We start from the raw sequence: 68,232 nt of genomic DNA on the forward strand, positions 1-68,232 counted from the left end.
AACATGTCTTTTCATTGTTACTAATATGAATAATACTGGAATAATCACACAGATTGTATTTTATTGATATTTATCTCATTGCTTCTTGTATTTTTATTCTTTCCATTAGGTTCTCTTTTCTTCTTGTTGAAGTTCTACAGTTATCTAAATTAAGAGATGTGGGTTGGGAGTAAGTTTTTAAAAATTTTTTGTATGTCTACATTTTTTTCTGCGATGTGAATAATTCATCTGGGTGTACCAATTTTGCATTGGCAATCTCTTTTTTTCAGCACTTTGAAGATTTTACTCCATTGCTTTATGACTTCTATTGTTTCAGATGGGAAGTCTGTTGCCAACTAACTGATATTATTTTGAAAGTAATCTCTTATCTTTCTATTGTAGCTTTTAAGATGTTACCTTCATCCTTGACATTCTACAGTTTCAGCAAGATGTCCTTAAAATCGCTTTTGTAGTCAGTCTGAAAGATTGAGTGTGCTCATTTTTGGTGCTTTCCAGAACAAGCCTTCAGTAAATCCTTAAGTAAAACAGAAGGTAAGTGTTTGTTGACTTTTCTTCCTTGAGTTGTACTCATGATACTCCCTAATTGACACTGATACTCCATTGCATATCTTTCCCATAATACATAGCTTATGTTTTCTTGAATTTCTATGCCCCATTAATGCTCACCTGATCTACATGCCCTCTCATGGAGGCTCTATGGGTGCCTCAGGAAGTCTGACATTCAGCTTCACCTTGCCACAAAAAAGCGATTTAACATCCTAGCATTCAAAAGCCTGGGGCACCTGCTTTATTTCCACTAGCTGAAAGTGGAGTTGCTATCAGTGCCAGATATCAGGACTCTCTTCACATTCAGGTACCATGTCGGGATGAAAGGCCACTTGCACACAGCCTTCACCTAGTAGTAGATGGATATGATGCTTTATCCAGTTGAGTGGGAAACTAATTTTGAATGCTATACAGTCATAAGATGTGAGTGCTCTGAGTATCAGTGGATATTTGTGATTTTTGGCTGGATTTAGGTGGCTAATATCAGGGAAACAGATGTCCAGAAATATTAATTCCTTGCGCTGTTCAACACCTTTCATGCCTCATGCCAGAAGCTTTGACATTACTAAGTTATGTTTCAGCAAGCAACACTGCATCTGTGTCAAAAAGTTTAATCAGGACTTGTCCAGCCTCTACTACTTTGCCTTGCTGAAATATATCATACAGAGAACAGCAGCACCAAAAAGCTCACCACTGGAGAGAGATGGACTGCAGAAGAACAACCAATTTGTTGGGAGCCTAGACTTCAAAATTAGCGTTTGGTTGCTTTTCAGTTTTGGTTTTATTTGTCTCCTTGGCCCAAAAACTGCTCTCACTACAAATACTTTGGGCAAGGATCCAGGCAGCTGCTTTTCGCCTCTTAACCCAGCAGTTCTTCAGTGGAAAAACAGCCAAACAACTACACAGTCTCTTCAGAATGGGCCATAGATGGTTGAGAGGGATTGGTGGTAGTCATTTTGCCACAAGACCAAGAAATATGTTTAGGTTGTTTTTGCTGCTTTGCAATAATTATGCTTCCCATCATAGTTGGGGAGAAATGGAATTCAGGGTAGAGGGAGTTAGTCATCCCAGAAAAAAATTGCCCCTTCAAAAAATGAAACAAAATAAAATCCTGTTTGAGTGTTCACATTCATGGATGTGAATTCTGAGCCTCTCATATTTCATATATGGCAGTTGTGGAGTGACTCTCTAATTACTCTGGGCCTAACACATGATTTCTGTAGTGATTGCACCTGTACGTGAAGAATTCTTGATTTAATATCCTGTGTCTGAGAAAAGGGCCAAATATTTTCCTCAGTAGTTTGACATTTCCATTAATGTTTTTGGCATAGCAAATTCAGGAAAATAATACCTGGTAGCACTACGGTGGTTTTATAATAATCTTCTCATATTATTCTATTACATATAAAGTAGTGAGTGAATAATTCATCATTAATCTCTTATAAGAAATAGGTTTAATGTAAGCTGATTAAAGAGATTGAGTTCCCAGGTTGTTCCAAAAGGAAAAAGGAATATATCCCTATTGAGGTATAAAGACTGAGTCTTTTAAGCCAGAGGGAGTAAATATATTTTTTAAAATTTTCTTGAGGCAAGGTTCATTGCCTTTCTGTTCTTCTTAATTACCTGTTACATCTATCTAATTACACATTTTCCATTCTTAGGTCAGTGCTTCTCAGTGCATTCTCCTTTGTAAAACCAAATATCCTATCTATTTTGAAAGTGCTGCTTTGCATCAATTCTAAAACTTCTAGAGTATTGGGTTTTAAGTATGAAATTCTAAAAATTATTTAGACTTTCTCTTTTGATAGCTTAGAATATTATATAGTTGCCTGCCTGCCTTAAAAATACAATTACTTCCAACAAATTTTTTCATTATTTTAGATTTGTTTAACTGTGTTCCTCTAATCAAATGAAACATGCAAACAGGAAATTCATTCTTTCTAGGTTAAAATAAAATGTATATTTTGAAATGGGAAAGCTATCTGCAATGTGGTGAGTAAGGGGCATGTTTCAGCCCTGTTTGTATTATAGCACCTCTTTTAGCTTTGCCATTCAGTGGGTCCTGAGTTCCTGTCCTGTGACCAGGAAGAATGAGGTACATAGACAAATGGAGGATGAGCAAGATGAAGAGAAGTTTTACTGAACAATAGAACAGATCAGAGAAGACACACAGTGGGCAGCTCCTCTTTGTAGTCAGGTTGTCCCGACAAGTGTTCAGCTCCTAGCAGAGAGGGTAGCTCCTCTCTGCAGGCAGGTGTCCCAGCAAGTTTCAGCTATCAGCAGAGAGCTTAGCTCCTCTCTGCAGCTGGTCATTCCATCCTCTCTCCATCCCTTTCTCTGGCTGACCCTGGGGCTTTGATGGGCCTCAGCAGGGGAGGTGTGTGTTCATTGGTCCATGGGCAGCCATAGGCAGGCCTGGAAAAGACACCACAAGTCCCCACTTCAGTCCAAAGGACTAGCAGCCCAGCCCTGCTTGCTTGAAGTTGATCCTCACTGGGGACCAGCCCCTTCTGCCCAGGATCCCGTCTGCCTCTTGCTGCTGTCCATGGCGTCCAGGCTGCTTGTGCCAAGGGGCACCTGCAGGCCAGTGCCAAGCCACCCTATGCTCCACCCCTCAGGTTCCTCCTTACGCCCCCAGGACACACACCTGCCGAGGGCAGCTGGGCCTCAGTGTGCATATACCCAGCCAGACTGTGACAGTGCCTGGGCTAGGCCTCAACCTTATTTCAAAATTGGAACAGGTACTGGGAGTGGGGAGAGGCCAGACAGTAGAAGCAGGGGCTTCTGAGTCTGCAAGGGAAGGATGGTGCCTTCCTGGGCCCTCAAGAGCACACAGAGGCCTGGGTCTACAACCCAGACTGGAAGAGCAGTGCTGTTGCCCGCTCCCAGCTCCTGCTGGCTCCATGGAGCATGCAGCCCTGGCTGCCCCCTGCCCTCGCTTGCAGCCTGGGGTGGGAGCTCCATATCCTCACTAGGCCAGGGCCTGTATCCAGGGCTGGGCGACATCACCAGGAGCTTCCCCCAGTGCATGAGTGTTCCCAGGTAGCCCAGAATGGAGCAGATCACAGCCTACAGGCCCTAGACCCAGCCATTCAGAGTGTCAGACTCAGAGATCAGTCATGACAGGGTAGAACCCAGGGACATGGCCCCACACAGAGCCTCCTCTGGAGCCACAGGAATCTGGCACCCTTGGAGGGTGGCTGCACCGCTGGCCAAGACCCTAAAGTAGGCATCACTCTCACTTTCCATCCCTGGTCCCAGAAGCAAGGCCCAGCTCCACGTCCCAGGCTCGGCTCTAGAGTTCCACGTGCAAGTGCCGTACAGACCAGCTCTGCCTTGGGGCCCCTCTCTGCCTGACCACGCTGCTACCCCATCAGAGGGCAACCCAGCCCAGCACCACCGAAGCCACCTCCAGGGCTGTGGGCCAGGGGGGAGGGGATGGCTACCTCCTCCTGGTGACTTCCCTGCAGCGGCCAGTGTGATGACAGCAGCTGTTCCAGATGGCCTCAGCTGCCATCATTTTGAATATACCAATGTGTTATTTTTTTGGCTTAAAACATGCTAGATTCCAGGTGTTTTTTTTTTTTTATTTTTACAATAACAGTGGGACATCAAAGACTTAAAATTGATAGGATATATAATCATCTTTCAACTGTGGACAAAACATGAATCCCATTCCACATTATTGCTGCAGCTATAAACACAGCATCCCCAATAAAGAAAACAATGCTATGAGCTATAATAACCACACAGTCGAAATTTTTCATAGTAGCTTTCATTTCAGATATTTTGTTTTCTTTCCTTCACATATACGTGAGTAGTTTTTAGGCTGTGTCACCAGTATTTAGATTCAAAAAACAATGACACTGCACTTACAATTCTTAGACTTCGAAGAAAAATAACACTGTGGGCATTAAAAATATTAAGTATTGTCCACTTACAGGACTCAGTTGGAATGAAAGTGTTCAAATGGGTTTATCTGAAATGTACATTTAATGTAAAACATTTGATACACAAATGATGTGAAGGGAATTTTATTGATAAATACAGTAATCTCATAAGATTTTAATAGCCAGGTCCTTTTTAAATCTCAACAATTCTAATTTTAAAAGAATCATCAAGAGTTCTAATTTAAGATGAAGGAATTTTAATTGACTAGAATTAGCAGAATTAGCAGTTAAGTCATTGAGCTTGGCGTGATCCTGACCTCTATTAGAAAATGAGATAGTTTTACCCTGAATATCGTACAATCAACCAAGACAAATGATAAGACAGTTACTCAGATATCATTCTAAGTATAGCCACATGACTCTTCTAAAGATAAAATGAGAATATAAAGAATAGATATTTAAGGTTAACATTGTAGGTAATTGCTCAAAGTAACTGTCCCACTATGTTACAATGAATGATGTATAATCATTTTAATTGTGATATTAATTCAGCAAACTAATAACCTAATGACACATAATTTTAAATAGCCTGATAACCATAAAGTGTGCAACATGTTCCATAAATTCAATGACCAGAAAAGTGAAGTAACTTTAGGCAATGCCTTGAGATATTTATCGTCTGTGCAGAATCAAAAGAAAGTAAATTAAAAACTAATGTTACTGCTAAGAAATAAAAACAGGAATAAAAATATGTATGATATAAGTTCATACATATTTTATCCAAAATGACAACATTTACCAAAATTAAAGCTATGTAAAAAAAGAAAATTCTGAAGGAATCATTGTTAGACATTTTTTTCCCTAATGTATACTTTAATATTTTTGATTTTCACTTGTTTCCATCAATCAGTCAATGAACATGTAGGTCATTTATTAGTCATTGTTAAAAGAACAAATAAAATTGCAGAGTACATGACTTGCTTGTCTCTGGGGAGCTTACAAATGAATGCATCAAAATTAACTGTGAGACTACATGTTAAATGTTCACTTGTGTTGTTCAAACATTACATATCTCAGAAATTCCGATATGTTATTTATTTCAGCTGTAAGAGACAGAGTGCACATTGTATGCTGACACCTATTTTGTCTCTAGAAAGAGAGAAGCATTTTAATTTAGAATTTAAAAAATTAATGCTTTCTAAACAAACTCTGCTTTATATATGAAAAGACAGGGATGGAGAAGATGTGAGGAGAAGTGCTGGAATTAGAACAATAACTAGGTTAAAATAATATGTATTACACGTAAAATTCTAAGAAAGAAATATGTTTTTTAAATAATTTAAAAGAATTTGTGTGTGTATGTGAGAAAGAGGGAGGGAGAGAGAGAGAGAGAGAGAGAGAGAGAGAGAGAGAGAGAGAGAGAGAGAGAGCATGCCATTTTTTACACCGGGTCTCACACAAGATTACTGCATGAAACTTATCTTTCATTTCTTCCATTTCTTTATCTTCTAGAGGGAGATAAAACTTATTAGCCAACATTTATCTGCTAGATGATTTTTTAAAAGTTTAGAATTATGCATAATTTATTGAACAACTTAAATGTATTACTACCTTTATAAATTCTACACATTAGTATGGTCCAGGGTTCTAATTTTTTTTTTATTTTGCATTGCATTTTAGGTTTTGGGGTACATGTGCAGAGCATGCAATACAGTTGCATAGGTACACACATGGCAGTGTGTTTTGTTTGCTTTCTCCCCTTCACCCACATTTGGCATCTCCCCAGGCTATCCCTCCCCACCTCCCCCTCCCACTGGCCCTCCCCTTTTCCCCCCAATAGACCCTAGTGTTTAGTACTCCCCTCTCTGTGTCCATGTGTTCTCATTTTTCATCACCCGCCTATGAGTGAGAATATGCGGTGTTTCATTTTCTGTTCTTGTGTCAGTTTGCTGAGAATGATGTTCTCCAGATTCATCCATGTCCCTACAAACGACACAAACTCATCATTTCTGATTGCTGCATAATATTCCATGGTGTATATGTGCCACATTTTCCCAATCCAGTCTATCATCAATGGGCATTTGGGTTGATTCCAGGTCTTTGCTATTGTAAACAGTGCTGCAATGAACATTCGTGTGCATGTGTCCTTATAGTAGAACGATTTATAGTCCTTTGGATATATACCCAGTAATGGGATTGCTGGGTCAAATGGAATTTCTATTTCTAAGGCCTTGAGGAATCGCCACACTGTCTCCCACAATGGTTGGACTAATTTTTAAAAGAGAAAAAAAACATGTGAAATACTCTGCCAAAGAAAGTAGAAAATATCTTACATTTAAAAAATTTTAGCTATCACCTTTAATAAATATCCTGTTTATGTAAATATAAACCAAAAGTTATGGAGGATCTTTGAATAATTTCAAGAAATTTAATCATAGTCAGATTCATATTTTTAAAGATAAGTTTGGTAACTGTGTTTGTAAGTTAACGTACCTAGTTATATTGGGAAAATTAGATTACTGTAATGCTATTAATCAAAGTTATAATGACTTATCTTAAAAAAGCTGACGAAAGACACATATAAAGGAAAAGATGGAAATAAAAATGAATAATTGGAAATTCATTTTATTATCAATATTTGTTACCTTGATAATAGAAATTTGCTCGTTAATTTAGATATGCTGAGTATTTTTACAGTTGTATATTTTCTCCATATTTCTCATTTTGTTATATTTATTTCTATTTTAATAATATTTTCAATATTTTAAACATAATTTGCTTTTTGTTGATAGTGTGAAAATACAATTTGTTTTTGGTATGTTGTTCTTTATACAACAAACTTGCTGAAGCAACTTAGTAATCAAATAATTGGTCAGAATAATCTTTTTTTTTTGGTTTCCAATGATATCATCTTCAAATAATTAAATTTTATTTTCTTCCATTCCAATTTATATGCATTATAATTCTTTTCTTCTCTTATTTTAGCAGCAGAGACCTTTCACAATTCTAAATATAAGCAGCAGTTAGTATATATCTTCATCCTGACTTTATAGAGGTTTCATCTAAAGGATCATCATTAGGTTTATTGCAGATTCTGATACTGAATCTTAATAAATTTAAATTAAATTAAAATATTTCATTGTATTTCTAATTTGTTAGTTTTTTAAACAAAATACTGCCAGATTTTATTGACTATTTTCAGCTGTCAAGGTAGTTATATGGTATTATTTCATAAACATAATAATGGAAAAATTACATTAATAAGGTTTTTTGCTTCTAAACAAAAGTTGCATTCCAGAAATAAAGTAACTTGGTTTTAATATGTTTCATCATTTATGTTTACTAAATTCTGTTTGCCAGTATTTTATTATTTTTTTGCATTTGTATTTATTGAGATTGGCCTGTATTTATCTTTGTCTCAGACTGTTAATATTTGGTTTTGATATTACACCTGTATCAGCCTCACAAAATAAACTTGGAAGTACTCTTTGTTTCCTTCTTCTTTAAAGGGTTTATAAAAAACAAAAATATTTTAAAAAGTTGTCAAACTTCTGACCAGCGACAAAAACATTTAAAAAAGATTTTTTAAATTACAATTGTTGCATTAAACCACATAGGCTTGGTGATTTCTTTTTGGGATCAATTTTCATCTCAAATATAATTTCTTAATTACTATAATGCATTTTTCTATTTCTTCTTGAATCCATTTTTAGATATCATTTTCTTTTGTTTTATTCATTTCTACTATTTTTTAAGTTTATTGGTATAAAATTGTGTATAAATTTCTCTCATCTATGTTTATACTTCTGTAATTTGTGGTAGTCTCTTCTAGTCCTAATATTATTTTTCTCTTCTCTTTTACAGCCAACCTTTCCAGAGGTATTTATAATCTATTAAACTACTCCAAGTAAAACTTTTGTTTCCCTGATTGTATCTAGTGAATATTTCTTGTTTGTTTTATTTGCTCCTCATCTATTTACTAACTCCTTTCTGCTACTAGTTTTTGGTTATTTATTTTGAATATTATTTATTTCTAATGTAAATCTACAAGGCTATAAATTTTGCTTCATGTGTTACTTAGTACCAATTTAGCTGATTTCTACAAATTTGATATATAATTACCTTTGTTATTTTTTGTTTCCGATTGCATTTTACCACCATTTTTTTCTTTTTTGAATCATACATGACATAAAAATGAGATTCTTATTTTTCAAATGCTGATATTTTATGTTAACTTTTTGTTTGAATATTATTGTATTGTAGTCAGAAAATGAGACCTATGTGATTTCAACTTTTCAAAACATGTAAAGGCTTTATACAAACCTGAGAGGATGTATAATCTTGATTGGTTATTTATACGGTTCTGTATAATTCTATCTAAGTCTTTTATAGCCTTATGCATTTTGTTCTTAGTCTGTTAACAACTCAGAAATGTTTGTTATGTCTTCCACAGATGTGATGGTTTATGAAATTTCTCTGGGATGGTTAGTTGCTTTTTTATAAAAATTTTAAGAATAATTTTAATAGCTTACAATTTTTAAGACTACTTTTTAGAGTTGTTTTAGGTTTACAGCAAAATGGAAAGGAAGGTAGAGAGGTTTCACATATATGCTGTTCCCCTACGCATGCATACCATTGCCCATTATCAACATACCCCACCAGACTGGTACATTGGTTACAACTGATAAACTTACATTGACACATCATTATCACCAAAAGACCATAGTTTACATTAGAGTTCACTCTTGGTATTACGCATTGTATTGGTTTGAGCAAATTTATAATGAGATATTTACAACTATAGTATCATATAATGTGGTTTTACTGTCCTGAAAATCCTGTGTTTTGCCTCTTCATCCCTCCCTTCCCTTTAACACTTAGCAATCACTGACATTTTTACCATCTCCATAGTTTTGCCTTTTCCAGAATACGATATAGTTGGAATCTTATAGCATATAGCCTTTTCACATTGGCTTATTTTATTAGTAATATACATTTAATTTTCTGAATGTTTGTTAGGGCTTGTTAGCTGATTTCTTTCAAGCACTGAATAATATTCCATTGTCTGGATGTACCACAGTTTATTCATTCACCTACTAGAGGACATGTTGTTTGCCTGCAAGTTTTGGCCATTATTAATAAAGCTGCAATAAACACCTGTGTGTAGGTTTTTGAGTGGATATGTTTTCAACTACTTTGGGTAATTAAAGAGCTAGATTGATGAATCATACAGTAGGAGTATGTATAGTTTTATATGAAACTGTCTTCCAAAATGTCTGTACAATTTTTCATTTCCACCAGCAATGAACTCAAGTTTCTATTGCTTTTCATCCTCTTAAGCATTAGGTATTGCCAATGTTCTAGACTTGCGCCATTCTAATAGTTGTGTAGGGGTCTTTTCATTCTTTGACAGTGTTTTTAGGAGAACAGAAACTTTCAATTCTAAAGAAGCCTAGCTTACTAATTATTTCTTTCATGAATCATGCCTTTGATGTCATATCCAAAAAATGTTGCCATACTCAAAGTCATTTCTATTTTCTTCTATGTTATCTTTCAGGAGTTTTATAACTTTACCTTCTACATTTAGGTCTGTGATTCATTTCTGTTAAGTTTGGTGCAAGACGTAGTAATGTCTGTGTCTATTAGTCTATGATTTTAGAATGATTGTAGCTTTCTAGTGAGTTGGAATATATCTCTCTATTCAATGACCTGCTTTTCCATAGAAATCATGAGTGTTCTTAAGTCTATTTTAAATGGTTGCACATTTTCTATTTTTATAGTTAATTCTTGATGATACATTAAACAAGGGGTGGACTTCTTATGCCTCCTCTTTTTAGATCATATATGGTAACTTCCTGATGTTGCCATGACATTTGTAAACTGTCATGGCACTGGTAGAATCATATCAGTGAGGATAATCAGAGGTCATTCTTGTTACCATCTTGGTTTTAGTGACTTTTAGCTGGCTTCTTTGCTGCAACCTGTTTTATTAGCAAGGTCTTTATAAACCGTCTATTTCATCCTATAAGTTAGAGTGCCTTAAGTTTCTGAGAATGCAGCCCAGTAGGTCTCAGTCTTATTTTACCTAGTTCTTATTTAAGATGGAGTTGCTCCAGTTCACATACCTCTGACATTTACTCTCTCCCTTTTATAAGAGAACACTTTATTGTAAGGGAGCAGAGGGATGAAGATCCATCTTCTGTAACTTTTTTCTGCTAAATAAGCATGATGATATTCCTGCCTAACTATGAGCGTCTCTTGTATTTAGGATGGAGAGGAGCTCAGTCAGAAAGTGTTGGTATGGCTAGTGCCATGTATAACTCCAAATTCTGATGAAAAGTGATATCTGGAAGATTAATAAGTGTTCAGTGTAATGAAACATTCAGTAAGCTTGTCCTGAATTTCTGTGCAAAGGCCACAACAGCAATATATTCTACAACAGTAGAGCAAAATAAGTAAAACAATCTCAAGTAAACTAAATTAGAAGGGTTTCTATGAACTGGGCAACTGATGGAACCAAGTTGATATAGGATTACTAGGTGATTTCAATATATGCCCAGGATAAGAATAGTGATCCAGATTTTTACATTACCCATTCCTCTTGTTATTCTGAGCAGCAGTTAGAGATCATTGGTTTGTTCACAGGAATATGCACAGTTACCCTAAACTGCAGAAAAAAAAATTTAAAAACAACTGATGAGACTAGAATCTAATAGCAAATATACTGTAGTATTTGAAATATAATATTTCTCTCTCGTTTCCCATTTTTACTAAAGACAAATCATGGTGAGACTGATTTGCCTTATTATACACTGCCTGGTTATTTGTATAAAGTACATTAAGAATCATTATTTTTCACATAGGCTTTTTAAAATTGGTTTTGATGGAACTTTGTTCCATGGGAGGAATCTTAGATAAGACTTCTTTAAAGCTGAGCCCTGCCATGGGTTTTTACCCTCAAATATGTATGACTTGGGCAAATTCCTCTCCCCTATGGGACCCAAGATAACCTGGGGCTCCTGGGCTTGTTAAAAAGTGACATTCTTTACTTACCACAGATCAGAAATTCTGCAAAAGGACAGCGTAGGCAAGGTATGAGACCAGTTCCCCAAAGGGCTTTTATTGACTTTATAAGTCGAGTTTGCTTCCTTCGAGAAAAGCACACCATTACAGTCAAAGAATTGGTCAAATAACCTATTTCTCCAATTGTGTCCTGTTGCAAAAGAAAACAGATTCTTATAGCACTTATGTAAATAAATATAGTGTCATAAATAAAGATACTCACAAATAGTTTCCAAATTCTAGAGAAATCAGGTAGAGAAAAACAAATATGCTCCACATTTTGTTTACAGAACTATACTTTACTCAATTGCTACAAGCTACAAGTAGCTCAAAAGTTTTCTTGACTCTGAGGAAACAAACAAACAAAAAAAGGATCAGCAACATTTTAAGCAAAAAAAGTTAAAAAGGTAACTTTGTTTTCTCTTGATTCAGTTAATTCAGTTTACTCATTTTCTGCTTGATATTCATGAACATTTCGGCTTTCCATGAGTATTGAAAGTTTTCCCTTCTATTCTAATGTCATAATCACCAAAGTTATCAGAAACCTGCGTTCAAGAACACTTGTTAGATTTCTATAGCTAATTATAAACCCATCTTCTAAAGAGGGTTAAAATAACAATTGTTTGTAGATGACAAAAGTCTTAGGACAGCCACTATTAAAGTCACAATCGATAAGGAAATTTGGTTACTTCCATGGCATATAACAATTTTACATAACAAGTATGACTATTAATAACATAACCTAAGTCATATTAGAATTATAGGAGTTTCCCATTATTTGGCAACATATACCAATAACATTTTTATACAAATGTAGCCCAAAGAAAGCCAAACAGCATTTCATATTTGACAATGCTTCTTGAATGATTTTTACACCAAATAAACCAAATTTCACTGTTTTATTAGTGCATTATTTATGTCAAACTCAATTTTTAATAAAACTTTATAATCTGTCTAATCTTAATCAGCTTGACCATTAAGTAAGATTCTCATAAACTTTTCATAACCATTACAATTTTTTAAATAGCAGATTATAAGTAGGTTTTTTCTCTCAGAAAAACCTATTATGCTTTTATTCTAATGTTCAGTTTACAGAAAAACTGATTAATACCTCTTAACTTTGGCCAATATGTTCACACAAAGAGTTTCTTTTACAATTATTTTTTCATAAACTTTCCATAACTTGTTCAAACCTTTAGTTTTATTCTATATAACTTAGAACAATCTTTAACCCTTTATTTTAGGAAGGATATCCACAATCCCATGTCTTCTTGGAATCTTTTACCAAAAACACATTTCACTTTCCTTACATGTCTGCATGCAGAACTGTTTCTTCAGTAGTATTAATTACATGTTACACTGTTAACTCTTAGTGACTTTTACTTTTAGTGAAAATCTTGGTACATTCAGGATTTTAATTATGTACTTGGTACAGAGCCTAGGACAGCATACAGCAGTACAGATAAAGTCTGACTCTTTCTAGCATGTAACTCCATGTGTTCCAGGCCTTACTTAGCTGTAAAGCAGACAGGTTGTACAATTAAGAATCCTAGTGGAGTTTAACAAAATATTTAGGAGGCTTAGTCACCTTTAAATTGTACAGCATTACTTGCACAAATTCCCCTTTTTTAAAACAACCAGTTATTTTATTTAAGATAAGAATGTGCTGTACAAGATCCCTTCTTATATAAAATCTCTTTATAAACTCCTTTGCATAGCTAGGGGGCATGATTAATTCCACATGTCCCCAAGCCTTATCTAGAATATCATGCTCTGAAATAAACTGGACAATTTTCAAGTGTCAAATAAGGATTTTATGAATTTAACGCATTTAGCAAACTTAATATCAGACCTGCCTAATTTAGACCAAAAGTTTATATTGTTGAAGATAATTCTATTTTACCAATATTCTTTAAAGCTGTCTTTATTTCCCAAAGATTACTTAAGTCACATGAACTAAATAAAAGTCATTACACTTTTTGCTTTTCTGAGAAAATATTTGATTTAAGCTCTCACTATTATTAAACCTATTAAAGCTTGTTCATATATAAATATCACACACAATACATATAAACACATAGACAGAAGACAAAGGATCATCCCCCAAGCTGGGATTTGAACCCCAAACCTGGGCCACCATTGTGATAGTAGAGACCAAGAGAAAGTACTGCCATGTGGTTACAAGGTCGTGTTCCCAAGGACATGACTGACCTGAGGGAAACCTTATCCAGTTTGCATACACACACACACACACACACACACAGAGAGAGAGAGAGAGAGAGAGAGAGAGAGAGAGAGAGAGAGAAAGAGAGAAGCCAAAAGTCTGTATGGTAGGACATTCTTACCCTTTGGCCAGCATGCCAGGCTTCAGAGTTCCCTTTGTCTGAGTGGCCATAGTGACCCGACTGGCTGCACCACAGTCCCTGGGGACAAGCTGCAACACGAAGGGAAGTTATCTCTTTCCTTTCTGGCCAGAGTAAGACAAGTGTGACAAAATATATACATTAGCCTCTGCTTAGCACCAAATGTCAAACAGTCAGGGCTCAAACTTGCCCTTGATTGGGTCCATCATTATTAATTCAACCTTGGACCAGGAGTTTCAACATGTACTCTCTGGGCAAGATGGTTACCATGAGTAGTAGAAAAATAAGAAAGGGAAATGAGAGAAAGTATTGCTGGTGGCAGGACAGAGAAGGCGAAGTGCTTAGGGAGGCCAGAGAAAGACCTACCCATTGCAGTGACACTTAAAAGTTCAGCAGGCTGCTTGTCAGTAGCAGAGAGATCTTTTCTAGTAGTCCCATCGACTTTCAGGTTTTTCCTTTTAGGGAGGCAAAAGTTCTTCATGTGTCATGATCCTGCACATGCCCAATCCCGTCACCCACTGCCATCAGCAAAGAGTACAAAGCAGATTAATCCAGAGAGAACAGCAGCCAACATCTTGGAGTGCCAAATCCATTCTTAGCTGAAAGAGACTTTACAGAGAGGGAGTTTACCAGGCCTCTAACCCTCCTAAGTTGGGCCTCTAAACCAAGGTCAGTCAAACTTCCTTGCCCTTTATTGAGAGGAGCCTTTAATCCACTCTGTCTTAGGAGACACTCTAACTCTCCTAACTTGGGCCTTTAACCCAGTCCCATCCTTTACCCGGGTATATGCACCCCACCTACCCAAAGTTGTTTAATCAGTGCTTCAGTCTATTTCCTTTTGGTTGGGGTCTCCTCAGTATTGCTCTTCAAGGCTCACCAGAAAGATGTTTTCAGACCCCAGCACCTACCCAAAGTTAGCCTTTTGGTCAGGGTTTTCCTTAGTATCGTCCTTTCCATGGTTACAAAAAAGGGGTTCAGATCCAGACTCCAAGAATGGGTTCTTAGATCTCATGCAAGAAAGAATTCACAGCAAGTCCATAGAATAAAGTGAAAAGAAGTTTATTAGGCAAGTAAAGGAATAAAAGAATAGCTATTACATAGGCAGAGCAGCCTTGAGGGCTGCTGGTTGCCCATTTTTATGGTTGTTCCTTGACTATATGCTAAGCAAGGGGTAGATTATTCATTTCTCCCTTTTTTAGACCTTATAGGGTAATTTCATGGTGCTGGTGGGAGCATAACAGTGAGGATGATCAGAGGTCAATCTTGTCACCATCCTGGTTTTGGTGGGTTATAGATGGCTTTTTTTATTGCAAACTGTTTTATCAGCAAGGACTTTATGACCTGTATCTTGTGCCAACTTCCTATCTTATCCTGTAAGTTAACCATCTGGGAATGCAGCCCAGTAGAGCTCAGCCTTATTTTACCTAACTCCTATTTAAGATGGAGTTGTTCAGTTCACAAGTCCCTCTGAGACCAGCACATATGGTTGTGCATGTTGTGCACTACACAATTCCAGGAAGTACATTTTAAATCACAGCACACAACATGATATCCCTAAGTGGGATCTTGAAAACGGTGAGCTTATGAAGAGAAAAAAGCCAGAGGTGTTGCCATGAAAGGACTCTGAGATAGTGTTGAGAAATTGATTCCTTTTCTTCTGAACATATCTGAGGAAGGAAGATCCAGATTCTGTGAGCCTACCTTTGAATATTTTACTTATTTTCTAATGTCAAAATTTTGTTTAATTTGGATTTTACTTTAATAATGTTCCTTTACTATATTTCTTCTTCATTAAGATGAGTAAGGCATACAGGGAGATCAACATTCAGATGAGAGGCCTCACTTGCGTAAAAGGAAATGAGGAAAAAGCATTCTGGTGACACCTGTCAGTAGAACACACCTTCAGAGAAAAAAGTAGATTCATCTTCATTCTAATCCCTGATTTCTCAGGTGGATGAGCTATGATGATACAAGACAAGTCAAAGATGTTCTCTTACCATTGTTTCTATCACAAGAGAAAAATGATTATCCTATGCTCAGGAATTTACATGAATGCAAATAGCTGCAAAAGAAATGGCTGCTTCTTTGAACTCACACATTCAGAAGAAGAGTAACTGAAAAAAATGCATGTAGAAGTTGATGGCGAACAAACTAATAAAGGTGGAAAATCTGCACATTAAAATATTTACATGAATGTTTCTAGATGAGAAAAGTAAAACAAATGCCCTCAAATTATGAAGGAAACTAGGAAAAACATCATACTTCCCCAATTTTAGTTAACTCTAAATAGATTTTTTAAATGCCTAGAAATTTAGTGATATTAAAAGAATTCGAGCTTCTTAAATCCTTCTTTGTAGACTGGATGATGTGCATTCAAGTCCAACTATAAAGAAACAAAAGGCATCACTGGGAATATTTAAGTCTTTAAAATTATCTCTTCTATTCTTATTATTGTATTTTTTAAGGTTACGTGACTTAGAAGTCACAAATGGTTTTCTGGGTCTGACTTTTTACTGACTACTTATAAGATCTTAGTCAAATCACTTAGAATTTCTGAACACATTTCCTCCTGGGTAAAATTTGAGCTATTAACAGATTGAGAATGCCATCAATAAATTATTATTTATGAGTTGGGGGGCAAACTCAATGCCTTCTTTTCCTAGTGTAGTATCTGGGAGCTGGTAAATTTGGTAACTGAATAAACAAATATATGAATGAATAGAATGATTCATGAGGGAATTAACCATAGAAATCTAAAGCAAGAGTAATTTTTTTATTTATGGTTCTGAGTATGGCCCTCAAACTGGTAGCTCATCATCATCTGGGAGCATGTTTGAATGGCAAAGTTTCAGATTCCACCTTAGACCAACTGAGTCAAAAACACTGAATGTCAGGGGGAAGCAGAATTTGTGTTTTATCAAGCCCTTCAAGGCGATTCTGAAGCATTCTAAAATTTAAGAATCTCTTCTCTAGGTTGTTTTTCAATATTGATTTGGCATTTAATGAATTAGTAAAGAATGTGGTTGCTAGGCAACCTATGTACATCAAAATAGAATTTTTTAAATACCTTATGTCAAAGTTTGCAAATTACATGTCATCATGTGCCATACAAAAGTGTGTGTCTGGTGCATGTGTTTGGTTATCAATACTTACATGCTTAGTGTATGCATACTTCTCATGAAGAATTTAAATCTTTAAAATGTTGCCTTTTTCTTTTCTTTCTCTCTCTTTCTTTCTTTCCCTTCCTTCCTTCCTTCCTTCCTTCCTTCCTTCCTTCCTTCCTTCCTTCCTTCCTTCCTTCCTTCCTTTCTTTCTTTCTTTCTTTCTTTCTTTCTTTCTTTCTTTCTTTCTTTCTTTCTTTCTTTCTTTCTTTCTTTCTTTCTTTCTTTCTTTCTTTCTTTCTTTTCTTTCTTTCTTCGGAGTTTCGCTTTTGTTACCCAGGCGGGAGTGCAATGGTGCGATCTCGGCTCACCGCAACCTCTGCCTCCTGGGTTCAGGCAATTCTCCTGCTTCAGCCTCCTGAGTAGCTGGCACTACAGGCATGCGCCACCATGCCCAGCTAATTTTTGTATTTTTAGTAGAGACGGGGTTTCACCATGTTGACCAGGATGGTCTCGATCTCTTGACCTCGTGATCCACCCACCTCGGCCTCCCAAAGTGCTGAGATTACAGGTTTAGCCACTGCACCCGGCTGAAAGGAATATGCTGGACCTTAGCCTCTCCAGCATTATCACCATGTTATTCTCCCAAAACAGAGACCATATATCAGTTTATCGGTTTGCTTGAGCTGTTGCTTTCTTAACCTCAAACTTTTTCATGACTGTTCCATGAATGTATGGGTAACTCGTCTTCCCAGATTGTCTGAGGCCCAGTTTACATCTTCTGCCACCACATAATTATTCCTAGCCTCTCCTATATTCCCCAAAGTATCTTGGTTTGGATAACTGATGGGTCACTCTATTGGTCAGTATGTGTTTTTGCAACTCCAGACTTAATGTCAACCCTGTTTAAAGTTAATATTGAAGATACTCTAATTAGAGATGAAAGTAAATGTGACTGTAGGCACAAGGAAAGGAAAGAAGAAAAGTTAAGGGGCATAGCTCAAATGACCTGTTCAAGAATAATATTTTTTGAAATATTATATCTTTTCTTTAAATCTATACATTTCCCTCTGTATTATAGTATATATTTACTTTAAAATAAAAATACCAGCTTTAACATGAGAATTATAAAGGAAATACGTCTTTAAACAGTTTCAGTCAATTAAGGACATGCATTTTCCTTATGTCTATTTTAGGAATTTGGCATGAATTGAAGAATAACAAACATCAGATTAAACTCCCAGTCAATTTCACTTCCTTTTGTTGTCACCAAAATATCTTGAGAACCCCAGCCTTTATGAATATATGTATTAAAAATTCAAATATTGTTTTCACTGGTTTGTCATAAGCAGCCCTGAATATAAATGTTCACAATTTTCAAAATTTTGCCAAAGACTATGCGTAGCTACCAGATGGAGGCCTTTTGGATTCAGTTTCCTGATGTTGCTGAAAGGTTATACATAAATAAGTTTGTTAAGTTTTTTATATATATGTATAATTTTTTTCAGGATGGGAACTTTGTTGATAATAACATTGTTTAAGTGACACTGTAAATCTAATTTTGAGCTTCTTATAATTTCTGCAGTCAACTTTCTTCTTCCAAATCTCTTAATTTGTTCTGAAGTTATTTTCTTATATAAATAAAATCATCTAGGCTTGCATTGCAGCAGTTGATTGAAATTTTATCTTTTTTTAATAAATGAAAGCTTAATATGCATACTTTCTAAAGAGAAATTATTTTATTTTTTCTCTTTAGATGGAAGTTTATTTTCTAAACTTTCCATCTCTTTAGATGGAAGTTTATTTTCTTTAGATGGAAGTTTATTTTCTAAAGAGAAATTATTTTATTTTTTCTCTTGAGATGGAAGTTTATTTTTCTTCATGAATAAACCTGACAATTCCATACAAATAAAGAAACCTTACTAAGCTAATATCAGGATAGTACAATGAATGTTTAATGTTATTCTCATTAAAAACAATAACAACGAGGATTTAGATTCCTTTTTATAACACACACACGGATATAATTTTTACATTTTAAATGAAAACAAATAAGTTAACAATAACAGAAGCCTAATTGTATGAGAAATTTACTCATTAGGGCTTTATTTTTGCTCTATATATTTGAGAAATGCAGTTAAGCTAATTACTAGTATCCTTGCATAAGGACACATCTTCCTTTGCTGCTGGGACAGCATGGTCCATATCTGAACATGAAGCCTCACCGTTTTCTTCCCTATGACTCTATGATGTATCAACCCATCTTCCAAGATTATTTTAAAGTTGACTCCAAGTAATAGTTAAGTATTTTAAACAAAACGTTTTTTGTTAGAATTTGCTTTTCTTTAAATTTAGAATTTGCTTTTACTTAACTTGATTCTAAACTTGATTCTCTCTTCTGGATTGCAAAAGATTATTACACATTGTATGCATGTATTAAAACCACATAGATACTCTATAAATATTTATATATAATCTATGTACCCATAAAAATTAAATATACTTTTTAAAAAATTCTGTTAATTTTTCCTTTAAGCTTTGTAGATTTTATTTCATATGCTACTGCTAGAATAATCATATATAGGGTTTTCTCTCAGGACAGATGCTAAGATTTCAGCTCATTTGTATCTCTGTAACAATAAACACTATATTTCAAACAAACATTTTTATTATAATAACAATTTATTTCAAAGAATGTGATGAATAGGATATGTTCTAAGCACAATATTTGTATAAACTCATTTAATAATCCAAACAAATATGTAGATAAACAGGAACTGTTATGCATTGTTGGTGGGAAAGTAAAATGATAGAAACACTAAGTAAAACACTAGGGTGGTTTCTTTTAAAAAGTTAAAAACCTAATTAATTTAACTTCTGGACATACACCCAACAGAACTGAAAGCAAGATCTCATAAAAAAATTTTCATGCTCCTCTTCACAGCAGCATTCAAAATAACCATCCAAGCACCCACTTCATTTTGGTTACTTTATAAAAAAATTATGGTGTCTATAAAATCAAATATTTAGCCTTAAAAAAGAAAAATATTTCTTACACACGCTGCATGAATGTACCTTAAGAACATTATGTTACTTGAAATAAACCAGTTACAAAAAGACAAAAACTGTCTGATTACAAATTTATGAGGTATTTTGAGTAATCAAATTTATAGAAACAGAAGTACAATGGTGGTTGCCAAGGACCAGAGGGAGGATAAGTGGTCCTTTAATGGGCAGAGATTTTCAGTTTTGCAAGATGAAAAATTCTGGAGATTGATTGCACTGCAATGTGAATATACTTAACACTACTGAACTGTAATGGTACATTTTATGTTATATGTATTTTCCCACACTCAAAAAAAGAAGAAAACTCAAAAAACTGTATAAAGAAGATGGTATTATTCCCAGTGGGGCAATGGAGGCACAGAGAGGCTATATGTCATGTCCCACTCACAAAGCTGGTTAGTGATTGTGTTTGGGATTTAAAGCCCAAGACTTGTGCTTCAACCCTCCCTCTTGCTCACTAGGTCTCTCCCACTGCCTCCGGTGTGCCTGCTGCTGTTTTCCTAGCTTCACAAGTTGTGGCTGGGTTAGAATAATCACCTTTTTCACTGATAATTTTCTTTAAGAAGCCTGAGGCACAATTCCACAGGTTTCCAATATTTGTCAGATTTCAGGCTGTCTGAATGTCTTTTATTATCTTGCGTATTTAATTGGTTTTAAACTTACATAGCAACTTTCAATAGCAGAATTGCATACTCAGTTGAAAATATAATCTGTTCAACTTTTGTTTTTAATAGTTAACTACTGCCAAAGGTTAAGCTGTACAGACTCTCTGTCTTTGAAATGTGTCAGTTGACTGCATGAAGGTTGGTAGGAAGAAAACATGGTCTGTGGGAGCCAATGGCTTTATGTGTCATCAAAAGGAGAAAAAAAAAGTCTTAGTTCATAAAATCACAAAATCATATTTAGAAAATAAACAAGTTAGCCTAGAAAGGTAACTTTCTAAGGTAGGGCATCTCAGAAAAGTCAAACTTTTCAGGTTCTCAATCAAAGAGACATAGATTGACCTATGACAGTCTCAATGTTCTCCATGTGCCTGTGCCTAATTCACTGGCGTCATTATGCTTTCCCGTAAGGGCAACAAAAAAAATAAACCCCTTTTCTCTGGATTCTCTCTTTAATACACTTCCACCTTCTTTACAAAACCAAAATAAAACAATCCTGGCTGACAAAGATTAGGAATCTGTTGGCATTATCTTTTAAGAAGAAACTATGCTTTACATTTCTTTAACAACTGTTTAAGTTAAATTCAGAGTCTAAAGGAATGTGCCAGTTTTCCTCTGGTCATCCTGACTTTCCCAGGCCTACATAGCTATAGCTACAGGGATAGGAGCTTGGCTGTTGTAGTTGTGTAGAAGTTTGAGACGAGTGCTCTTAACAAATGGATTGATTTCCACTTGTTTCTTGTTTATGCCATTTTGCATACCAAAAGAAGAAAAAGCCAAGAGTTGTGGAAATGATTAGAGTGTTTTTGTTTCTACTGCCAAAGTAATTAATTGTTTCACCTTTAATATGTTTGATCTTTAATGATGTTGGAAACTCATGTTTCTTCCAGATGGAAACATACACTGACACACACACACACACACACACACACACACAGTTTTTATTTTTGTTATGGCCAAAATTATTAGAAAACATTCTTATAAGATATAGAGAAGCAACAATTTTGATCCACTAACCCTTCATGTTCTTTCCCTCTGCATTTCTCAGACCCTTTGAAGATGGCAGAGTGCTTAAAATCTAGACAATCTGTGCCTGTGCTGACTCAAGGCCACCACCCTGATCCATTTCCTGGCTTTCTGGCTTTGTTAGCTGTTGAAACAGTGGAGCTTGCCTCCTATGTGTATGCGTGTGTGATTGTGGGTGTGGGTAGTTTAAACTTTTTGTATCTTAGCTGCCTGTAAAGTAGTCAATGATTGCTACCTTCAGATCAAACTTTGAACTTGTTTATTTTTTGGGTGACGGGAGTGAGCCTTCCTGGGCTCACCATCCCCTGCCAGAACCACCACTGCTTCCCAGGGTTACTCTGCAGCAGCTTCAGTGGCTGAAAGTGAAAACTGAACAAAGGGATTAAATTTTGAGGTAAAATTTGCTTTTCAATTCCTTTCCTTGAAGTTTTGTCCTACCCCCACAGACTATTGTGTGCCTTAGAACAATTTCTGTTTTGAACATATTTTATAATTAGAAAGTCTTTTGCTTAATTCCAATTTTCTTACAGGAAACTCTGTTTTTGTTTATGCTGTCTAAAATCTCTCAAGCTCTCAATGTTCAATTTTATTTTTCTAACTCTTTGAAGCATGGCAGGAATGGAGGTCTCATCAAACTGTAAGCCACTTAAGGAAAAAGAAATCCTTTTCAAGTTTCATTTATCTGCTCGCATCTTTCATCCAGTCCCACTCACGTGCTTGCATGCACACATATGCATATGTACACACACCCTTAAGGTGCATTCCAAAATATAAAATATGTCATTGACTATATTTATCTAAGTAGCTGGATTTGATGTGTACCAGATAAAGCTAAACTTTGTCAGAATATGACAAATGGAAGAAATTATTATTTCTAATTGAAAGAAAAATACAGACTTAATGTTAAATGACTCAATTTCTTCTAAAACAGGCATTCTTTTTTATTTTTCTCTTTTGTTCCATTAATATTCCTTAAAGCCAATTTTAGACATTTCAATTTTCAGTCTATGACTCATCTTAAATAGGCAGTCTTAAGATCCCATGTAGACTATAATTTACCACATGAGCAGAGCTGGGCAAACTAAAGTGCACTCCTGGGTTGCCACTCATTTTCTGTGTTTCTTTGAGCAGACACTATAAAGATTTGTTTCCTAATCTTATCCAAAAAATGTAAGACTTATCTTTTCAGGGTAGGTAATGATTAGAGATCATATACATGAAACAAGATTGATACAATTTGTTTTAAAAGACACTGAATTCATTTTGATAAGTCATTTACATACACCCTGGATTATTAGATAATTAAAGGTGATTTAATGTCATTTTCTCAAGTTTTAAGAGCCAACAAATTAGTTGAGGATCTTACTAAACTGTAGGTTCTGGTTCTGGGTTGAAGGCTGAGATTGTACATTTTTAACAAGCTATCAGATAAGACCAATAGCACATGGAACTTGTACGTGGACTATAATTTTTTTAAATCTTTTTTTTAATTGCATTGTAGGATTTGGGGTACATGTGAAGAGCATGCAAGACAGCTGCATAGGTACACACGTGGCAGTGTGATTTGCTGCCTTCCTCCCCTTTACCTATATCTGGCATTTCTCCCCATGCTATCTCTCCCCAACTCCCACCCCCCACTGTCCCTCCCCTGTTCCCCCCAACAGACCCCAGTATGTAGTGCTCCCCTCCCTGTGTTCATGTGTTCTCATTGTTCAACACCCACCCATGAGTGAGAACACGCGGTATTTCATTTTCTGTTCTTGTGTCAGTTTGCTGAGAATGTCATCCATGTCCCCACAAAGGACATGAACTCATCCTTTTTTATTGCTGCATAATACTCCATGGTGTATATGTGCCACATTTTTCCTGTCCAGTCTATCATCGATGGGCATTTGAGTTGGTTCCAGGTCTTTGCTATTGTAAACAGTGCTGCAATGAACATTCGTGTGCATGTGTCCTTATAGTAGAATGATTTATAGTCCTTTGGATATATACCCAGTAATAGGATTGCTGGGTCAAATGGAATTTCTATTTCTAGGTCCTTGAGGAATCACCACACAGTCTTCCACAATGGTTGAACTAATTTACACTCCCACCAGCAGTGTAAAAGTGTTCCTATTTCTCCACATCCTCTCCAGCATCTGTTGTCTCCAGATTTTTTAATGATCGCCATTCTAACTGGCATGAGATGGTATCTCAATGTAGTTTTGATTTGCATTTCTCTAATGACCAGTGATGATGAGCATTTTTTCACATGTTTGTTGGCCTCATGTATATCTTCTTTTGCAAAGTGTCTGTTCATATTTTTTGCCTATTTTGAATGGGCTTGTTTTGTTCTTGTAAATCTGTTTGAGTTCTTTGTAAATTCTGGATATCAGCCCTTTGTCAGATGGGTAAACTGCAAAAATTTTTCCCATTCTGTTGGTTGCCGATTCACTCTAGTGACTGTTTCTTTTGCCATGGAGAAGCTGTGGAGTTTGAGTAGGTCCCATTTGACTATCATTTAAATAGAAATTGTGAATCAATTTTATACATACAAAAGAATAGTACAAATTAAAGTAAGATAAATAAATTGATCATTAATTATCAATTATTAAATTAAATTATTTAAGTAATCAACTTAATTCAATTAATACAATTAAATTTTATATGAATAAATAAATTGAATATTTATAAATTTAAATTAAAGTAAAAAAATGAAGAAAAGGCAAAGGATGAACTAAGACTTGAAATGGAGCCAGAAACTATGCTGTAAATGTATAATATAATATAATATAAACCACCTGCTATAAAGGGAATCAATTTATCTATACAATTTTAACAGATAGCATGAAAAGGGCATCTGCTTCTCCAATATTCATTCACTTTTTTTTTTTTTTTTTTTTTTGAGACGGGGTTTCGCTCTTGTTTACCCAGGCTGGAGTGCAATGGCGTTATCTCGGCTCACCACAACATCCGCCTCCTGGGTTCAGGCAATTCTTCTGCATCAGCCTCCTGAGTAGCTGGGATTACAGGCATGCGCCACCATGCCCAGCTAATTCTTTTGTATTTTTAGTAGAGACGGGGTTTTATCATGTTGACCAGGATGGTCTCCATCTCTTGACCTCGTGATCCACCCCCCTCGGCCTCCCAAAGTGCTGGGATTACAGGCGTGAGCCACCGCACCCGGCCCATTTACTTTTGCGTAGTATGCAGACATTGTATGAGTTGGTAAGTAAAGTTATCCTGCCACTAAACATTACGTCCTGGAGCTAATGAATATAGACTCATTTATTTTTTTCAATTAATTCATAATATACAATTGTTGAAATGAGGTATGCAATTGATATTTCCTTTAGATAAATTGGAAAGAAACAATTTGTTGAGAAATTAACAAAATAAAATGTTTCAGAAAGAGCTATTTCATTTCCTATATGAAAATCAAGTTTAATATTTGAATGTACTATGTTGAATTCTGTCGACACTCATTCCTTTATATCCAAACTGGAAATGTGCACTATTCTCAACATACTAGAAGATTCTCGATGAGAAGCGAAAGTCTCATTGTTCATCCATTCCTTCAATCAATTTATTCAATGCCAACTTCATCCCAAGTACACTACTTCCAGATTTACTTTCTCTTCTTTCAGCTTCCTGCTTCTGCTGACTTCTTGACCATCCATATTAATTTTTCCTTTCTTGAGCTGCCAACATGTTCCATAGTATTTCATGCTGGAAAATATTTTCTATCAGACTCAGCTTCTTTGCTAACAAAGGATTGCAAAGACTACCTGACATTTTGCTGGTAATGGAGGATAATGAAGAAGCATATAGAAGATAAATATTTAATATAGTTTTTCTAAAACGCTCCAATCACTCAGCCGGCATCCTTGTCTCAGGGTCTTGCATGCTCTAAACTGGTGTCTAATTTATTCTGAGACTACTTCTCCATTACTATCTTCTGTTCCAGATTTCTGAGGCCTACAACTTCATCACTTGATAAGCAGAAGGAAAATGCAAAACTCAAGTTATTTTTCTTCATTTTCACTCTATTTGTAGCATAAGATGCTATATGTTTCTAGACAAACATATTGTTGAATAATGACTTTTACTGGAAAAACAAAATGACACAGCATTTTTGTGTAAAAAGTATCATTACATGAATGATAGCATGTAAAATATGGTATGTAATAAATGTCTTACAATATAAAATGAAAAAATATCTACCCAAATTTCTCCCTCCTAGATTCCTCTGTGTGTGTGTGTGTAGATAGAGGTAGTGATGATGAAGGAGTTGACTTTGAAATACAAGGCTGTTATATTACCATGTTTTCCTAGTCAAAAGCATATCTCTTTCTATACCAATTAATATTAGGTAAACTACTTTAAGTTGTGGCTAGCTATGAAATTAGTAAATTTTGTTTGTGGGTCTCATTAAGAAAGTGACTATTGAGAGCTTAATAAATTACCTTTTTAAACTCCTCTGAAAAATTTTAGAATCACAAATTACTTATAAAATATTTCCAGAAAATATACTTAATCAATTAAGAACCTCTAATTGGCAATCTTTAAAGTTTAAAGTTATTTTACTAGAAGCGATGCAATTTCAGCTAAGATATCATGCCATTTATACTGCAATTAGTTCAAATCATCTCTATATAATAGCATACATGTTCTATGTTATCAAATCAATAGATCTTCAGAAATAAATGGAACAATCAATTATGAAGGAATCTATAAATTGTAAAATAAAATAAAAGTGTTGTAAAATAAAAAAATTATTAAAAGCAAAGCTATGATTTTACTTACAAAGTTCAGTGGAAATGAAGTGTAAAAAAATAAATAATAGATAGCTTTTTGAGATACTAATTTTACGTGTCCAATTGATGGGGCTACAGGGAACCCAGATATTTGATCAAACATTACTCTCTCTCTCTCTCTCTCTCTCTCTCTGTGTGTGTGTGTGTGTGTGTGTGTGTGTGTGTGTGTGTTTAGATGAGATTAAAATTTGAATTGGTAGACTGAGTAAAGCAGATTGCCTTCCCTTAGGTGAATGGGCTTCATGCAATCAGTTGAGGGCCTGAATAAAACCAAAAGAGTGACTCCCCTAGAAGTAAAGAGGAATTCCGCCTGTCTGACTGCCTTTAAACACATACATATATGACAAAGACTGAGAAACAGAGCAAGAAAGAGAGTGTGTATGTTAGTATTATTAGTACTGTGATTAAAATACTTATTAATTAAAGATTATACAAATTTTTTTCTTGTAAAATTGAATTGAAGTAACTTTCAATAAAGAATGGAATGATTTAGTTCGGTCCAGAATTTTAGCCAATGATAGGACGAAACTGAAGTTTACTTCCCTTGCTCACGTAGGGTATTCATTAAGGTACTACGGTTTGAATATTTTTCCTCTCCAAAACTTAGGTTGGAATTTAATCCCCAAGGTTGTTGTATTGAGAGATGGGGCCTTTAAGAGGTGATTGAGTGATGAGGCAGGTTGAGTCATGAGAGTTATCATGGGAGTGGGTCTGGTAGCTTTATAAAAAGAGGAAGAAGAGACCTGAATAGCATGCCCAACCCCTTGCCATGTGATATCCTCATCCACCACAGGAGGATTCAGAGTACCCACACCAAGAAGGCTCTCAACAGCTGCACACACACACACACACACACACAAATGAAAATAACCACACCTAGGAACATTATAATTCACTTGCTCCAAATGAGTGATAAAGAAATAAATTACAAGCAGGCAAAGAAAGCAGATGAATTACAAACTGAAGATCAAAGGTCAGAATGACAGAGCAGATTTTCTGTATAGAAAAGTGAGGTATAGCTGAAGTGTTAATAATGAGCAGTGGATTTATTTTACCTTAAGTCCAGACTGTTCAGATTGTTTTTGGAATATTTCTGTGAAACATGTTTTTTAATTCAAAGTGAGATATGCAGTTTCATTTGTTTCCAAAGCTTCCGCTAGAGACCTTTGTCCTACTTGTCACCGAACCAGCTGTAGCTCTTGCAATCTACTGCAGCCTAATGCTCACACAATATGCCCTTTGTACTTAGAACTCCATGTACCCAGAATGTTGAGGGCCAATTTTACTTTGTAACAAAGCAACATTAGTTACTCAGATTCTGACTTTCTCCTCTATATTTCTCCAGAAGGGCTGTCAATCTACTTATTATATGTTTGTACAATCTGGTATTAAAATGCTTTCACCAGAAGATGTTCTGCGAAAAGATCTGAAGTTGGTTCATGGTTGTCCCATGCCTTGTGCTTTTGTGAGCAACTGGGAAAAGATTGAACAGTTTTGTAGTAGACCAGATGACATTGTGATAGCCACTTATCCTAAATCAGGTGAGTTCTGTGGCCTGACAAATTCAAGTCTGACTTCAATTTTTGTTTCCTGGAAATCAGCTTCTCCATAAAATTATTACCATTCTGTGTAAATTTAATATTCATTTAGTGAAGCCATCTACTTTTACTATATTAAAATTGGCATTTGGGGCATAGAAAGGGAAATTAAGTCTGTAATAGTGTGTGTTAAGATGGTAGTGTTTCCAATAGATACTTCCCCCTCTGCTGTGCAATTAGGGTAATGATTTTTTTAAATGTTGCCTTTTGCCACAGGTAATACTTGGATTAGTGAAATTGTAGACATGATTCTTAATGATGGAGATATTGAAAAATGTAAGCGAGATGTTATTACCAAAAAAGTTCCAATGTTGGAAATGTCAGTCCCTGGAGTAAGGACATCAGGTAAATTTAAACCACTTGGAATTATAATTTTGTAATATTATTTACACATCATATGCATTATTGTATGTGTGACTTTGACTGAAACTGGAGTAGATTTGGTAACATAAGATGGAAGTTGATAAACAATATAAAACTGAGGAATATGAAAAAACTTTATTTTCATCTGTTGCATATTCAGGTATGATACCTGCAAAGATACAAAACATGCAAAGATGAAAGACTCTTACTGTAGAAAACAAATGAAAAATTGGTTAATAAAATAAATAATATTCTTTATGTCTTACTAAATTTTGTTGGGTAGAATTTGTCAGATTAGTTCCTAATTTAGAACATTGTTATAATTAATAAATAAGGAAGTAGCAACTCTTCTCGAAACATAGAATTCACTAATATTATTAATTTTTCTTTCAAAAATATTTATGGCTTGCTTGTAAAGATTATTCATGTGCTATGGTATAGATATACAATAATTAGAAATTATATGTGGTATCACATGGAGCTTACAGTAATATTGTAATATTAAAAAGTAAATAATATATCAATGTTATTAGCCTTACATAGCCAAAGAATAGGCTTCTATGGAAGTAAACAATAGAAAAGTTTACTTTACATGGGTATAAAGGAAAAAAAAAAACTTAGACAAATTAAATTTAAAGAGTTTAATTGAGCAAAGGACAATTCAAAAATTGGTTAGCCTCTTTAGCCAAAATAGCCTCAGAGATTCCAGAAAAGCCACATGGTTTATGGGAAGAAGAAATGTAACATACAGAAAACAGAAGTGAGCTACAGAAACAACTGGCTTAGTTACAGCTTAGTGTTTGACTTATTTGAACACAATTTGAAGAGTTGGCCACCTTTGACTGATACTTGGTGATTAACAAGAGAGTAGGTTAGAATCTGTTTACACATCCAGTTAGGTTACAGTTCACTACATGTAGAGAAACCTTTAAGCCAAACTTAAAATGTATAAAAAGACAGCTACAGTTTAAACTTCATTTAACAAGGGGTATCTACTCCAAATTGAGATTAAAGAGTTGTACACACTTGGGGAAAGAATATTCTAGGATACAGTCCTGTAAAACTTATTCCAGAAAGATATTGATGTCGTCCAGGGACTATAAAGATCCATGAAAGAAGGAAAAATTGGGATGTGAAGCAATTGGAAATTAGCCTAGGATAGATGATGTAGAACTTGTAATTCTTAAAATATTCTCTCATTTTTTCCTAAGAACATTGAGGAAGACATTGAAGGGTTTTAGGCAAAGAAAAATTATAGTTTTTGTTGTTTTAAATACAAAGGCTCCACAGGTTGCTTTGCAGAGGTGGAATTGAGGATGCTAGAGAAGATGTATTTTTGACTTGTTCATGGACTGTTACAGAAATATGAAGGAAATGTAAAAATTAAGAAGGACTCTTACCATTTTATTTCCATCAAGCAAGCAGACTGTGGAACCATTTGCTTGCAAGGAAAGTACATGAAGAGGAACACATTTGGGTGTAGGGTTATTAATAATTCAGTTGTGAAATGTTAACTTTGAAATACCATTGGATATTATAATCAGTTAAAAATTTAATGAATTAAAATGATGGTATTTGTTAAAAGATATTTATTAGGCAATGCTCAGCATAATTGGACATTGGAATCAATGTGATTGCCCAGGGAAAGACTGTGGAGCAATATGAGAAGAGCAGGACTGAGCTGTGAAAAACATCAACATGAAGATGATTGGTAGAGAAAGAGGAGTTAGCAAAGGAAATTGAAAAAAAAAAAGCTAGGAGAAAATGAAAGAGTATGGTGTTCTGTAGGTAAATGAGAGAGGTATGCAAGAAGTGAAGCTTGACTCTCAAATGTTGCTGGAATCATCAGATAAAAATAAATAGTAGGATGGTGATAGACCTGTATATCAACAGAAAGAGAAATATCCAAATCCTCTTCTGTAGTGGAGGAGCCCCTCAGCAGGCTGACTGAACTAGTTACTTCCATAGTCAGAGAGGGATCGACTGGGGTTGTCCGTCCTTCTAGGTCATTGCCAGAAATCAGAGAGCAAATGCCAATCTTTTTTTGCTTTGTTTTGTTTAAAAAATACATTCAATTTTTCAGTTACAAATCTAAAATCCCAGTTCTTTCCTAAGCCATTAAGTTCAACTTCAAATATTATTATATTACTTTTATAACAAAAGGAGTTTAATATTCAATCCAAGTAAAATTTAATTAAGATCCTTTAAATACTTAAGTGGCATTTATATAATTAGTGTATTTCATTTCCTTGAGTATTTCATTTATCTGAGCAAGACAAACCTTTCCAAGTACTTTTACTCTATTAAATTAAGCTCATAAATACAGCAAATCCTAATCACTTTAAATGTTCCAAAACTACACAGAAACTTAGCAGTGATTCTACCACTGTATTCCAATCTGAGCAACAGGGAAAGACTCCGTCTCTAAAAAATTTTTAAAAGAAAAATAGAAAGTTAGCAATATTTCAACTTAAAATTCAAGTATAAATACTCAACATTTTTTACTTAGCGTTTCAAAGCAAATCTGCTACTCTCACAAACCTGTTACTCTTACATACGTCAAGGACTTAAAATGCAAACTGCAAAGATTCCTAAAGCAAATGGTTATGATGGGAGTTTGATGTTCTTAAACATGTCTCTACCTTTGGAAAGCTTGGACCTGAGGGATTATGCTGGGGGCAAGGAACTCAAATGAGTTTAAGACTGAGGTAAGACTTCGGAGCCATAGAAAGTATGAAATGAAAAATGACAGAAGCAAAGTAATCAAAGATGTGGGATTCAGGGATAACAAATGAAAGGCAGGATTGGTGATATAGAGGGAGGCTGTGTCACATTGCCTGACAGTGAATAGTTGAAGTCCAGCAGGTAGACAAGGGTAAACTTCAGCATTTAAATCTACTCTAGAGCCTGAATGTGAATAATTGTGTTATCTTTATACATTCCTAACACTCATACTTGTGGATATAAAGAGTTCATTTAAAAGACTCTTGGCAAAATGATTGCAAAACAGGGGAAATTGAGAAATCTTTCAGGGAAGCTGAATGAGGAACAAGGAACAACAGATGTGAGAAAAACTTCTTAAGAGAAACAGATCTAAATTATGTTGTGGGCATTAAGTAATAACAAGTTGTGGAAGATTACAATTTCTCATTTACATATGCTGGGTAAAGGGACTGTAGCTGCTAGATCAGTAGAAGCATAATAAAGTCCCTGGTGGAGTTGTATAGTAATTTTTGCTTACAGTAATTATTGTTTGCAAATAAAATATGTGATAATTAATTAATTTGAAATTCAGATAAATAACCATTTTATTAAGTATAACTACTTTTCAAATGTTGAAAGAAATATTTATGCTAAAAACAACCTGCTATTTATCTGGTAATGCAAATTTAACTGGGATTTTCACATTTTTTAATTTCCTGTCTGCCAAACCTGTCTCTACAGACATTAAATAGATCTTTTGCATACTGACTATGTGCTATTCTGTGGGGACTGCTCCTGTGTGAGGCCCCTAGGAAATGGGCCTCACCATACGGTGAGCTTGAGCCCAGACACAGATCCCTGGTTGGGGGAGTCGAGCTGAGGGAAAGCAGGAACCGAGAGAGGAACTATATGTTATTCAAAATAATTAACAGACATTACTTTATGGATATGAAGACTTGCAAGGCATTTTGACCACTTTCAGCTTCTTATGGTTTATTGCTTGATTGTGTTCATTTTGGACCCTTGTTACCTTCATTGTAAAATATTAACTTAAGTATTTACACTTGGTAACTTACTTACCATAACTTACTGGGTGTAACTGTAACTTACTTACCATAGCTTACAGGGCGTAACTGTAACTTACTTACCATAGCTTACAGGGCATAACTGTAACTTGCCTACAATTGTTAAGTACTTACTGGGCGTAACTTACTTGATGGGTGTAACCGACTTACTGGGCTTAACCTACTTACTGGGCATAACTAAGTGGGCGTAACTTGCTTACTGTAACTTAAGTATGTTGATCTGGCATAAACAACTTTAACTTCAGAAAAGTATATAATGAAACAGATTGCACAAATAAAATTGCTGCTTAGACATAGCCTAAGCCAGCCCTCCAGACTCCACTTTTCTCTTTTCTTTCACTTCCGCACACTCTCTCCCTCAGGTTGAATGAGACATCTACGTTGGTGGTCTTGGGGACTCCTGCAGGTCGGTAGTCCCCCGGCAGATGTGCCGGACCCCAACAGTATTCACTATTCTCTATGGACATTTATTCAAGAACAAAAAAGTTTACATTTCTGCCCTTTTGAAATCTCCATTTTAGTGTGTGTTTAGGAGTGAGGTTGGGGAAGGGACATGGGAACACAGAGTAAACAAACAAATAAGTAAATAAACTATTAAACCAAAGTAGGTTATATAGAACATTAAAAGAAAAATGTTATAATAGACTGAATGACTTTCTTAGCATATGCAGTGAATTATTACAAATATTTAAAACAAACTATTGTTTTCAATGAGTAAGTTAGTTGCAATTTTGTGTGAGTTTGCTTTTATATTCAGAGATGGCAAAAATATGTAAGATTATCAGGTATTCTAGAGTTTAGACTGCATATAATTAATATTGTAAAACAAAAAAGAATGCATGAGAAGTTCATGTATCATCTCTCTTAAGACCTTAATCTGAAACCAAGTTCTACCACATATTTGTTGTGTGACTTTAGAAAGTTAAGGTAACCTCTAAAGATTACACATTTTTACTGTGCATCCATATATGGAGAGACATATGACACATATAGGATATAATGAAAATATAGATACAACAGCTGATAATATATACAAAATTAACATCATCTATGCTGTAGTACCTGCTAAAACACAATAGCCAATTTTAGACTTACTAGTTTTTGATATCACTTTGGCATGCAGAAAACATTTGAAAAGTCATTTATAGCAATGCACAGGTACAATAAAACTCCAAATTATTAAAAGGAGTATTATTGTTTCCCATTTTGGAGACAGGGAAAGTGAAGTACACGGATTCTGAAAAACTTTCAAAGTGGCTCACAATGCTTAAGTGAAAGAGTTAGCATTTGAACTCAGGGAGCTAACCTCAGAATGCGTACCCTTGAATGCTACACAGTACTGCCTCAAGGAATGTGCTGAAATCCCCGTGATTGGTTCAGAATTTAGCTGCATTGTATAATGCTCAAAAATATCTTGAAAAATTGGTTGGCGGCCAGGCGCTGTGGCTCACGCCTATAATCCCAGCACTTTGGGAGGTCAAGGTGGGTGGATCACGAAGTCAAGAGATAAAGACCATCCTGGCCAACATGGTGAAACCACATCTCTACTAAAAATTAAAAAAAAAAAAAATTAGCTGGGCATGGTGGCACAAGCCTGTAGTCCCAGCTACTCAGGAGGCTAAGGCAGGATAATCACTTGAACCCAGGAGGCAGAGGTTGCAGTGAGCAGAGATTGTGGCATTTCACTCCAACCTGGTGACAGAGCGAGACTTTGTCTCAAGAAAAAAAAAAACTGGTTGGCAAAAGAAGGAAATAAGGAAATGTAGCCTCCCTGTAAACTCTAATATATCTATATACTTAACTAAAATTTCTCAGGTGTAGAAGAATTAGAGAAGAATCCATCACCCCGGATTGTGAAAACACATCTACCGACTGATCTTCTTCCTAAGTCTTTCTGGGAGAACAACTGCAAGGTATACTCCAGACTCCAAGTCAGTTTTCCACTGTGGCCCTCTCCCTTTACCCACTCACAGAGTTAATTTTTAAATATATATATATATATATATATATATATTTTTTTTTTTTAAACCAAATACTTGCAACAATCTATACCCATTGACATTGTACATAAATTTTCAAGTGTCATTTATTTGTGACCAGGAAAACTGAGCTACATTGAAATACTTCAATTGCAAATTAAGTTTCAGTCTGAATTTATATACTCAAGTGTTCCAAACTTGAGCAGCAATAGAATCCAAACCTCAGCAAAATATTACTACTTTTATTCCCTCAACTCTCCCTAGATCTTCAGGCCTTCTGTAAAAACTGAACTTAAGGATGTTAGTTCTTATTTGAAGATTTGGTAATTCTTTGGAAAAATGTTTGTTCCTGCTTATCTACTTTTGGGGAAATTGTATATTTCAAATTCTCTTTCTTTTCTTTTTTTTTTTTTTTTTTAGACAGAGTCTCACTCTGTTGCCCAGGCTGGAGTGCAGTGGTGTGGTGTGATTTCAGCTCACTCCAACTTTCACCTCCCAGGTTCAGGCGATTCTTGTATCTCAGCCTCCCACATGGCTGGGACTACAGGCACGCACCACTATGCCTGGCTAATCTTTTGTATTTTAGTGGAGATTGTGTTTCACCATGTTGGCCAGGCTGGTCTCAAACTCCTGACCTCAGGTGATCCACCCGCCTCGGCCTCCCAAAGTGCTGAGATTACAGGCATGAGCCATCCTGCCGGTCTCAAATTCTGCTTCTTTAATAGCTATTGTGCTATGTAGATTATGTGTTTTTCCTTATCTGACTTTTGACAATTAATGATGTGTGAGAAATTTTTTAAGTTGTTGACTTTATGAATTAAAAGTTGTTTAGTTTATGAATTAAAAGTTGTTCATATTATACTCATTATTATTTTAATGGCTGCGGGCTTTGTTCTGATACCTTAGTTTGCTCCTGGTCTGCTTATTTGTGCCTTCTCTCTCGTCTTTGTCAGTCTTGCCATAATTGTATTACTTTTATTGATTTTTAAAGCTAGTTATTTGTTTTTTTATTTATTTCTGTTGTTTATCTGTTTTTGGTTTCATAGATTACCACTTTTTTTCTCTATTGTTTCTCTCCATCTACTTGCTTCAGGTTTATTTTACTCTCCTTTTTCTAATATCTTTAAGTAGGAACTGAGATTATTGATTTGTTTCTTTACTCTTTTCTAAAATAAACATTTAGTTTTGTAAATATCTTTCCTCAGTACAGCTTTAGTTGCAGCCCCAAAATTTTGATATGTCATCCTTTCAGTTGCACTCAGTGCTAGGCATATTTTCATTTTATTTGAAATTTCATTTATTGCAAGATTTTGAAGGGTTTAATTTAATTTCTAAGTGTTTGAGGACTTTTGTTTTCCTTTTCTACTGATTTCTAGTTTTATTCCATTTTAGTCAAAGACCATACTCCACGTCATTGAAATTTTTTCACATTTCTTATGGTTCATCTTGTTCTATCTTGGCAAATGTTACATGAGCACTTGAGCAGGCTGTGTATTATTCTTTGTAGGTGAATGTATTCTCTATATTTTTATTACATCTTCTTGAGCATAAGGTCATTCAGTTCTTTTACGTCCTTTCTTGTTTTCTTTCTAGCAATTCTATTAATTGCCTGAGAGTGGATTGTAAACATGCCCAACTATGACTATTGTTTGTTTATTCCTACTTCAGCTATTTTGGCTTTCATTTCATGTGTTTTGAAGTTCTGCTGTTTGCTGTTTGGAATTCAGAATTGCTTTGTCTTCTTAACAGATTAGTACTATTATCATTATATAATGTCCCTTGAAATTTTTTTGAACTGAAGTCTATTTGTCTTGTATTAATATAGCTACTCCTAGTTTTTACTGATTAATGCTTGCATTACATTTTTTTCTATTCTTTTATACTCAATGTATCATTGTCATTTTGTTTGAATTGTGTCTTTTGGACAGCATATGGCTGAGTTTCATTTTCATACACTCAGCCAATTTTTGTCTTTTGATTCATGTGTGTATATTATATAAATTTAAAGTAGTTAGAGGGTAGAGCCAAGTTGGTTGACCATATGAATTATGGAAGAGCTTCTCACACTAAAAAAGACCAGAATATCAAGTAGACTGGCAAACTCCAAACAGATCTTTGGATAAAAGCCATTAAGAGTGAATAGAGGGAGAATGCAGACCCCAGAGCTAAAAGGGGAGGAATCTAGGAATCCTGCATAGGGTTGTTGAGCACTGTAACTCATTCCAGGCCCTGCACGGCTCATAGAAAAGGAGTGAGTGAAACAGGCATGGAGTAGCCCACTCTTACCATGGACCTCTAGGATCCTAGCTGAAGGAGACTCCGTGACACCTAGAGACATTTTAGTTGGCAGGGAGAACTTCCCAGAGAATTGGCAGAGACAGTACTCTACTCTGTGTGGAGCAGAGGGTTTGGCGCAGGAATAGCTGCAGTGGAGCATAGCCATAATTGCCCATCCCTCAAGGCTCCATATTTCTTTAGGTGGCTTTAGCTTTTGTTAGCTCACAGATGTGGAGAAATCAGGCCTGTATTGCACATGGGTCTGGGCCAGTCTGGACCACTCCTCTCTGTGCTAGCTTCCACTAGGGTCCCTGCATAGCCATACTCGCTTAGTGCACAGCCTCAGCTGCCCTGCCAAAGCTCTTGCCAGCAGTGGCTGTCATAGTTCTTCAGTTATCAGCTCCTAACTTCCAGTTTTTCATTTTTGCATATGGATCCCTACTGGTACAGATCCACCTTCAGCCTCTCCCGTCAGTGCACAGTAACCTAAAGCCTACCCCTGCTAACCTGTGAGCCAGTGCACACTCATGGTTGCCCCATCACTACACATGTGCCTCTGGCCCCCTGCTGCCCTGTTGGATTACACTCTCCCATGTTGTCTCCACTGCTCGACTGAAGCTCTTTTACCAGCAACCTTGATTGGAATGTTGTTGCTAGTAGACTGGAAACACATCAGCACCTCCAGCAGAGCAGATGTTTGACCACAAGGGGCCACGGAACAAAGCCACAGGTCTTGTTCTAGTTCCCCAGAGACAGAGCCCTTTTCCCTAGAGTGCTGAATTAAGCCTTGGTCCCCTAAAAGCATCCAAAAAGGAAAACAATCTAATAAACCCAAATTTACACTATAGTCAAAACCTTAAGGGCAATAAATAACATAAAAGCAAAAAGCACCATCGGAAAAAAAAAGTAACTTCAAAGATTAAAGAAACATTAGTTGAGACAGATGAGAAACAAACAGCTCAAGAATTCTGGCAACTTTAAAAACCAGAGTGTCTTCTTGCCTGCAAATGACTTAACTAGCTCGCCAGCAATAGTTCTTAACCTGACTGAAATTGTTAAAATGCAGACATAGAACTCAGAATCTAGATGTCAAGAAAACTCAATGAAATACAGAAGAAGGTTGAAACCCAATCCAAGGAAAACAGTAAAACTGACCAAGAGTAGAAAGACAGCATAGACACAATAAGAAAGAACAAAACTGAACTTCTGGAAATAAAAAAATTCACACTAAAGAAATTTCATAATACAATGGAAAACATTAATAATAGAACAGACCAAGCTGAGCAAAGAGTATCAGAGATGGAAGGCTGTTGCTTTGAATCAATGTAGATAGACAAAAAAAAGAATTAAAAAAATGAACAAAACCTCCAAGAAATATAGGATTCTATAGACACCAAACCAGTGACTCACTGGAATTCCTAAAAGAGAGTTCAATTAACTTGAAAAACATATTGGAGGGTATTGTCAATAAAAACTTTTTCAACCTTGCTAGAGAAGTCAACACGCAAATTCAGGAAATTCAGAGAACCCCAAAAAGATATTCTATAACACAACGATTCTTAAAATAGAGAGTGAAAGGTCTCCAAGGTCAATGTGAATAAGAAATCTTAAAGACAGCTAGGGAAAGGGGCAGGTCATATACATAGGGAACTGTACCAGGCTAACAGTGAACTATTCAGCAGAAATCTTACAAGTCAGAAGAGATTGGGGACCTGTGTTCTGTATTCCTGAAAAAAGGAAATTCCAACCAAGAATTTCATATTCAGTCAAACTGCTTCAAAAGTGATTAACAAATAAAATCCTTTTTAGAAAAGGAAATACTAAAGGAATCCATTCTCACCAGACTTGCCTTCCTAGAGGTCCTTAAGGAAGTACTAAACATGGAAACAAAAGACAAACCAGCCACCATAAAAACATACCAAAATACACAGAACATTAGTAGTACAAATCAATTACATAATCAGGTTTACATAATAACCATCTAACAGCACATATGTATTGACATATGTATTTTGATTTGGAATATAAATGGGCTAAATGAGCAACTTAAAAGGGACAAAATGGCAAGTTGGATAAAGAAGCAAGACCCGGCCGGGCGCGGTGGCTTACGCCTGTAATCCCAGCACTTTGGGAGGCCAAGGCGGGTGGATCACGAGGTCAAGAAATCAAGACCATCCTGGTCACCATTGTGAAACCCCGTCTCTACTAAAAATACAAAAAATTAGCTGGGCATGGTGGCGCATGCCTGTAATCCCAGCTACTCAGGAGGCTGAGGTAGGAGAATTGCCTGAACCCAGGAGGCGGAGGTTGTGGTGAGCCGAGGTCACGCCATTGCACTCCAGCCTGGGTAACAGGAGCAAAACTCTGTCTCAAAAAAAAAAAAAGGAAGCAAGACCCAACTCTGCTACCTTCAAACTTCAAGAGACTCATCTCACATTCAGCAACATCCATAGTCTCAAAGTAAAGAGACTATGGAGAAATATATATTAAACAAACAAAGAAGAAAAAAAGCAGGAATTGCTAGTCTTATTTCAGAAAAACGAGGCTTTAAACCAACCATCAAAAAGGACAAAGAAGAGTATTATAAAATGAAAACAGGTTCTAGTCAGCAAGAAGATGTAACTATTCTAAATACATATGCACCCAACTTTAGAGCACCTAGATTCATAAAACAGCTCTTACATACCTACAAAAATACTTACATAACCATATAGTATTAGTGAAAGAGTTTAGCAGCCCACTGATAGTGTCAGACAGATCATCAAGGCAAGATATTCAGAATTTAACTCAACACTTGGCTAACAGACATCTACCGAACTGCAGAATATACATTCTTCTCATCTTCACATGGCACATATTATATGATTGACCACATGCTTCACTCAGCCATAAAGCAATTCTCAATAAATACAAAACCAAAATCATATCAGCCACACTCTTGGGCTACAGCACAATAGAAATATAAATTAATGCCAGAAAGATCTATCAAAATCATACAATTACATGGAATTTAAATGACCACCCTTGAAAAGGGTAAATAATGAAATTAAGGCAGAAAGGTTTTTAAAAAGTCTTTGAAACAAATGAAAACAGAGATACAAAGATACAACATATTAGAATTTTTGAGACACAGCTAAAGCTGTACCAAGAAGAAAGTTTATAGTGCTAACTACCTATATGAAGAATTTAGAAAGGTCTCACATTAACAACCTAACATTGCACCTAGAGGAACTAGGAAAATGAGAGCAAACCAACACCAAAAGTAGCAGAAGAAAAGAAATAACGAAAATCAGAACAGAACTGAATGAAATTGAGATGTGAAAATCCATACAAAAAAATCAACAAAAACAAAAGTTTGTTTTTTTGAAAGAATAAACAAGATATACCACTAGATAGATTATTAAAAAAAAGAGAGAGAAGCAAGAATGACACAAGCAAGAATGACAAAGGTTATCTTACCACCAACACCACAAAAATACAAGGAACCCTCAGAGACTGCTACAAACACCTTTATGCATGCAAACTGGAACACCTAGAAGGAAAGGGATGAATTCTCGGAAAAATACAACCTCCTAGTGGTGGCAGCGATAGCAGTCCAGAATAGCTGTTGCCATCACATCAGCTGCAGTGGGGAGACGTGGGTGGTGGCAGCAAGAGTGGCTGCAGGAACAGCAGTGGGACCCCTGTGCCCCGTGAACCTACAGCAGCCGACTGCGCCACCCTTACCCTTCTTTGCTCAGCTGGGCAGGACCCACTCCTAGGCCCAGAGCCTCTTCTGTGGCCTCAGTCATGCTCCCTGCTGTGTCTCGTGAGCCCACAAGCCCTGGCCAAAGGTGGAGCCAGGACTTGAGGGGCTGTCCCTGAACTTGTCAGGTTCCTTTATGCAAGATTGGCTGGGGCCGCTGTACCTCCCATGTGGGGACACACAGAGAGGAGACTGGCAGTTCCTAGAATCCAAGCTCCTGCAGAGCTTGCTGCCCTGGTATTGCCCTGCCACCACCATGGAGACTAGCTGAGTCACCCACAGATAGGGGAGCAGCGTGGTTAGGCAAGGAGGGATGGGCATAGAGGGGCATCCAAGGCAGAGCCCCAGAGTGGCACCCTACCATCCTGGAATCCAGGTAACTCCAAAGAGATATTATATAAGACCTGGGGTGCCCAGGAAGCCAGCCGGAGCTGGGAACAGGCAGAAACCCCATCCTCCTGGGCACAGCTGCAATAGCCCAAGTCATGGCTGTGGACCCAGGGTTCCCTGTGCTTTTGGGGGCCAGGAGCAGACAAGAGCATTGCCTTCCTGGAAGCAGCTGCAGCCACCCATGCGTGGCTACTGACCGAGGCATTGCTGCACTCTTGGGGCCAAGGAAGGTTGCCGCCTTGTTCCCACAGGCTCAGAAGTGTCTGCTCCCACTATCTGGCCTCTGCCTGCCCCCAGAACACACTCCAATCTCGGAGCAAGGTTGTGACCAAGACTGGGTGCTTGCTGTCACAGCCCACTTGGATGTGTGTGCACTTGGAACAGCTCTTACCAGCCCCCATCACCTCGGCCCCCTCCAGACTTTGGGCACCCAGGACATAGGAGGGAAGTTGAGGGGCTGCTGAGGGTAGCTTGACACTGGCCTGCAGGCACCCCTTGGCAGTAACAGCTTGAGCACTATGAAGGGTAGCAGGAGGTAGACAGGCTCCTGGACAGAAAAGGGTGGGCTTCATGAAACCCCACCTTCAAGCTGGAACAGGCCTGAAACCTGGGGGCTGGGCTGTTGGTCCTATAGACCCGAGTGGGAACCTGTGGTGCTTTCTCTCAGGCCCACGCATGGCTGCCCATGGACCAATCACCATGCACTTCTTCTCCTCTTAGGTCCATAAAAATTCCTAGACTCAGACAGAGATGCGGGAGAACAAGGCCAGAGGCATCACAATCTCCAACTTTATATTACAAGGCTGCAGTAACCAAAACAGCATGCTACTGGTACAGAAACAGACACAAATACCAATGGAACAGGTTAGGGATCCTAGAAATAAAGATGCACACGTACCTACAACCTGCTGATCTTCAACATAGTTAACAATAACAAGCAATGAAGAAATAACTCTATTCAATCGGTGGTGGATAAAAGACTACTAGTATGCAGAAAATTGAAACTGGACTCCTTAATATTGCCATATACAAAAATTAATTGAAGATTGATTAAAGATTTGAATGTATTTCTGAAAACTATAAAAACTTGGAAGAAAATTTAGAAAATATCATTCTGGGTATTCTGGATATAGGCCTTGGAAAAGATTTTATGATGAAGTCTCTAAAGGCAATTGCAACAAAAACCAAAATGTTCAAATGGGACCTAATTAAATTAAATAGTTTTTGCATAGGAAAACGGGGAAAATATTTACAAACTATGCCTCTGACAAAAATCTAATATCCAGAATTATAAGGAACTTAAATCAATGAGCAGAAAACAACTCTATTAAAAACTGGCAAAAGACATAAATAGAAACTTTTCAAAATAAGACGATTAAAACAGTATTACCATAAAACCCAGCAATCCCATTACTGAGTAGTTATGTAAAGGAATATAAATTGTTCTACCAAGAAGATGCATGCACTTGTATGTTCATCATAGGATTATGCACAATAGCAAAGGAATCAACCTAGATGCCTAATGTGATTTGGCTCTGTGTCTATACCCAAATCTCACCTTGAGTTGTAATAATCCCCTGTCAAGGGCAGGACCAGGTGGAGGTGATGGAATCATTGGGATGGTTTCCCCCATGCTGTTCTCATGACAGTAAGTGAATTCTCACAAGACCTGATGGTTTTATGTGTCCGGCATTTCCCTTGCTAAAACTTGCTTTGTTCTGCCATTCTGTGAAGAAGCTGACTGCTTCTCCTTTGCTTTCCACCATGATTGTAAGTTTCCAGGGGCCTCGCAAGCAATAGGGAACTGTGAGTCAACTAAACTTTTTTTCTTCACAAATTACCCAGTCTCAGGCAGTTCTTTATAGCGTGTGAGAATGAAGTAGTACAGTAAATTGGTACTGAGGTAGCAGGGCACTACTACTAAACATACCAGAAAATCTGGAAGTGACTTTGGAACTGGGTGATGGGCAGAGGTTGGAACAGTTTGAAGGGGTCAGAAGATGACAGAAAAATGTGGGAAAGTTTGGAACTTCCTAGAGACTTGGAGGGTTCAGAAGACTGGAAGATGTGAGAACGTTCCAAAATTTCTAGAAAATTATTGAATGGTTTTGACCAAAATGCTGATAGTGATATGGACAATGAAGTCCAGGCTGAGGTGGTCTCAGATGGAGAAGAGGAACTCCTTGTGAACTGGAGTAAAAGTCACTCTTGCTATGCTTTAGCAGAGAGACTGGCAGCATTTTGCCTCTGCCCTAGAGATTAGCAGAACTTTGAAATTTCTAAGGGGCAAAGCATTCAACAGAAAGCAGAACATAAAAGTTTGAAAAATGTGCAGCCTGATGATGCAGTAGAAAAGAAAAACCTATTTTCTGGGAAGAAATTCAACCTGGCTGCAGAAATTTGCATAAGTAACAAGGAGCCAAATGCTAATCACCTAGACAATGTGGTAAAGGTCTCCAAGGCATGTCATTAGCCCCTCCCATCACAGGCCTGGAAATCTAGGAGAAAACAATGATTTCATGGGCCAGACCCAGGGCCCCTCTGCTATGTGCAGCCTAGGGACTTGGTGACACCCAGCTGTGGCTAAAAGGGGGCCAATGTACAGCTTGGGCCATGGATTCTGTAGGTACCAGCCCCAAGCCTTAGCAGCTTCTGCATGGTACTGAGATTGCAGGTACACAGAAGTCAATAATTGAGGTTTGGGAATCTCTGCCTAGATGTCAAAGCATCTATGGAAACACCTGGCTGTCCAGGCAGGGGTGTGCTTCATGGGTGGAGCTCTCATGGAGAACTTCTGGTAGAGCAGTGCAGAAGGGAAATGTGGGATTGGAGACCCCACACCCAGCGTCCCTACTGGGCATCACCTAGTGGAGCTGTGAGAAGAGGCCACCATCCCCCAGACCCCAAGATATCCACTGAGACCTTGCACTGTGCACTTGGAAAAGCTGTAAACACTCAACACCAGCTGTGAAAGCAGGTAGGCAAGGGGCTGTACCTGTAAAGGCACAGGGGTAGAGTTGTCCAAGGTTGTGGGAGCCTACCTGTTACATCAGCTTGACCTGGATGTGAGACAAAAATCAAAGGAGATCATTTTGGAACTCTAAGGTTTAATGACTGCCCCACTGGATTTCGTACTTGAATGGGGCCTCTAGCCTCTTTTGTTTTGACCACCTTTTCCCATTTGGAATGGGGGTATCTACCCAATTCTTATACCCCATTGTATCTGGTAACTAATTGACTTTTAATTTTACAGGTTCATAAGTGGAAGGGACTTGCCTTATCTCCGATGAGACTTTGGACTTGGACTTTTGGGTTAATGCTGGAATAAATTAAGACTTTGGGGGACTATTGGAAGAGCATAATTGTGTTTTGAAATGGAGGACATAAGATATGAAAGAGGCCAGGGGCAGGATGATATGGTTTGGCTCTGTCTTTCCACTCAAATATCATCTTGAATTGTAATAATTCCTATATGTCATATGAGGGAACAGGTGGAGGTAACTGGACCATGGGGGCAATTTGATGATGTTCACATGATAGTGAGTTTTCACAAGATCTGATGGTTTTATAAGTGTCTGACGTTTCCCCTGCTTGCACTCACTCCATCCTGCCATCCTGTGAAGATACTGCCTGCCTCTCCTTTGCCTTCTGCCATGATTGTAAGTTTCCTCAGGCTTCTCCAGCAATGCAGAACTGTGAGTCAATCAAACTTCTTTCCTTTATAAATTATATATTCTCACACAGTTCTTTATAGAGGAGTAATAACTTATTAATACAATACCCATTAGTGGTGGGTACTGCATGATAATAGGTAACAGATAAAGAAAATGTGGTGTGTATACACCATGGAATACTACACAACCATAAAGAAAAGGAAATTACATTTTCTGCAGCCACATGGATGCAACTGGGGTCCATTATTCTAAGCAAATCAACTTAGGAGCAGAAAACCAAATATCCTACTTTCTCACTTATGCATGGAAGATAAACTGTGAGTACACTTGGACACAAAGATGGGAGCAATAGGCACCAGGGTATACTTGAGAGTGAATGGTGGTCAGAGGATACAAGTCAAAAAAACTACCTGTCAGGTAATATGCTCACTACCTGGGTGATGAAATTATTTGTATACAAAACCCCAGTGACACACAAATTACCCAGGCAACAAATCTGCACACATAACCCCTGGACCTAAAATAAAAGTATAAATGTTAAAAATAATAAATAAATAAATAAATAAAGACATTATTGTCATCTTAGAACTTACATCTACCATGTTATTTGTTCTTTCATATCTCATTTCTGTTCTGATTCTTTCTTTCCTTTGTTGTACCTAAATATTTTGAAGTTGTATTTTTATTTATTTATAGTATTTTTAAATAATTTTTTGTATAGTTTTCTGAGTGATTTAGGTATTGCCATAAATACACATAACTAACTCATCACAGACTAATGATGTCAACATTTTCTCACTTTAAGTGAAGTGTAGATATCTAACTTCAATTTAGGCCACTTTACTCTTTCCATATTTTCAATGTAATGGACCTAAGTTATCCTGTATACAAATTGAACAGCTGATCAGATAATGTAACTTTTGCTTCAACTGTAAGATATGAGTTAAGAAATTTATCAGGTGAAAGATTAGCTATTATATTTACTTCTATTTTTACCCATTCTCTTTTTCTTTTTCATTTCTATAGTTTTCATCTTTCTAAAGTCATTTTCTTTCTGCCTGGAGAACATCCTGAAGCTATTTCATAAGATATTTCTGCTAGCAATTGATTCTCTTAGTTTTCCTTTTTCTGAGAATGTCTTTTTTCCCTTCTTGGCTGAAAACAGTTTTACTGAATATGGGATTTGGAATTCACAATATATTACTTTCTGCACTTGAAAAACTATTGCAATACTTCCCTTTGACCTTCATGTTTTTGGATGAGAAATTTGTTGTCATTTGAATTGGTGATATTTATTATGCAATGTGTTGTATCTCTGGCTTTTTACTAAGAGTTTTATGCATCTTTAATTTTTAGAAGTTTATTTATAATATTTCTTGACATAACTGTTTTTTTTTCCCTTTTTGGAGTTCACACAGCTTCTTAGATATATAGATTTATTTGTTTCCACATTTATGAAAAATTTTTGGTCACCAGTTCTCCAAATACTGTGTTAGTTCCTTACTCTTCCATCTATCGTTGTGTAACTCTAAATATACAAATGTTAGGCCTTTTGTTACTGTCCCACGGATTCCTAAGTGTCTCTTTTTCTTTAGTCTATTTTCTCTGTGTTCTTCAAATTGAGTAAGTTCCATTGATATATCTTTAAGTTCGCTGATTCTGTCCTCTTACCATTGGCATTAACTTATTCAGTCCATCTAGTGATTTATTTATTTCAATTATTATACATTGCAGATCTATAATTTTCATATATTTGACTTTATGAATATAACTTGTTTCTTTTCTATTTTTTCATTTGTTTTAAACTAATTTTTTTCCATTTTTAACTTTCATGGGTGCATAGTAGGTACATATGTTTATGGATTATGTAAATTATTTTAATACAGACATGCAGTGCATAATAATCATTTCATATAGTAAATGGGATTTTTATCTCCTCAAGCATTTATCCTTTGTGATATAAACAATCCAATTACTCTTTTAGTTATTTAAAGTTTACAACTAAATTATTATTATTACTTAAACTAAAAAATATTTTAATTATTGGGATGTCTTTAGGTTTTTATGTTGTTCAGTAATATTTCCTTGTTATGAAAATATTTGTTCATTGAGCAAAAGTTTAAAAGTGTGATGAAAATAAAGATCATTCAAATATTATTAATTAGTGGAAGGAACTATAAGCATTTTGTTTTATTTGTCTCACGTCTAAACTATATATGCACAGAAAAAACTTTTTGTTTTGAAATAATTATAAACACATAAGAAGTTATAACAACAACAGAATTGTTGTATGTACACTTCCCCAGTTATACCTGATGGTTATATTTTACATAACTAAAGTATACTATCAGAAACCAGGAAATTGCAGTTGGTACAATGAGTGTATGTAGTTCTATGTCCTCAGAAGCCAGGAAATTGACATTGTCACAAAGCGTGTAGATAGTAGTATATATAGTTCTATGTTATTTTTATCACATGTATATATTTGTATAACAACCATCACAATAAAAGTTTATATGTATATTTTTAAATAAAAATAATTCTGTATTATCTGCTTTATAACTATTTTCCATTTAACAATATACTGTATTGAGTACATTTTTTAATACAACTACTATCTGTCCTGCAATGGTAACATTTTTATGTCTGTCCTGTATTCCATTGTATAGGCATCTTTGTATGTTCATCTGGGATAATTTCTTTAAAATAGGTAAAAGTAGGTGCTCAATGGCTATGGACTTATTTTTTTATTTCTTTTAATTGTATTATCCTTTATGTTCTGGGATATATATGCAGAATATACATATTTGTTATATAGGTAAACGTGTGCCAAGGTGGTTTGCTGCACCTGTCAACCTGTTACCTAGGTATTAAGCCCTGCCTGAATTAGCTATTTGTACATTAGCTATTAGCTCTCCCTCTCCTTGCCCCACCAACAGACCCTCGTGTGTGTTGTTCCTCTCCCTGTGTCCATGTGTTCTCAGTGTTCAGCTCCCACTTATGAGTGAAAACATGCAGTGATTGTTTTTCCGCTCCTGTGTTTGCTGAGGGTGATCGATTATTTTTTACTATAGTCACCTTGTTGCTTTAGAAATAATTAATAAGACCCAGCATTTGCTAACAATTATTTTGTACCCATTAACCATCATACTTCACTCACTAACCATCCAAAACCCTTTCTGGCTTCTGGTAACCATCCTTCCACTTTTTGTCTCCATTAGTTCAACTGTTTTAATTTTTAGCTTCCATAAGTTAAATGAGAACATGTGAAGTGTATCTTTCTGAACCTGGCTTATTTCACTTAACATAGTGAACTACAGTTCCATCCATGTTGTTGCAAATGACTCAATCTCATTCCTTTTTTATAGCTGAATGTTACTCAATTATATATGTATACCAAATATTTCTTATTCATGCATCTCCTGATGGACTCAGGGTGCTTCCAGATAATGGCTATTGAGTACAGTGTTGAAATAAACGTTAGAAGGCAGAGCTCTTCAATATACTAATTTCCTTTCTTTAGAGTGCATACTAAGTAGCGTGAGTGGAAGGATCATCATATGACAGCTTTTTTTTTTTTTTTTTTTTTTTTTGAGAAACCTCCAAACTGTTCTCCATTTGTATTATTTACATTCTCGCTGATAGGGTAGGAAAATTCCCTTTTCTCCACATCCTTGCCAGCATGTAGTACTGCCTGTCTTTTGAATAAAAGTCATTTTAACTGGGTTGAGGTGATATCTAATTGTAGTTTTGATTTGCCTTTCTCTAATAATCAGTGATGTTGAGCATCTTTTCATATACCTGCCTGCCATTTGTATGTCTTCTTTTTAGAAATGCCTGTTCAGATATTTTGCCTATTTTTAAATTAGATTATTAGAACTTTTCCTGTAGAGTTACTGGAGCTCCTTTTAAATTCTGGTTATTAATTTCTTGTTCAGATGTGTAGTTTGCAAATATTTTCTCCAATTCTCTGGTATTTGTTACTGCTGCCTATTTAGTTCATTTGCTGAGGTCATGTTTTCCTGCATAGTCTTCATGCTTGTGAACATTCATCAATGTCTGGGCATTGAAGAGTTAGATTTTTATTGTAGACTTCATAGTCTGGCTTCTTTGTATCAGTCTTATTTGGAAAGACTTTCCAAGTATACAAGGGAATTGAGTGCTGTGATCTAAATCTTTGGTCACTGCAGCCACATCTTCAATACGGGCACCCCAATCCCACTAATATTATGTTTCTTGCAAACTTGTAGAGGTATTGCCTTGGTGGTCTTGAATAAGATCTGGAAAAATTGTCTAGGTTACCAGGCGGAAACTTTATCTTCCCTTACTTTGTAAGGTACAATATGATGTCCCCTTTCCTCCCTTGGGGCAGGGTGGTGCAAGCACTCCCTTAGTCATGTATGTCTCAGTATGTTATGTATAACCTCCAAGTCCACTGGCTTTGAGGCCATTTCAGCACTGCCTAGACTGCCCTTTAAGTTTATTTACAGGTGATCCTGTGGTGGTGAGGCTTGCTGAACTCAAGTTTCTACTACGGGGATGTGTGATTCCCCTGTAGATAGGATTGCTCAATATGCTTCCTTCATGGAGGGCTGTCAGCTGAGTTCAGTCTGGTTTTGCTTTCCACTGTGACAGGGCAGCATTGAGTTCAATGCAATATCTCACAATTGCTGTGCTCTCCCTCTCCCAAGTGCATGAATTCTCACTATGCCAAATAGCTGCTATTAAGAGTTGGGGGAGGAGTGGCATTGGCATTTCTAAGACTATCTTTTCTTACCCTCTTCAGTGGCTGTTTTGTGATATGAAATTAAAACTAGGTATTGTTAGTGCTCACCTGATTTTTGGTTCTTATGAAGGTACTTTTTCTGTGTAGGTAGTCGGAAAATTTGATATTTCTTTGGAGGTGTGAGGGATAATTGGTAGAGGCTTCTATTCAGCCATCTTGGTCTACCCTCCGAGATAATTTTTAATTGAATGTTGAAGCTCTTTTATGAGAGCTACTTTAAATCTTTGTCACATAAATTAACATTTGATTCATCTCAGTTTTGTTTTACTTGCTGATTTGATTTCTGGAGCTGCTGGACATACTGTTCTGTCCCTGCTGATGCCACATAAAGGGTATAAGGTACTTTCTTGAACCTCCTGCTCTTGTTGGCTGAACTTTTGAAAGTTGGAGAGAAGCCTTGGGGCTTTGGAGTAACAGCGGTTCTCTGATATTGTCACTGTGAATAGGTGGGACTGCCCATGAAGCCCCATTTGTATTGCAGGAGCTTGAATGGCCTAGTGCTTCACTGACACTACTGGCAGTGGATAAGTTCACCTACAGGGACCCCGGGAGTAAAGCAGAGTTTGGGATTCTCCACTATATCTCTGTTGGCCTTCTTCTTTCCTGATCTTTTGAACAGGAAGAGCAGATTTTTCTAGATTTGTTTGTTTCCCGTATGCCTGTAAATGGTTCCAGGTCACAGTCCTTTTTGCTACCCAGTCCAAGAGTTACAAGAGATAAAAAGGAAACCTAGGAGGAACTCACCACATTGGCATTACTCAGCTTTTTATCCAGCATGCTTTTAGAATTCTTGTATCATGGTCTGTTGAATAATTTCCAGAGCTTTAGTGATATTAAGTGTAGAGAAGCAGAAAATAGTGAGTCTATACCTTCTAGTTGCTGAACTGGATGCCCCAAAACTTATTTTAATGCCTTTTAATATCTTTTCTTTGCCTCTTTTTTCTTTCTATATATTTTTATCAGCATCTAATATTTTTCTGGGTATTTAACTGGCAGAAGTGAAAACTTTTATTTTTTCCCATGATTTTGTTATTTTCAGATATTCTCTTTAGTCATACGGTCATTTTCTTGATAATGTGTGTTCTAGGACCTTGAAGTTCTTCCAAAAGACACAGTGGTCTATTTGTGGTTCACAGTGTCAAGGGACCAGAAGCCGAAATCTTTGTTTCAAAACCTCTATAGCTCAGTGGTTCTAATCTCAAAAATACATTGCTGTATTGAAAATCACTTTGATTGATTCTATATTTTAGCTGCTGATAGATGGGTCTTTCTGGCGCACAATTTCCAGTTGAAAAAGTACTCTGCTTTTTTATATGCTTATAGGTTAATTTTTTCCTAAATAAAATGTCTTTTATTTTATGTTTTTCTCCTACCCCCCGCCCTGCACTACAGATTATTTATGTGGCTCGTAATGCTAAGGATGTTTCAGTCTCATATTACCATTTCGACTTAATGAATAATTTACAACCTTTTCCTGGTACCTGGGGAGAATATCTGGAAAAATTCATAGCTGGAAAAGGTACATACACTTTATCTTAAAATTAATAAGTAATTTTTTAATTTTAATAATCCTATTAACAATAACTTTTATGACTTCAAAACACTTATTTTTCCAACTCAGTAAAAAGTGTGTTCAAATACTATCTAAAACATTAAATCTAATGCGTCTAACATTTTACTATGACATTTAATTTATAAAACTAGTATTAATCATTGGTATATGAAAGTATTCTATAATCTGTTCTTGGTTGCTAGATATCCATTCTCAGTCCCCAATCACAATAGACATTATTTAACTTGCTTAAGTAATTAGATATGTGAATGCATATGTTATAGTTATAATACTTAGATAAATAATTGATATGAATACTTTGTAAGATAATAATTTCCTTCTTTGTGAAGCTAAGTATAACTTTTTGCAGGTCAGTATATTTTTGTCTGCAATGTTTTCTTCATACTTGACATTATAAAATATCTGATGCTTATATATCCATAAATAGCTAATTTTACTTTTGAAAATTGGCCTCATATTCTCAGTTTCTTTGATTACTAAATTACACAAACATTTTCACAATTTGACTTGACGTTCAGAAAAAATATTTAATTTGATGAATGTTTATGAAAATAGAGTTTTATCTTGTTTTAGTGAGCTATGGTTCCTGGTTTACTCATGTTAAAAACTGGTGGAATATAAAGGAAGAACACCCAATACTTTTCTTGTACTATGAAGATATGAAAGAGGTAAAATGGTAAATATGGATTGTGGACAATTTCCCTACCACCTCATGCTATAGAAGGATTAATATTTGCTTTTCAACTTAGTCAGTGGAGTCCAAAATGATGATTGCTTTGCCTAACCACCATACGTTTTTAAGGCACATCTTGCTATGATAATTAATGACTTTCTAAATGTGAAATTAACGGTTTATTTTTATTCTTCTTGTCTCTTAGCCACTGTGTTATGTTACACCACTCTTTCCTCTGCAATTATTTCCTATGTTCAATAGGATATCACATGCTTATTGTTATTCTCTAGATATCTCACCAATTTTTAAAATCTATTCATTAATATTTTAAAATTGTTAATTATAAATTGTTTGCTATATTTGGGCTATCCCTTCCACACTTACTGTTTCACAACTATTATGTGCTAATTATATTTTATCTGTGCCTCCATTTTTACTTCTGCCTCGATTTTCTAGCTCATGCTTGTATTAAATTTAACATGCTCGACACTAATTTTATTTCTCTCCAACACGTAATCTTTTTATTATTTTATTCTCTCTCAGCAATAAAAGTTGTTCTTACTGTCTTCGTTTGCTATATTTTGCACATCCAGTTGTTTCAGATAGTCTATCTATTGTATCTTTCAAACTACTCCCTCCTTTCCTTCTTGACTACCTCACTCTTAGTGCAGAATTTTGTAATCATCTATTTAGTATAAAGCCATATTAATTAAATACAACTACAAAGTTTCATGCCACTGTTATGGAACTCTTCTACTTACATTGGCCAAATTCACACACACACACACCCCAGGGAAACATGTGGAAACTAGCTCCTTTACTTATAAAATCCTAAACATACAAATTAGAATGCTTTCAGATCTGCAATAAAAATTACCAAATTTGTCTTCTTTGAAACCATATCCCAGCACTTAATACCATGCATACCACATAAACAGGGGCTCGAGGTTACTTGCACGGATCATTGATTGCTTCAGTGAATAAATGGATGAGTGGTAATATCCAAAACTTTAATGACATTAATCCTACTTTGCACAACACAGAAATTTGGCCCTGTGTGAAATATTCCTTGCTCTAGCTAATTTTGAGAAACTCCCAGGGTGTTTCTTATATCTTATCACAAAGAATCCTCTGAGTTTTAATTCACTACCCAAGTTTCATTCTCCGTCACAGTTGTCCACATCCCACAAAGAATCTGTGATCTATGTCTTATCATTGTTGTTCCTTTATACAGGGTTTGAGATTATTCATGTTAATTTGCTCATACCACACAGCTGCAAAACCTAGCATGGTCTATGAAAATACAGTAAAAAAGTAATATGTCTCTTGAGAGATTGTTTAGCCAGAGATAAGTTATAAATTCTTAATAAGAGAGAAAATTGTTCCTGTTCTCTAACAAATACCTCTCTTCATGTTTTTGGATGTCAGAGCAGCACTTAAAAGCTTTAAGAAAAGAACAATTTTAGCGTCTGATAAAAGTCCCTTTTCTCCATAAGACTAAGAATATATTTCCTCTGCTTGGCTGCTATTCAAATTCCAAAACAACCATTATACTCTTTCCCATATGACATTTGAGACAATTTTTGTCCTTATTTAGGTAAAATGCGTTCAAATAAACGTACTCATTTTGATTTATAGTCTAACTCAGTTACTTTTTTAGGCATATCCATATATTTTCAATTTCCTTCAGACTTGTAACATACATTGCATGTAGCAGGCAATATTTTTTTCCTGTCATACAATCATCTGTAGATAATGTTATAGATAAGTTTAATGCAACAACAATAAAGGAAGAAAATTATGGAATATACATCAATAATAAAATTTGAAAAACGTTCAGGAATTTACAACATGTTTATGAGTATCTACATAAATTCCCGATAAGTGAGGTAAAAGAATAATACATCATAGGAAGATTCAGCCAGAGCCAGGACTCTGCTTTAATTTTACTGGTGTATAGAATAACACAGTGGTTCCCAGCTTTTTTTTTAGCACCAGGGACTGGTTTTGTGGAAGACAGTTTTTCCATGAACAGGATGCAAAGGGGCCATAGATGCATGGTTTTGGGATTAAACTGTCTCATCTCCGATCATCAGGCATTAGTTAGAGTCTCATAAGGAGTGTGCAACCTAGATCCCTCACATATTCAGTTCACAATGGGTTCAGGCTCCTTTGAGAATCTAATGCCACCACTGATGTAACAGGAGGCGGAGCTTAGGCAGTAGTGCTTGCTTTTCTACCACTCACATCCTCCTGTGTGGCCCAGTTCCTAACAGACCACTGACTAGTACTAGTCTGTGGCCAGTGGGTTGTGGTCTCCTGGACTAATATCATCATTAATACTTCAGCATTAGCCAAATTATTCTCCAAATATGTTTGATCCCAAAAGAAAAATGCCCTCTATTCTCCTGTCCATCTATATGTTTTTATAATATAACTACATCTTTTCTTTTGGGCTTATCTCCACTGTCATCATGGCTACTCTTTTACTCATTCTAACCACGGACAGACCCTAAGTTGTTATCTCATTCTTTGGTCAGAGAGGACTGACACAAAAAATATAACAGATATTCTTGATTTTTAATATTTTATAATTAGTTTATTTAAAAATTGAGAAAAATAAACCCAAACAAATATGAATTTCCTATACTATTCAGAGTCAACATTAATAAAAACAGATCATAAATGTTTTTAGTTTTAGAAATATTTACATTGTGCTAATTTCTTGTTTATTGCCTTGGGCATGACTTTTTATCCACTAATAGAATCCAAAGGAGGAAATCAAGAAGATCATGAGATTTCTAGAGAAGAACCTGAATGATGAGGTCTTGGATAGGATCATCCATCACACCTCATTTGAAGTGATGAAGGACAATCCTTTGGTGAATTATACACATCTACCAACTACGGTGATGGATCATAGCAAATCCCCTTTTATGCGTAAAGGTGAATACTCTCCTGGGTTTAATTCCCCTTTTTTACTTTCTTATGAATTATCGTGAGCTAAGGATTAGTTCTGTGATCTCTACTAAGTTACTTATCCTGTTGAGCTAAGAATTTGTTCTGTGATCTCTACTAAGTTACTTACCCTGTTTAAACTTTACACTAAATACCTACCACCAAAAGTTGCTGAGATTCAAAATTATTAAATGAAAAAATGCATGTGAAGCTATTACTAGAATACCTTGAATATTTGATAAATATTTATTTTTCTATTTCCTACTGTGCTAAGTCAAAGTGGTTTTGGCAATTTTAATGTGAGCGATTCCAAATTTGCCATTCTTACTCCCTCAAATCTTTGTCAAAATTGCAATAGATAAGCTTCCTTTCCCTCCTCAGTGAAATGTTAACTTCATTTAGTACAGTATCATAGTCTTTGAAGTCCCCATATCACTTAGAAAACCATGGGAATTGCATTAAAAATAATTCACCTAATGGAGAAGCTCTATTTTAACCTTAAGAATTCTTTTTCCCTCTACAAATACTGTCTAAACTCTAAGTAACATAGAGTCCAAATTTCACTTAGAAGAATATGGCATTTACTGTTGATATACGTAATTTTTATTTAAGCAGTCTGTTTATCGTGGCTTATTACACATAATATATGTCAAAATGGGCCAGGCGCAGTGGCTTAAGTCTGTAATCCCAGCACTTTGGGAGGCCAAGGCGGGTGGATCACGAGGTCAAGAGATCGAGACCATCCAGGCCAACATGGTGAAACCCCGTCTCTACTAAAAATACAAAAAATTAGCTGGGCACGGTGGTGCGTGCCTGTAATCCCAGCTACTCAGGAGGCTGGCACCTTTTGTTTTCAATATCTTTTATTGAATTGTAAGGAGAGGAATAGAATTTAAATTTATATACTAGGATGTAAGCACAACCTTACAATGTATTGTGCATATAAATACATAAAACCACTGATTTTCAGTAATATAATTAAATTTTTTGAAAAGTTGTTTATTAACTTATTAAAATAGCAGATAGCCCTAGAGTTTTCAAATTACGCTCTTTCTTTTCCAAAAACACTACATTTAGCCTGTTAAAAATAACTTCTAGAGTAAGAAAGCAGGTACATTTTTCATCATAAATTGTATGCATTATGAGTTTGAGCAAAGACTGAAGACTGATGTGTGTGTATATATACACACACATATATAAACATATATATATATATATATATATAATCTGTATGCTTATACACAGATGTAAATGTATGTGTATGTACAGTCATCCCTTGTTAACGTGGAGTATTAGTTCTGGGAACTCTGCTTCTGAATATACCAGAAGCTGCCTATATAAAAAGCTGGAACTCCAAACATGTTGGTGGGTTTCTCATTATGCAAATACTGTATTTTTTAGTACATTTAGTTGAAAATATGTCTGTGTATAAGTGAACCTGGCCAGTGCAAATCTGTGTTGTTGCATTCATATACATACATATTCTTTTTCCTGGTAGAAGAATTAGAAAATAAATCTTTATTAAACATGACTAATTCTCACTGTGCTAGATACCTGAATGTAATTTCCCAGAAATTTTATCTTAAATCATAGGAAAATTGATGTCATTTCATGACATCTAATTATGGTGTAGACATAAAGAAGACAAGCTCAGTATCTGGATTCTATGGCTTCTCCAACTTCAACAGAAAAAAGCACATGCTATTCTAATATTGAAGGCAGTCTTTATATCCCCTCTGCAGGTGGTTAAGACCATACTTTTGCAGTCAGATTGATCTGAAGTTTATGCAGGCTATGGCATTTCCTGAACCTATGACCTAGAATATGTTAATTAACCTGCCAAAGCTCTGATTACATCACTGGCAAAATAGAGAATATAATAACACCTATGGCACAAGATTCTGTGGAGTATTAAGGCAAATAATATGTAAGCATTAAGGATATTTTCTGACAATAAATAATGCATACAAAAGTAAAAAGTATTATTAGTCTAAATAGTTCAACCTTCCTTCCTTCCTTCCTTCCTTCCTTTCCTTCCTTCCTTCCCTCCCTCCCTCCCTCCCTCCCTCCCTCCCTCCCTCCCTTCCTTCCTTCCTTCCTTCCTTCCTTCCTTCCTTTCCTCCCTCCCTCCCTCCCTCCCTCCCTCCCTCCCTCCCTCCCTTTCCTTCCTTCCTTTCCTTCCTTCCCTTCCTTCCTTTCTTCCTTCCTTCCTTCCTTCCTTCCTTCCTTCCTTCCTTCCTGCCTGCCTGCCTGCCTGCCTGCCTGCCTGCCTTCCTTCCTTTACTGATGTATCCAGCAAACATTTAGAGTACTCATTCATTCATTAACATACATATAAAAAAACTATGGCTGGGTGCGGTGGCTCATTCCTGTAATCCCAACACTTCAGGAGGCCGAGTCAGGTGAATCACGAGGTCAGGAGTTCAAAACCATCCTGTCCAATATAGTGAAATCCCGCCTCTGCTAAACATACACAGATTAGCCGGGCATGGTGGTGCACGCCTGTAGTCTCAGCTACTCATGCACCACTGTACTCCAGCCTAGGCAAAAGAACAAGATTTCGTAAAAAAAAAAAATAAAGGAAAACAATACTTCATGAATACCTATACCCAGCACACTTTCTTTAAAAGACTCAAAGGTAAATGAAACATATATTTGCTTCAAGAAGCTCACAATGTAGTAGAAGGTCATGTGCCTAAAGGAATGCCAAAAGAAGTGAAGTATGAACACATACGCCAGGCACACTGAGTCTTGAAAGATACCATGTTAGATAAATCAATGTATTAGTCATACAATACTAGCATTATGAGGGTGAGATAGATAATGTCCAATGTTTATTCATATGTCTTAAATTACAACAAACAAAAGCCTGGGCTTTGGCCAGCATTTGTCAAAAGTTTTCTTGTAAAGCAAATGTGTTTGTGTATATTATAAAACTTAAGTGCAGATCAGATCACTGGAATGTTTTCTACATAACTTTTAATTCTTAAACCTGTGTTCTCCTCTGTTTTTAATGACAATGTTATGGATGCATTAGCCCCAGTATGTTGATGTTGAACCCTTATGTACATTCCAGAGTGACTGATATCTGGTGAACATAGAACGAAGTGTAATAAATAAGGAAACAACCACATCTATAGGAATTTTTTTTAAACTTTATCAAACCATTGTGGATTAAAATAGCTTGTAATTGAATATAATGTATTACTATTTCATAAAATAGTAAGATGTTTTTCTCTAAAAATATTAGCACATTAAAAGTTTGTTCAGTTCTCAAATACTTTTTTATAAATACACAAGTATGAGAGATTAAATTTAAATTTTAAAGTTTCAGTTTAAAAAGCATGGTTCAGGGAGGTTAATTATTTGATATTAATTTTATTATTCCCACCTAAATTGCAAATAAAAAACAAGTCTAATGAATTTAGGGAAAGCAATTATCATCTGTATCATAGTATTCTTATTTATAAATTCTAGGAAATGATATTCATCAACTTTTTATTTTACAGTTTTGTTGTTCTGATGACCAATTTTTTGTATGGTTTCCAACAGTTACTTTATGAAATAAAATATGCTCTGACTATTGATCCAAGTACTCAGTGATAATCTCATGAACCAGGACCATTAGAAACAGTACAATTATCATTCTTTGGAAATTATTGTGAAGCCCAGGAACTTAAACAAGAAAATTAGTCTTTCTCAGAATGCCTCTTCAAATGTCAGACTCTATGTAGTCATAAACCTCCTTTCCATATGGAAACATTTATTTGATTTTTAAAAAACTTAAAAATTTAAAGGTTAAAATAATTTAAAGTTTATTTTAATTCATTCAAATAAAAAGAAAGTTTTTCTTGAGGCCTTCTAAACTTTTCCTTTGGTATATACTGCTTTTTGTTCTTACAGGAATATTTTATTCTTTCCTATATTTTTTTATTTATCTTTAGGGATCATTGGTGACTGGAAGAATTACTTCACAGTGGCCCAAAATGAGAAATTTGATGCCATTTACAAGACAGAAATGTCTGAAACTGCACTTCAATTCCGCACAGAGATTTCAAGTGCCTAAATCATAAATCTGAAGAAAGAAGAGACTATCTATATTTGATTGAAATAAGGGCAGTTATTAATTGATTTGGGCAATCAAATGAATTTATAAAGGAGAATAATATGCTTTTAAAACATTGATTTTTTTCAGTGTTATTAATCACACCCCAATTTTGTTCCTTTGATTCTGAGGTTCCAAATTATCTAAGGCTAAAGTTGATTATTATCTTTTTGTAACAAAGGAACAATGTAACAAGCTCTTCCTGCCTTTTCCTACACTAGAACTGATAAGGAAGAAGGGACATATTTTGCTTAATCTCTCATATATTAGGATTTAGAATTAAGTTCTCCTCCCTAGTACCATGATCCAAGAAATGCTGTTTTCATAATGACACTATATTTTGTAACCCTGCCCCAATTTCCCTTTGATGAAAATTTGACCCAGGACACTGTGTTCCACTGCTGTCTACTGAGTTTCAAGTTGTTCTGAGTCATAGCTCATCTTGCAATGCCTGTATTTGGATAACATACTTCATGTCCCAGATCATGTCCCAGATCAGATTTTGGAAGTATTTTTTTCTACATCATACCAAATGTCAAAGTTTCCCAAGGGCGAACACCTACAATAGTCTCTGTAGAGTTCTTCCCTGGGAACTGCAGCTCTGTTCTGAGAGCTGGTCCTGAGGGCTGTGACCTGCTTCCTATGAGGAGTCCTCTTTTACCCAGACCCATTTGATATTCAGAGAATCACCTACTGCTTTGTTCTGGTCACCATTTGAGAACTTTAGTTACTTGCTCTTATGTTTAAATATATTTGGATACTTTAATAGCACCTCCAATACCCTAGACATGATCACAGCTTTTGCTGAAAATTTCCCAATCTGGTGCCCAGTGAAGACTCTCTACTCTGCCCTCCTGACCCAATGTTCCTTAAATTACGTGCTAATGTCTATTTGTTTGATCTATGGTTTCTTGGAACATTTATTTATCAACTCCACTTTTCCATTAGAAGTCGTTGTTTATATCTTCATGTGCAGCAAAGTCTTTTTCCTGAGGTCAGATCACCTGTGCCAAGATATATGGCAAGTCATGGTTCTCAAACTGAAGCTAGAGTACCTTGGGCCCTTACTTGTTCTGAAAGGGGTGGGGGTGGTGGTTTCTGACACATTGTTAGACTTTCCTAGCCACAACTAAGGTAGCTATGGTTTATGGTATTTTAACTTCACAGGTGAATCTCTGCTGTCAGCCAGGAATATCTAAAATAGCTCCTTAAGCTGTAACTTTTCTCTTTTCTAACGCCTGTAAAGGACTAGTCTAATGTTAACTATAAACCCACTAGAAGTAGTACACCTATTATTCTTGAGATAGTTGCTTCTATAGATAGTTGCTTCTATAATATGTGTTATGAAGTATTTTAGAGTATGTAATTTGTGTTTATGTTCCACAGAAACATATTTCACAGGAGTTAGTCTTGACTATCTAGAGGTATTATGAACTAGTTTCAGCTTTCTCCAATACTCTTGTCCACAAGAAGTAAACGAAAATAAATCATGTATCTATTTGCTCTATTATATTTGTTAATTAATAAATTAATGTGGCCTGAATATATATGGATTTTTGATACTATGGTCTATTATTGGGGGCAAACACCTCTAAACCATCCTCTAATCTGTGTAATAGATTAGCTACACTAACTTTCTTCAGTAGCAAAATAAAATAATTTCCCCTTTTCTAGTTTTACTTTGTAGAATTAAGTCTCTGTAATTGGACTGTATTCAACAAAAACTTAGTAAATTTTAATTATATCTCAGGTATGTTTCTATGCACTGAGTGAAGAGTAAAGATAAAAATAATTTAGATTTTCCTTTACATTTTGTATACGTTGTTGCCTCCTTTATATTTATTCTCTAATGCAAATTTCACTATCTTAATTCATCAGTTTATGTTTAACATCAAACAGTGGCACTTCTACAGTGATTCAAATACATTTGATATCCTTTGAAATCATTCAGAATGTTGCAAAATTAATTTTTCTAAAACAATGCTTTTATCATTGTTTCTCCATTCAGTCATCAGTACATTTTCAAATGAAAATACTTAAAATAATCTCATGTTAATGTCTTTCTCTAACAGAACCATGATGTAAGGACAGTGATAAGAAATAGCTGACAATGATATGATTATTTCCTCATGCATGGAAATTCTCCCTAATAAACTAAAGGGCTATTTTCTAAAAAGTCAAAGCATTGCTTACAAGAACTTTTCATCATTACATGGATAGACATTGAGATTTAGACATTCAAAGGGAAGTGTCATGTATTCCCTTTCTTTTTGTTTTTATATTTTTTATTTTTTATTGCATTTTAGGTTTTGGGGTACATGTGCAGAACATGTAAGATAGTTGCACAGGTACACACATGGCAGTGTGTTTTGCTGCCTTCCATTTCTTCACCCACATTTGGCATTTCTCCCCATGTTATCCCTCCCCAGCTCCCCCCACCGCTGTCCCTCCCCTATTCCCCCCAATACACCCCAGTGTGTAGTACTCCCTTCCCTGTATCCATGTGTTCTCATTGTTCATCACCTGCCTATGAGTGAGAATATGCAGTGTTTCATTTTCTGTTCTTGTGTCAGTTTGCTGAGAATGATGTTCTCCAGATTCATCCATGTCCCTACAAATGACACAAACTCATCATTTTTTGATTGCTGCATAATATTCCATGGTGTATATGTGTCACATTTTCCCAGACCAGTCTATCATCAATGGGCATTTGGGTTGGTTCCAGGACTTTGCTATTGTAAACAGTGCTGCAATGAACAATCGTGTGCATGTGTCCTTATAGTAGAACGATTTATAGTCCTTTGGATATATACTCAGTAATGGGATTGCTGGGTCAAATGAAATTTCTATTTCTAGGTCCTTGAGGAATCGCCACACTGTCTTCCACAATGGTTGGACTAATTTACACTCCCACCAACAGTGTAAAAGTGTTCTTATTTCTCCACATCCTCTCCAGCATCTGTTGTCTCCAGATTTTTTAATGATCACCATTCTAACTGTCATGAGATGGTATCTCAATGTGGTTTTGATTTGCATCTCTCTAATGACCAGTGATGATGAGCAGTTTTCATATGATTGTTGGCCTTATGTATGTCTTCTTTTGTAAAGTGTCTGTTCATGTCCTTTGCCTAGTTTTGAATGGGCTTGTTTGTTTTTTTCTTTTAAATCTGTTTGAGCTCTTTGTAAATTCTGGATATCAGCCCTTTGTCAGATGGGTAAACTGCAAACATTTTTTCCCATTCTGTTGGTTGCCTATTCACTCTAGTGACTGTTTCTTTTGCCGTGCAGAAGCTGTGGAGTTTGATTAGGTCCCATTTGTCTATTTTGGCTTTTGTTGCCAATGCTTTTGGTGTTTTGGTCATGAAGTTCTTGCCTATTCCTATATCCTGAATGGTTTTGCCTAGATTTTCTTCTAGGGTTTTTATGGTGCCAGGTCTTACATTTAAGTCTTTAATCCATGTGGAGTTAATTTTAGTGTAAGGTGTCAGGAAGGGGTCCAGTTTCTGCTTTCTGCACATGGCTAGCCAGTTTTCCCAACACCATTTGTTAAATAGAGAGTGCTTTCCTCATTGCTTGTTTTTGTCAGGTTTATCAAAGATTGTATGGTTGTAGATATGCTGTGTTGTCTCTGATGTCTCTGTTTTGTTCCAATGGTCTATATCTCTGTTTTGGTACCAGTACCATGCTGTTTTGATTACTGTAGCCTTGTAGTATAGTTTGAAGTCCGGTAGTATGATGTCTCCCACTGTGTTCTTTTTGCTTAGGATTGACTTGGCTATGTGGGCTCCCTTTTGGTTCCATATGAAGTTCATGGTGGTTTTTTCCAGTTCTGTGAAGAAAGTCAATGGTAGTTTGATGGGGATAGCGTTGATTCTGTAAATTACTTTGGGCAGTATAGCCATTTTCATGATATTGATTCTTCCTAACCATGAACATGAAATGTTTCTTCATCTGTTTGTGTCCTCTCTTATTTTGTTGAGCAGTGGTTTGTAGTTCTCCTTGAAGAGGTCCCTTACATTCCTTGTAAGTTGTATTCCTAGGCATTTTATTGTCTTGTAGCAATTATGAATGGCAGTTTGTTCTTGATTTGGCTCTCTTTAAGTCTGTTATTGGTGTAGAGGAATGCTTGTGATTTTTGCACATTGATTTTATATCCTGAGACTTTGCTGAAGTTGCTTATCAGTTTCAGGAGTTTTTGGGCTGAGACGATGGGGCCTTCTAGATATACTATCCTGTCGTTTGCAAATAGAGACAATTTGGCTTTCACCTTTCCTATTTGAATACTGTTTATTTCTTTTTCTTGCCTGATTGCTCTGGCTAGAACTTCCAGTACTATATTGAATAGAAGTGGTGAGAGAGGGCATCCTTGTCTAGTGCCGGATTTCAAAGGGAATGCTTCCAGTTTTTGCCCATTCAGTATGATATTGGCTGTTGGTTTGTCATAAATAGCTTTTATTACTTTAAGATACGGTCCATCAATACCGAGTTTATTGAGGGTTTTTAGCATAAAGGGCTGTTAAATTTTGTCAAAGGCCTTCTCTGCATCAATTGAGATAATCATGTGGTTTTTGTTTTGGGCTCTGTTTATGTGGTGAATTATATTTATAGACTTGCTTATGTTGAACCAGCCTTGCATCCCCGCGATGAATCCTACTTGATCATGATGGATAAGCTTTTTGATGTGCTGTTGCAATCGGCTTGTCAGTATTTTATTGAAAATTTTGCCTCTATGTTCATCATGGTTATTGGCCTGAAGTTTTCTTTTCTTGTTGAGTCTCTGCCGGGTTTTGGTATCAGGATGATGTTGGTCTCATAAAATGAATTGGGAAGGATTCCCTCTTTTTGGATTATTTGGAATAGTTTCAGAAGGAATAGTATCAGTTCCTTTTGGTGTGTCTGGTAGAATTTAGCTGGGAACCCATCTGGACCTGGGCTTTTTTTTGTGTGGTAGGCTCTTAATTGCTGCCTCGACTTCTGACCTTGTTATTTGTCTAGTCATAGTTTCAGCTTCCTCCTGGTTTAGGCTTGGGAGGACACAGGAGTCCAGGAATGTATCCATTTCTTCCAGGTTTACTAGTTTATGTGCATAGAATTGTTTGTAATATTCTCTGATGATGGTTTGAATTTCTGTGGAATCTCTGGTGATTTCCCCTTTATCGTTTTTTATTGTGTCTATTTGATTGTTCTCTCTTTTCTTTTTTATCAGTCAGGCTAGTGGTCTTTCTATTTTGTTGATCTTTTCAAAAAACCAGCTCTTTGATTTACTGATTTTTTTGAAGGGTTTTACGTGTCTCTATCTCCTTCAGTTGTGCTCTGATCTTAGTTATTTCTTGTCTTCTGCTAGGTTTTGAGTTTTTTTGATCTTGCTCCTCTAGCTCTTTCAATTTTGATGATAGTGTGTCAATTTTGGATCTCTCCATTCTTCTTGTATGGGCACTTATTGCCATATATTTTCCTCTAGATACTGCTTTAAATGTGTCCCAGAGATTCTGGTATGTTGTGTCTTTGTTCTCATTGGTTTCAAAGAACTTCTTTATTTCTGCCTTCATTTCATTGTTTCTCTAATCAACATTCAAGAGCCAGTTGTTCAGTTTCCAAGAAGCTGAACGGTTCTGAATTAGTTGCTGGATTCTGAGTTCTAACTTGATTGCACTATGGTCTGAGAGGCTGTTTAGGTATGATTTCAGTTGTTTTGCATTTGCTGAGGAGTGCTTTACTTCCAATTATGTGGTCAATTTTAGAGTAGATGTGATGTGGTGCTGAGAAGAATGTATATTCTGTGGATCTGGGGTGGAGAGGTCTGTAAATGTCTATCAGGTTTGTTTGTTCCAGGTCTGAGTTCAAGCCCTGGGTTTCCTTGTTAATTTTCTGTCTGGTTGATCTGTCTAATATTGAAAGTGGAGTGTTAAAGTCTCCCACTATTATTGTGTGGGAGTCTAAGTCTCTTTGTAAGTCGTTAAGAATTTGCCTTATATATCCGGGTGCTCCTGTATTGGGTCCATATATATTTAGTATCGTTAGCTCTTCTTGTTGTATCGATCCTTACCAAGCAAATGGAGAGCAAAAAAAAAAAAAAAAAAAAGCAGGAGTTGCAATTCTCATCTCCGATAAAATAGACTTTAAATCAACAAAGATCAAAAGAGACAAAGAAGGAAATTACATGTATTCCCTTTCACACCACCCTATTCTAATGTGTTATCTTCCTAACTCATTTTCTATTCACATTCTTCACTCTCTTTCCCATTGACCCTATGTTTTGTTTGATAGAAATTGCATCATTGGAGGCTTTTGAGGGTTAAGTATTATGACCCATTTCGGCATTCATCAACATATAACTCTTCTCCCTATTTGGTAACCCCTTTCATATACAGAAAAAGATAGTATAATTTATTCAAAATGCTTGATATTAATGATATATGGGGAAACAATTATTTTGTGCAGTGATCTTCAGATAACTGGGAAAAGTCATAGAAAAAAGAGAGATACTGATGATTATCATGGACCCATGTATAAATTGTTTTTATTCTGTAAGCTATCTTCACAAATGTCTTATTATGTGTGACCATTAGAACTGTTATATATATGTATAAAGGTATATATACATATATATAACATTATCGAGACATTATTTTCACATTATTGAGACATTACTCTCAGCTGCTGTTTAATAAATACAATGCAATGTAATTTATTGTATTTGACATTATGACATTTAACTGGCTTATATTTTGAAATCTTCTGTCTGCTTTTTATGAAAATTTCCCAGTGGGAATTTGATTGCATGGGAAGCCTGTTTTTTAAATGTTAAATTTTAATTTATGTATTTTTGTAGAGCAGGTTTCTGCCATGTCACCCAGACTGCTATCAAACACCTGGCCATGAAATCATGCTCAGTCTTGGCCTCTCAAAGTATTGGGATTATAGGCAAGAGACACTGTGCCCAGTCATGAAGTCTACATTGTCAAACTTAGCATTTGGGTATCATGTAAATTTACATATATAGTCTATCAGTAATGCTTTGTAATCATTTTGGTAGCAATTGGGAAATGCCATGCCTCAGCATTTTTTAGAAAATGCAAGTGGACACATAGAAAATTATTTTTAAATGTGCTTGAAAACCTTAAATGAAAATTTTATTGATCCTATTATAATCATAATTTTATTGGACAGGAATTGGAAAATGGCAAAACACAAATGGGCTCTCTCTTTACTTTATCATCTTACCTAAGAGAGATGGTTGTACCTCTTATTGATCAAAGCCTTTACTAATTATAAGAATAAATAATGTTCTAAATAATTATAGAATATGGTAATCGAATTGCATACATGCAATTGTGTAATTTCATTCAACGTTAATATTATATGTAGAATAATATACATTTTATATTTTATTAACATTTTTATTGATAATTTATTAGGTATCAGATAATCTTATAGAAGTATCAATGTATTCCATTTTAAAGCAAGCAAACCAAGACTTAGAACTGGGATTCAAATATAAGTCTGTTTGTCTTCAAAATGTCATTCTTCAACACTGCTTGATACTTTGTAGAATTATATATAAATAATCACCTTCAGATATTAGATTAACTCTCAAACATGTCATAGAAATAATTAATTAATGGTGCCTAATCTGACAGTGTTAGTGTTACAAGTTCTATTTACTCTCAGAGACCTCCTATGGCAAGGATACTGCCTGAGAACTTGTGAAGAATAGATTTATGAGCATTTTTTCTCTATAAACTATGTCATAATTAGTGCTTGTTTATAGTCTTAAATAATGATGGTAATACCATAGTTCAAACTCATCTAACTTGAGTTTCAATTGTTGATTTTAAAACTTACTCATTAGAAACGAATGTCTCTGGTAAAATGCATAAAGTCCCAACAAATGATTTATAAGATAATGCAGCCTATTCACAAGATGGGCACTAACTGTACCCTGTCCTGTTCTCTTCTATTGAGAGGAAGAGAACGAGATATCACAAGCCTTATGAAAAGGCTTCTGTAACTTTGAATATGGGAAAAAAGGAGAGAGAATCAAATATTTTTCACAACCTGCATCCTCTATATCCCCTCCCTCCCTTCCTCTAGGACTATTGGCAAAAGTATCAAAATTGTTGTGCATATTAGAAGTATTTATAAAAGAAATATTCTTGTAGCTCTCTTTAGAGATTTTGATTAAGAAAGCCTGGAGTGGGACACCAATATACACATTTTATATAAACATCAGAGGTGACTCAATAGCTGTATTATATGTTGCAATGTCCAAGTGATGAACTACTCATTTTTCAAGTGATAGAGATGATAGATAGATAGATGATAGATAGATAGATAGATAGATAGATAGATAGATGATAGATAGATGATAGATAGAGCTATAAGAGGTACAGAAGAACCCTTTTGTACTAATGGAATTCATATTTATGAATTGCAAAAAAAAACCAAAACTCAAAGCCAATGGCTAAATATAATTTGAAGGAAAAGAGGAAGTTAAGTGAATCATGTAGCTTAAAACTGGCCTTTAGTCAAATATACAGTGTATTTCAAAATAAAATAAATGGGCAACTTTCCCAGTACAGTTTGCTTAGTGTGTAAACTATTGATTCACTTAAACAATGAGTATATATTGGGTTTCATTGTGAACATATTTTGTTATTCACTGGGTAATTATTTCTTCCATCGTTTGAAAGCTAAGTTTCTGAACAGATTAGCATGTGGTAAAACTACACTCTCTCATTGTTTTGCCTGAGGTGTTCTTATTGTCATATTTTGGGTCTTGGGTTTGAACCACACTGGGCCTCAGCAACAAAGCCAAAATGCAAGAAAAGAAAAAGAAAAAGATAGCAATATGTAATAAAAATAAATAGATATAGAGTGTGTTCAAAGCAGTCTAGTGGTCAAGGCATATTTTAGGGGTACCAAAGTTTCATCTCAATATCTGAATTTTTCATGGTCATTGAAGTTTTACCTTTTTTTAATCAAGTATAGCATGCAGACAGAAAACTTCAAAAATCATAAGTATACAGAGAAACCTTCCAAATAAGCACACCAGGGCAACCAGATTTCATATCTCTGGATAATTTGGTTAATGTTTAAGAAACAGAACATTACCAGCATACCAGAGCCTTACTCTTCCAGTCAATATTACTCACAATGAAAACCACAAGTCTGATTTCCAACACCATGGATTAGTTTTGCCTTTTTTTAAAAAAAAATTATATTAATGGAATGCTACAGATGGACGCTTTTGACTTTCTGACTTTTTTCTCTCAATATTGTATTTGACTGATTTATACATATTTTTGCATGTAGTTGTAGCTTTAACTTTAATTTTTGCATAGCATTCCATTGTGAGAATATACCAATATTTACTTTTTTGATGAGCATTTCAAAATTTTTCAGTTTGGTTTATTACAAATAGTACTACAGTGAACATATTATTTACACTTTCGGTAAATATATTTTAGGTGCATTTTCCTTGAGTGTAGCCTAGGTATTGATTTCTAAATAATGTGATGTGCATCAGTTTAAGATATACCACCATATACTTTTCCAAAGTGGTTATATTGACTTACAATTACAATAGCAGTACAAAAGCATTCCAGACCCAGATTTTATACTCTTCAAGTATTATTTTATGTAATTTTCATTTTAGCCATCTTGGTAAATGTGTATTATGTTCTGGTTATAATTGGCATTTTACTGCTGATAAGTTTTGAGTGAGGTTTCCATGTTAATTCATCATATTGATTATTCATTATACCTCTTGTGAAGTACCCATTCAAATCTTTTGTTTATTTTTTAA

The 68,232-nt window shown here is 35.8% G+C and overlaps 1 protein-coding gene across 3 annotated transcripts; it reads left to right on the top strand.

Annotated features, from left to right (window-relative positions):
* Positions 1–21,939: 21,939 nt before the first annotated feature.
* On the top strand, positions 21,940–59,971 carry SULT1B1 (sulfotransferase family 1B member 1). 3 transcript variants are annotated; one of them, XM_035293614.3, is made up of 9 exons: positions 21,940–22,110; positions 25,666–25,878; positions 27,861–28,056; positions 28,330–28,458; positions 34,080–34,177; positions 50,508–50,634; positions 51,262–51,356; positions 54,127–54,307; positions 58,264–59,971. In XM_035293614.3, exons 2-9 carry the CDS (start codon positions 25,876–25,878, stop codon positions 58,383–58,385), a joined length of 951 nt encoding a protein of 316 aa, XP_035149505.3. In that variant the 5' UTR covers positions 21,940–22,110; positions 25,666–25,875; the 3' UTR covers positions 58,386–59,971. The 3 variants fall into 3 exon arrangements, with proteins under 3 accessions (XP_035149505.3, XP_035149506.3, XP_002745814.4); XM_035293615.3 differs by lacking the exon at positions 25,666–25,878; XM_002745768.6 differs by lacking the exon at positions 25,666–25,878 and having other exon boundaries at positions 27,864–28,056.
* Positions 59,972–68,232: the final 8,261 nt, after the last annotated feature.

This window comes from Callithrix jacchus, chromosome 3 (assembly GCF_049354715.1).
Source record: "Callithrix jacchus isolate 240 chromosome 3, calJac240_pri, whole genome shotgun sequence".
NCBI classification, from domain to species: domain Eukaryota; kingdom Metazoa; phylum Chordata; class Mammalia; order Primates; family Cebidae; genus Callithrix; species Callithrix jacchus.

Excerpts from the sequence above, each read along its gene's own strand:
- SULT1B1 (XM_035293614.3), top strand. Across the intron at positions 28,459-34,079 it reads CCCTGGAGTAAGGACATCAG|GTGTAGAAGAATTAGAGAAG; the intron begins GTAAATTTAAAC and ends AAAATTTCTCAG. Across the intron at positions 54,308-58,263 it reads ATCCCCTTTTATGCGTAAAG|GGATCATTGGTGACTGGAAG; the intron begins GTGAATACTCTC and ends ATTTATCTTTAG.